This window comes from Leopardus geoffroyi, chromosome D3, assembly GCF_018350155.1.
Source record: "Leopardus geoffroyi isolate Oge1 chromosome D3, O.geoffroyi_Oge1_pat1.0, whole genome shotgun sequence".
NCBI classification, from domain to species: Eukaryota; Metazoa; Chordata; class Mammalia; order Carnivora; family Felidae; genus Leopardus; species Leopardus geoffroyi.
Genome location: NC_059339.1, coordinates 70,829,730 through 70,901,818, shown reverse-complemented (window position 1 = coordinate 70,901,818; position 72,089 = coordinate 70,829,730).

Here is a 72,089-nt window from a genome sequence, read left to right as displayed (position 1 = left end):
AAGACTACCTAGAATCACAGACAGAGGACTTGGCTGGATTAGCATCATCTCTGGTTTTGAACTCTGGTTGGACTACCAGGATGCTATAAACTTCATCAAGTTTTGAAAGCTGCATGGGTTCTAGTTTCCTCCCTCCATGAGAAGGGACACTGAGAAGGAAAAAAGATGGCATTATGGGCATTGTTTGAAAAACGCCTTTTATAACTGAATAGTGATTATGCATAAAATTAAGTTAACCATGAAAAAAAAATTATAAATTCAAGGGATGATTATCCAGTGTCTTATTCTGGAGCAAATATTCCAGTCTCTACTTCTTTAATCAAGATAAGTGGGTAAAAGTCATAGCCCTAGTCTTTGACATGGGCAACCTTGAGTAGTTACTGAATTTCTTGTAGCTGCTTCAGCGTTGTCATCTTTAAAGTGGGGAAAACGTTGGAATTCTTTTTGTGAAGTTACCATAAGATCAATTCTAATATCTGACGAATACAACTCCTGTGTATTCAGACAAAACGCCCCCCAAAACAAAAGCAAACCCCGACAGAAGAAAAACCTAAATGCAATAAAAGAAAAATGCCTACTTTTACATATGATTACTAATGCATAGGAGAAATTAAAATATTAATTCTAAAGACCATCACAAGTGTAAAACACAGTGACCATTGTTTGATTAAAATGTGATACAAGCCAGAAAAAACACACACAAGAAGAAGGTATGAATGAGTGGGACTAATTTTATTCAAAAATAAAAGCTTTTTAAAGTTAAAAAGAATTTAGTACTGACTCAAAGAATATAAAACATAGTTTCGGTATTAGAATAGGAGTTCAAAAATTGTCCAAAATATGTAATATATGAAGATTTAGGATATCATAACAGCAATTTTTAAGTCTGGGAAAAAGACTAAATGCATAATGTTACAAAACTTGGTTTTCAATGGGAGTGGAAATTAGAAGAATTGCAATTGGATTCAAACTTTACTCCTTGTATAAAAACACCTAAAAGTTACTTCAAATAAATCAGATGCAAACATAAAAAGTAACAAAAATACAAAATCTTGTTTGGAATTTTCTTACAGTTTTGGTCAAGGGAATACTTTTTTTTAAATCATTAAACACTGTTTAGGACATCTGTTTAAAAGTATTCCAAAAATGCACGAAAGGTGGAACAAATCTGAAAACATTTCTAACATATGACAGCAAAGAGCTTAATGTTCCATGTAGGAAGAGCTTACATGAATCAGGAAAATAAAGATGAACAACAATAGAAACAAAACAGTATACAGGGAGGTATTTCACAAAAATTCATTTGCCCATATATCTACAAAAGAATGTTCACCAAAAATTTTAAAGATTAAAATAAGATACATTTTCTACCTGTGTGGTTGATCTAGATTTAAAGGTTTACTGACCCCCAGTATTGACCAGATTGCAAGACAGAAGCCACAGAGGGAAATAGGATTGTCAAGAAGGATTTCTTGTGTCAGTAGAAATGTAATTAGTACAACCTTTTAGGAGAATGCTCTGGCCCCACTTATCAGCACTAACAGTCTGTATATTCTTCATCCAGCAATTCTAGCCATGTACACTCACAGTACTGGGAAGCACATGTAGGAAACCCTAAGTTAGCTCTTAGGAGTTAGTCTGGAGATGGAGAAGAGTTGGGGCAATTTTACTTCGAAACTTATAATTCTCTGTGTCATTTGACTATTGTTCTTATGTCCATTGTGTGCAAATGTAACAGTTCTTTAAAAAAAAAAATCATTGAGACAATAGCATCTGCCTTAAAGAGCGGTTATAAAGATTAGTGATAATATATGTAATATGCCCAGAACATTGCATAGCACATAGTAAATGTTCAAAAAACAAAGACTTCTGATTAGTATAGATTTTATGAAAAACATTCTAGCTCTTTTCTGCCACTCTTCCATACTAGCTTTCTTAGGTGACCTTTTAGCAAAATCATTAGATGTCCTCATTTCCTTTGTCTAAACAATAGGATCCCCTACAATCTGGGAAATGAATAGAACTGCGGGTGGGGGGAGACCATAATCAAGGCAATAAATTTTAAAAAACAGAGTTATTAAATAGATAATACTAGTACTAGAAGAAATTCAGAATAACCTAGTTCAACTTTTTTGTTCTATTAATAGATAAATAGAACGGTTTAAAATCAAACCGCTCCCCAAGGAGAGGGAAGTTATTTGCTCAAGGACCCAGGTTTTCAAGGCTAGGTAGAACCAGAACATACACCGATTAAATGGTCTGTTACAGGTGGGGGGGGGGGGGCTGCAGGGGATGTGGCTAAGAGATTTGGAAAAGATTCTTGAAAACAGAGGACTAACTCATTGTGGGAAAGCAAGGACAGAAGGAACATATAGCCTCTATAACCTGTACACAGGTTCTGAAAAATGGTAACGGCCATGACGAAGATCTGGGGGAGCCCAAGCGAAGTGCCTGCTGTGATGGGGCAATAAACAACAATTGTGACTGATACTTCACAGGTTTGTCTCTGCTGCTTCTGCCTTTCTTTAGAATTCTAACAAGGGTAAAGGGTACTGACATAAGAACCCAACGACCTAAGACCTAGCTCTTCCTCAACTCCCCCATTGACTCTAGAATTTCTAAGCCACTTAACCAGAAAAGAGCTGCCCCTTTCTACCTCAGTCCTGTCTTGAGGATCAAATAGTTTGCAAGTGCTTTCTGACATCCAAGGAGGATTCAAAGTTAAGATACTGTCATTGGTAAACTTTCATTTCCAGTTAGGTGTTGCCTTTACTAGGAAACCTTATTTAAATAGTACAGCAAGATAGGGGCACCTGGGTGGCTCAGTCTGCTAAGCATCCGACTTCGGCTCAGGTCATGATCTCATGGTTTCAGAGTTTGAGCCGCGTGTTGGAGTCTGTGCTGACAGCTCAGAGCCTGGAGCCTGCTTCAGATTCTGTGTCTCTTTCTCTCCCTGCCCCTCCCCAACTTGTGCTCTGTCTAGGTCTCTCAAAAAAATAAATGTAAAAAAACAATATTTAGATAGTATAGAAAGATCACCATGAATGTTTTCATAAAAAGTAGATATACAGGGGCGCCTGGGTGGCGCAGTCGGTTAAGTGTCCGACTTCAGCCAGATCACGATCTCGCGGTCCATGAGTTCGAGCCCCGCATCAGGCTCTGGGCTGATGGCTCAGAGCCTGGAGCCTGTTTCCGACTCTGTGTCTCCCTCTCTCTCTGCCCCTCCCCCGTTCATGCTCTGTCTCTCTGTCCCAAAAATAAATAAACGTTGAAAAAAAAAATTAAAAAAAAAAGTAGATATACAGAACACACAAAAATCAAGTGAAGACTGTTTACCTGTGGTGCTGAGGATAACACCCCAAAGAAAGCAGACTAGGAAGTGAGCTCAGTAAATGCTCTGACCTTGTAGATCAAGTCTGGATGTACCCAGTGGCTGGCCAGCTATGTGACTTCCCAGGTTTGAACAGCCTACAGTTTTCAGCCCAAGTTTTTACTCTCCCTCTGAGAAGGATATGCAAAGATGCTCTCTCACATACAACATGGTCTCTCTTGATGCCCCCAAATAGAGGCAAAAACTCTATTGCGATAAATAGTCATCTCCACTAATCTTTGCTTGCACCTGAGCAAACTACCTAACTGAAATGGCCTAGAAATAACCAGCTCTAGCTTGGACTTTCATTTATTGGGCATTTTGTAGGATGCATTTATTTTGTGCTTGCCACATATATCCTACTAGTGATAGTATGATCGTATTAGTAGCTTCCTAATTAAGCAAGTTTGAGAAGTTGTGGGTTTTTTAACTTCTTAAAGATCTAGATATATAGAAGCCTACTTCTTCAGGCCTCAAGTGCATAGAAGAGTTCAATTCTGACTTCTGACACTCTGTAGGCCATTACTTTTGTGGAGTTCTTACATTTGTAGTTTTTTAATCCCCTGAAAGTTTTAGGCTTTTAGCATAATACCCTATGTTTATGCAATTATGATAGGTCTTATTTTCATCTAATTTTGCTCAGTATTTGGTAAATGCTCCTTACATATGGAAACTTCATTTCCTCTGCTCTGGAAAATTTTAAACCACTTGAAAATTTTCTTCCAATTTCCCTCTTCTCCCTGAGTCCTAGTAGTTATAGGGTAGATCTGAATGTTCCTAGACTATTCTCACCATTTCTGTCCTCTTTAAATACCTTTGTTAGCATCATTGTTAATGTTCTGTTTCATAAAGAGATATTCCACCTGATCTTACATATCTATTTGTCATTGCTGCTACAATTTTCAAGTTTTTTTCCCCTCGGGAGGTAACTTTTTCATGGCATCTTATCTGGAGTACATAGATGGTGTAGCTCTTTGAAAAATGCTCATACACGGGGCGCCTGGGTGGTGCAGTCGGTTAAGCGTCCGACTTCAGCCAGGTCACGATCTCACGGTCCGGGAGTTCGAGCCCCGCGTCAGGCTCTGGGCTGATGGCTCAAAGCCTGGAGCCTATTTCCGATTCTGTGTCTCCCTCTCTCTCTGCCCCTCCCCCGTTCATGCTCTGTCTCTCTCTGTCCCAAAAATGAATAAACGTTGAAAAAAAATTAAAAAAAAAAAAAGAGAAAAGAAAAATGCTCATACAATTTTGTTTTCCTGTGCTTGCTTTAGGTGTGTCCATCATCTGCCATGTGTAACGTTGGCTTTGCTAAAAACAGAATTGATGATCCTTAGCTATCCTTTCAGAGGAAATAATTGGTCATTTCACATTATTATATATTCATTTATTATTTTCTCTTATAGGAAGAATATTTCAATTTCTGCATGAAGGGGCTAAGCCCTGCTGCAGTGAGGGGAGGGATTTGAGAATTTCAGGGTAACACTACCCTCTACATCATCTTCTATTCATCAACATGCTACCCCACCCTCACAGATGAGGTGTTCCTAGCAGAGTTTCAGTGTCCACTCTGAGAGCAAACCTCTGCACTTTTAGCTCAGGTTGAGGAAGGAAGTCCCGAAATGAGAAGGGTAATGGATGGGACTTAGGGACCTGAAGTTATCCTTCAGACTTGCAGACCATCCTATTTTCAACCTTGCTTTCAGATACACCTGATCGCACCAACAGCTGTGTGTCTCTTAGGGATCTACAGGACAAATAGGTCTTCTCAGCTTTTCCCACTGCTGTGTACACTCCTTTAAGACCTTCTAAGTCATTTACCACATGCCCACATACACTCTGCTTCCAATAGTTTGATGCTTTTGTCCTTTTCCTTGTTCTTTGTCCTTTAGGATTTCAATTGGTTCTTTTTTATCCTTTAGTTGTTTTAGTAAGATTCTCAGAAGGCCTAGAGCTAAATGCTTGTGCATGATCCATCATATTTAATCAGGACTGGAGAAATCTTGAAGGCAGTAAAAGGGTGAGCCGAAGATTAAACCTCCAGGGAATCACAATCTCTAAACATCTGATAGAATGCTCATTAAGCAATCACCTTTTTACAATACCTCAAAACATTGCACAGATTATTTTGCCATACCCATGCAAAAAAATTAAAGAAGCCAAATTCTAGGTTTAAAGCACCAGCACCTTGAAGGAGTTCATAATCAAATGAAGGTCATTAATAATGCCTTGTTGAGTTTTCCAGATCCTCTGAGAGGAAGTTAAAGAAAACAGTGCCCCTTAGCTAATAAATATTTAAAAGGTACTGTTAAAATGACTAAGTTTAAAATGCCATAAGAAATTACATCAAGATATAAATAATTTCTCCCGAATGGCTGGACAGTGTGCTTTGAATGGTCTTCATTGGGTTTTAAATTAAGGGATGACAAAAAACGTAGGAAGTACAAATAGATCTTCAAAACTGGGTCTTTCATAATCTTACCTTCTTACCTTTAAGATCAACAGGCAGCACTGGACCTTTTCATTTTTGTTGAAGAATTCAACTTTCTTCCCTATTCACCCTGAGATGGAAATGTCAGAAGCATAAGGCTGTGCAGAAAGCCATTCTCATAGGAGACCCCAAATTTATGAGATACCCCTTTCAATACAGCATGCTCTGGATCCTATGGGACGTTTCAATAAATTAAGTTAAAACCATTGACTTCAGGAAATGAAATTTTAGTAAACATCATTAAACAGCCTTGACAGACACAAGGGAATTATTAGTGTTGTTGTTTCTCCCTAGCTTTTCCCTGTCAAAAGCTTGGCATGCACCTTCTCCATTAGTAAGAGAGGAGAAAACATGGCATATACAGAGAGATTCTGATCTTATTAAATTGCAAGGGTATTAGTCATTTTGCCAAGGATTCAGGCCCTAAATCCTGAGGCTGTCCAAAGACCTAAGCACAGCTCCTACCAATCGATGTCCACACACAATCCGTCTTTCAGCTCCCACACAACACATTAAAACATAAATGATGCCATCTCCTCAAGCATTGCATCTAGAACTCCAATAAATAAAACCTGTCAATGAAAGTAGCTCTTAAAGGGCCATCGCACTCTCTGGCTACCCATTATCAAAGCTGGAAGGAGTAGGGCCTTATCTGGTCAGGCTTCAGATCATTACTCCACAAAGTATACTTTGTGCTATTGTTCTGTGATCCCTCCATGCATGTGGGGGAGTTGCAAAGGAATCTGCTTTGAAAGGATGACGCCGATTGTCCCAAAAGTAAAATATTTTTATTATGACAGCTAATTTGAAGAACAGCTGAATATTCCTAGAATAGACAGCTAAAAATCATTAGAATATTTTTATCCTGTTCCTCCTTATGAAGGGAGTTCTAAGAGGGAAAATTTTAGACTTCTCTAAAGTCATTATTTCTAAAAGAGAAGACCTGCTTAATAAATTAGCTCAGAAACGGCTGCCGCTTGCTCATAGAGCTATTCAATCCTCCCCACACACACCAGTTTCTCACACACGTGTAACATGAGCAGAGACATTTATGAAACTCCAAATGCTTGTATTTTTTAAACTTGATTATTGTATAGCACAAGGAGACGTTCACAAATAGCTATAGTTACCAATTTCCCTTTTTTTTTTTTTAGTGTTATGGAGGTATAGTTGACAATTCAAAATTGTATGTATTTAAGGTGTAGGACCTGAAAATTTAGTGTATGTATACATTGCAAAATAATCACAATCATGCTGATTAATGATCCACTGCCTCACATGTGATCATCTTTTTTTTGTGAGGGGATGGGGTGGGGGCAGTGTGAGAACTCTTAATATTGCATATTTGAAATTCGCTAACTATATGCAGTATTATACATTAGATCTCCAGAACGTACTCATTTTATAAAACTGAAGCTTTATACCCTTTAACCAACATCTTCCCATTTTCCCCTCTCCCCAGGTCCTCACAACCACCATTCTACTCTACTACAAGTTTGGCTATCTTAAGTTCCATACACAAGTGAGATCATGAAGAATTTGTCTTTCTGCATCTGGCACTTTCCATTTAGAATTAGGTCTTTTAGGTTCATCCATGCTGTTGAAAAGACAGGATTTTCTTGAGACTGAATATATATTTCATACGTGTATTCTGTGTTATATATAAATTATATATATATATTCCTCACGTGTACGTATATACAGGTCTTTGGAAAGCCTCAGGATTTAGGGCCCGAATCTTTGGCAAAATGAACACTCATATGTAATAAATACATACACCCTCTATAGGCCCTCATATACCCCCTGTAGACCTACATTTTATGTACATGCACACATTTTCTTTGTCCATCTGTCAGTGGACACTTAAGGTTGTTTCAGATCTTGACTCTCATGAATAATGCTGTAATGAGCATGGGGGTGCAGAGGTCTCTTCAAGATCCTGTTTCATTTCTGTCAGGTACAAACCCAGAAGTAGAGTTCTTGGATCATATAGGAATTCTGTTTTTAATTGGAGGAAACTTCATACTGTTTTTCATCACAGCTGTACCAATTTACATTCTCATCAACAGTACACAAATGTTCCCTCTTTGCCACATCTTGCCAACATTTGTTATCTTTTGTCTTTCTGGTAATAGCCATCCTAATAGGTATAAAGGTGCTATCTCACTGTGGTTTTGATTTGCATTTCCCCAATTATTAGTGAAGTTGAGTACTTTTAGTATACTTCTTAGCCATTTGCAGGTCTTAACTTTTAAGAAAGGTCTGTTCTGGTCCTCTACCCATTTGGTAGTTGGGTTATTTGGTTTCTTGCTATTGAGTTGGAGGAGTTTCTTCCCTATTTTGGATATTAGCCCCTTATCAAATATGATTTTCAAATATTTTCTCCCATTCCATAGGTGTCTTTCCACTCTGTTGATGGTTTCCTTTGCTGTACAGAAGCTATTTAGTTTAATGCAATCTATTTTTGCTTTCATTGTCTGTGGTTTTGGTGTCCTATTCAGACCAGTTCCAAGAAAGTTACTCTTTATCACTTATCATCTAGTATTTCCCTACATTTTCACTGCTTTTCTCAAGTTTTTCCCACTCTATTCCACATCACATATTTACAAACAATATCATTAGATTTCATGTAAGATACTGGGGGAAAATGGGATGTTTGATTACTCCAAAAAGGCAAGTACAAATACATAGAATAGCACCAAAGAATCACAATGAAAATCTAAAGAATAATCATCTTCCCTTAGGACTAACACAGATTTAAAAAAACTGAATGACGGTCTTGAGACCAATGAAAGTGAAAACATACTAAGACTTATGGGATGCAGAAAAAGCAGTTCTAAGAGGGAAGTTTATGGCAATAAATGCTTACATTAAGAAACAGGAAACATCACAAATGACCTAACTTTACATCTCAAGAAACTAGAAAAAGAACAAATTAAACCCAAAGTTACAAGGAAGGAAACAAAGAGTGGAAATAGAAACTAAAGACACAAAAAAAGAGATGAATAAAACTAATAGCAGAGTTTTTAAAGAGAAACAAATTTAGCAAGGCTTTAAGTTACAGTCACCAAGAAAAAGAAAACTCAAAATTAGAAATAAAAGTGGTGAGGTCACGACTGATACTGCAGAAATACAAAGCATTATAAAAAACTACTTTGAACAAGCATTCCTCCACAAGTTGGACAATCTAGGAAAAAATGGCTACATTCCTAGAAACATACAACCTACCAAAATGGAATCATCAAAAAATAGAAAATTAGAATTGACAAATTTTCACTGAGGACATTGAATCAGCAATCAAAACATCCCAACAAAAGTCTAAACCACATGGCTTCCTTGGTGAATAGTACTAAACATTTAAAGAATAATTAATATCCATCCTTCTCAAACTCTCTCATTCTCCCCCAAAAAAAGAAGATAGGGAGGGAGAGGAATACTCCCCAAACTCGTTTTATGAGCCCAGCATTACCTTGATACCAGAGGCACTACAAGAAAATTACAAGTCAATGCCCCTGCTAAATATGGAAACAAAACTCCTGAACAAAATATTAGCAAGTGAATTCAACAGTTCATTAAAAAATAGACCCTATGATCAAGTTGAATTTATCCTAGGAATACAAGGATGGTTTAATATCCACAAAATCAATGTGATATATCACATTAACAAAATCAAGATAAAAATCCTATGGTCTTACTAGATGCAAAAAAAAAAATTTGTAAGCTTTTGATCAAATTCAACATCCATTCATGATAAAAGCGCTCAATAAAGTGAGTATGGAAGAAATATACCTCAACATAATTAAGACCATATAGGACAAGCCCACAGCTAACATACTCAGTGGTGAAAAACAGTTTTTTCTGTAAAATCAGTAACAAAAACAAGAATGTCAACACTCACCACTTTTACTCAACATAGTACCGGACTACTGGAAGTCTTAGCCAGAGCAAGTAGACAGAAAAGGTAAAAGTAGAATTTTCACTATTTGCAAACACTGTATACTAAAAGCCGTTAAGGCATTGATGAAAGATAAATGGAAAGATATTCTGTTCATCAATTCAGAGTATTAAAATGTTCATACTCCAAAAAGAAATCTACAGATCTAATGTAATCCCTATCAAAATTCTAAGGACATTTTTCACAGAAATATTACTATGGTAATCATTTCACAATATATAAAATCACTGTTGTATACCTACTACTAACACATTATTGTAGGTCAATTGTATCTCAATTTTAAAATCTAGTGGCTGGAGGCGCCTGGGTGGCTCAGTCGGTTAAGTGCCCAACTATCAATTTTGGCTCAGATGTTGATCTCATGCTTCATGAGTTTGAGCCCTGCAGTTTGAGAAAGGACAGTGCTGAGCCTGCTTGGGATTCTCGGTCTCTCCCTCTCTCTCTGCCTCTCCTATGTGTGAGCTCTCCTCCCTCAAAATAAAATAAACTTGAATTATTAAGATCTAGTGACTGGATGAAAGAATCCAAAAACAAATATTCCAACAACTGGGTAGTTGGGTCTTAAAATTTATGTTTTATTTGATGCTTTGGAGGAAGACACAGAATCAAGGAGACTGAGATAATGGACTCAGAGTTAAAAGCAATTTAGAGAGGGTCTATTCTGAGCAACTCAACTTGCAAGGAAAGATGATAAATCTCAGAAAAATTGATTTGATTGAGGTATAGAATCCAATTTTTAATCTCTGAAAATCCATCAATGGTAGAAAAAAATAGAAACATATGGTGCTGCCCTCAGATTAATAAACGATTCCAATAAAGGTTTGTGAGGCTGTTTTTACATTAAGTCATTAATTTCAACATAGATATAGGTCTATGGGGGTGAGAAAAAAAATACTTCGTTAAATTCATGTTCAATCATATCGCCTAGAATGTCCTATTAAATCTCAATCTTCTAGTCATGTTGAAATTTGAACAACCTTATTCTATATTTTAAATGATAAAACAGTGTGGTAAGTTATAAATAACACTCACCACAGTTTTTTTTAATTAATTTTACCAATATTTTTCAAGATGAAGAAATGTCAATCTCAGAAGTGAAAAGGTTGGGTTTTTCTTAATCCCTGAAAGGTCCAGAGCCTCTGATTATACTCTTCTCTTTAGTGACAATCTTGATGCCCCAGGAGAGAGGAAGGTGGTAAGAAAATAAATAAATAAAATAATAAATCAGGCAGTTTGAGGCAAAGTATTCAGAGACAACTTCTAAAAAGAGCTCAGTCACATGGCATGGGAATTGTGCTGTCTTAGAACCTGGAAACTCAAAGTGTGCTCTGCAGCCCAGCAGCAGCATCTCCCAAGAGTTATTAGAAATGCAGACTCTTGGGCCCCATTGTGCAGACTTATTAAATCAGACTCTGCATTTAAGTAATATCCACGGGGGATTCATATGCATGTTTAAAATTGAGAAGCACGGCTTTAGAAAAAGATGTAGTCCAAAAACTTCCTTTTCCAGAGGAGGGAGCAGGTTTGGAGACGGGAACTCCTATAGAGGACTCCATGGTAGGAGAGTCAAGATTACTCCCAATCTAGTCTCCTCAACCTACTATTCTTTGGTTATTAAAGTTCCCAGAACTGTAAGTACAAAGTAAAGAACTATGCCAACATGGCCAGCCCAAGGACTAGGAAATTAAGGGTATAGTCAGTAAATATAGATAGATTTAGGATGTCCTTTTTAGGAAATTCCTCTCTAAACTAGGCTTCAAGTAATTAAGTAATTGATAGTTGGGTTCATTGTTTCATGCACACATTCTTTCCAGAGATATTTTTAGTGTCTACTTTTTACCAGGAATTTACCTCTTAAAAGAAAATTCTCATCAGATATTGCTAAGAAGTACTGGTAAGAGTCTTGGTACTTTATAGTAGTGCTAGAGTTTTTAAGAAACTGAATATATAATGCAGAAGGATCTATATCACATTTGCAAATGCCTTATTAAGTGTGATTGAAATAGAAAATCCAAAGTAACCGTTGTTTAAGAACAAGTAGCATTTTTTCCCCCTCTCATATAAATGTTGACAGTGCAGGGCTAAGCACTGGGGACAGGATTCTCTCTCTCATTGCCCCACCATACTTACCAACATGGTCTCCACATACACTAAGCCAAGAACGAAGTAGAAGGTCCTCTTTAAGGACTCTTCCCAGAAGTGTGATCTCTGCCATTTACTTTCACTGACCACAACTTAATTACATATCTACACCCAACTCCCAAGGAGCCTGGAAATCTAGGCTTTATCCCAAGTGGTCATAATCCCACTTTAACAAGCCACATGGGGTTTTTCCTTCTAATTAGAGATCTATTATGTGGTGATTAATGATGTGTGCTTGTTGGCGTATAGGACTTCAGTATCTTCTTTTAACAGTTTGTCCAGCCTCTACACTAACAACAAGATGACTTGAGAAGGAAATTCATGAAATTCTGCTGCTGTGAGTTCTAAAGTCCTCATTAATGCAGAATTAACCTCCAGAAATCTCTCCATGAGGTCTGACCCTCTTAGGACTTCTGTTCCTGAATGTCCATGCAATGTCTCTAAATACAGGTGTCCTTACATCTGTATCTAAAATGGATTAAGGCAGACTGGCAATTCATTAAAACTTCCCATTTTTTATACTTTACACACTGATGGTCTCAGAACGTGGCTTTTGACCTTGGAAACCTGGCTCTGGTTATAAAAAAAAAAAAAAAAAAAAGAAAGAAAAGAAAAAGAAAAACCTTGGTTCCAGATCTATTGTCTTTATAGCACATGCAAGCAATCGGTTTTGATACACTAAAGCTGAGCACGGATACCTTGCTCAGGTTTCTCAGAAATCCTTCCTCTGAAGCCATCAGAGGGCCTCAGAGCTGCAAGTGCACTCAAAGAGCGTTGTGAAGGGGGAGCACATTGGCTAAGATGTTCATGTGTATTATTTGGCTTCCTCAATGAACCAGAGCATCTGGCATTTATCTGAAAGTGAATGGAGAACTTTGTGAAAAGGACTTGGAAGTACTTTATTTAAATCCTAGGTCATGGTTCCTTTTCCCTGCAATGCCAGCATATCTACACTGGGAGAGGATGAATAATACAAGCCAAGGCTCCCTTATGATGTGTATACTATAGATTTGGGATTCCCCTCCCCCGCCAAAAAAAAAAAAAAAAAAGAGTTTAATAGTTTCCTTGAGGCAATAAATTTACTTCAACCTGTACCCAAAGTCTTATAACCTTTTTTGATGTAGTTGTCCAGTATTCTCACACCGGCCATGAGGAAACCACGCCTATTATTGGCACCAACCCTCATTTCTAATAAGCAAACAAATATTCCTGGATGGGGATATGGGGAGAAGGCCTTAGGAGCATTTGAACAACTGAAGATCCATACCCCGAGTGGAAAGCAAGAAGAAATGTACATAGCATCTTGACATTGTTTCATGTTAGACTTGATTTAAAGTAGGGGAATCTGGAACCTTTCTGACCAGTCTTTGTCCTGGTGTCCTGAGGTTTATATCCATTGCAGTTCAAATAATGGAAATAAAATCTGGTCCAGAAAGGGAATTTTCCCTAACTTTGGCAGATCTGAAGACAGCTACTAAATGTTTTGATCAAGGAATTGGCATGATCAAAACAATGCTTTATAAAGATTCATCTCTCCTAGATAAGAAAAAGCCAGTAGTGTTAACATTCCTATTACAACCTAAGATTTTAAAATATGTGTCAGTAAGGCATCTTTCATGTGTAATTCAACTCAAACTCATTTAAAACCCATCTTTCAAGCATTTATCAAGGTAATTTAAAGCATCTGTCTCCTGGGTGTAATTTTTATTTATTTAATGACATTGGTCTTAATGGATTCTGGAGTACACTTGAATAGGTAACTCTTAGAATCTACTTTTCCAGCTGCCTATCGGTGCCCTTGGTATTTTTCCCTGGACCTGTAGAGAACTAACCTTATCATTTGTCATGAAGAACACCATCTTGCCCTCTTAATGTCTATTAATAGAGCTAGTCAATCAGCTCAGTGTGATCTCGGACTCTGCTCTCCCCTTTCTAGCTGCCTACATCCAACAAGTCCATCTTGCTTTCAAGAGGTCTCTCACATTGATCTTTCTCTATTCACAGCTCTAATTCAGTCTTTGGTACTTGTCAAAATTCCTTCCACCTCTTTCTTCTTTTAACTAGTTGTGTTCATGTACAGATCTTCTGAGGGATAGCTTTGAAAATGTTCCTCTTCAAAACCTTCACTGATTCCAGGTTACTCACAAAGTCTCTAGGGTTAAGTGATTGCTAGATCTACACATCTGGATATGTATGTATTAATAGTACATTATTTCATTAAAGTCAAGTCATAGAAGACAGACTATAGAAACAACCACCACCACCACCCAGAGGGCTCCTAATGAAGTCAGGAAAAAAAAATGGCATGAACTCTTCCTAATCAGACTTCTAGTAGAAGTTCCCTCCCCTCAACAAACCATTCAGGAAAACCCTGAATCAGGTCTATGAAACCTATTTTGAAAACCACTGGGCTTCTATAATATTTCCTGGCTTTAATATTTTAGAATTTTATTAATGCATATAATCTCTAACAAGAGAATCCTAATTCCTAAATCTTCAAGACTCAAGTACAATGTCCCCACTGCTGAACCTTCTAATGTGCTTTAATCTCTCACCAATTTTTCATTTAACTCCCCAGACCAGCTAGAACTTATCTCATGGTGGTTTTCACCTTCTATCCTGGGACAAATTGAGAAGTTCCTTAAACCCAAGAACTTTGCTAATCCATCTGGTAGGGAAGAGCCTTCAAGCTAATAAGTGATTTTTTTTTTTTTAACTGAACTGGGCAGAGTAACCTTTGGGCATAGCCCAGAATGCATCAGAGATCAAGGAGGACCTGCCCTGCTCCTCTACAATTTGGAAAACATTTTAATTAAATGACTATGAGAGGACTCCAGCAGCAGCAAATAGTCTGCTAAATAAAAAGGTGACTTTGACCAAAAACACAATGGTGCAAAGTTAGAGAGAGAGAGAGAGAGAGAGTCTACAAACCCACCTTCACTTCTGACACCAATTCTAAGTTCAGAGGCCCCTAAGACCACAATGGAATTCAGCAATATTCTGAAAGACCCAGAGCTCACTGAAAGCTTTTATATTTGGTGTTATGGTTTATTATAGAAGGATATAGATATCAGCCATAGAAAGAGACACATGGGGCAAAGTTCCAAGCATGAAGCTACAAATTGTCATCTCCCAGTGGGGTCACAGATAGCACTACTTTTCCCAGCAATTATGGGAAATACACCTCCCAGTGACAGCATTCATGGTGTGCTACCAATCAGGGAAGCTCACTGAGCCTTGGTATTCAGAGTTTTTATTGGGGCTCTAGTATATAGTCACAGTAGACTGCAAAAGTTCCTGACCTCAGTTTACAGACTCTCTGGGAACCAAGCTGATATTGCATGAGCCAAAGTATCCATGATAAGTCACATTGTTAGATTATCTAGTGTGACCTAAGGTCTTCATGCAAACAAAGATATTCCAAGAGTTTGAAGATTATCTTCTAGACTCCAAAGCAAGTGTCTGAGCAAGGTTAAATTCTTAACTACACAAGTGGAAATTGAATAACTGGAAAATACAAAGGAGGAAATTCCTCACCCAGAAGCAACCTTCTTCACAACTCAGATTCAGCTACTTAGAATAAGAGATATGGTGTGAGTGGGAAATCCTGGACTGCACCTGTGGTTAGAAAAATACTAATGTGAAATAGTGCACCATCTCCCCAAAAGTGGTCATCTGGTTCCTTCCTTGGTCAATGTGAAACATTCTTTCTGGTTTTAGTCCCCTGAGAATGTTGGGATAACACAGGATTAAAGTAAAGTTGGAATTGCTGATTCTAACCCAAGTATGACACTCATGGAATACCACCTCCTTTTAAAGGTAAAGCACCCTTTCTGAGACACACTGCCTTGGCAGAAGTTTCATAACCTAAGATCGAAATAGTAGAGAAGACATTACAGTGTTTTGCAGAAAACAAAATTTCCTCCCTAGAATGTATTTCCAGGACATCTCTCCTTCTGCTTTGTTTATTGGCCATAGTACTGGCTGGGGAAGTATAGATAGGGCACCTTTTTTATGAGGGCAAATAGTAAGCACAATTGGCAACATCTGCTTCCCTCCCCCCCCCCCAGAAAAATATATCACACAGCACTCAGTCTCTATCCTTAAGAGACTCATTTCCCAGCCCTAAGAGGGCAACTGTACCTTAGAGCTCCTCCCCTTCCTTACCTGATCTCTCCCAATGCTTGGGTACTACTCCTCTTCGTTAACAGGTGTATAGCCCAAAAATTCTCTTATGATCAATCCAATATCCCAGGGAAATAAGCATAATACTTGTTTTCAAACAATGAAACATTGTTTGATTATCAGTTTTAAATAGCAAACATTTTATTAAAACATTAGAATTTTAAAAGCACAACCAGAGATTCTGGCTCAGTGATTTTAGGGTAATGCCAGAGCGTATTTTTTTAAAGCCCTCTAAACCATCTGATCCAGACTTCTAGCTTAGAAACCCTAACTTGTACTAGTAAAACAACTTGTATACTAAAAACCAAGTCAGGGGTCCCTGAATGGCTCAGTGGGTTAAGCATCCAACTTTGGTTCAGGTCACCTCGCAGTTCGTGGGTTCAAGCCCCTTGTTGGGCTCAGTGCTGACAGCTCAGAACCTATATACAGCCTGCTTCAGATTCTGTGTCTCACTCTCTCTGTGCCCCTCCCCCCGCTCTTGTGCTCTTGCTCTCAAAAATAAACATTAAAAAAAAAGTCAGGAGTAAGAGCTCTACTAGATGAGAACATTGCCACAGTTCTGCTTAGGCTACTTCATCTTAAATACTTGACTAAGATGTTCAAAGTTCTCCTCTAAGAACAACAACTATAACATTTCCTTGACTTTGCACTGATAAATAGCCAGTCGTTTAGACACCTCGAACTTGGGACAGAACCACCTGTATTAGAATAGCTAAAGCTTAAAGCAAAACAGGAGAGAGATTCACAAGACCTTGTGATGGCAACATGGAGCCGCTCGGACTCTCCTCTACCATCTGAGGCAGATGTTGCAGAGAACTGGCAGGTTCTACCAGACAACTTCTGCCTTTCCTACGAATCATCCCTTGCATGTCTAACATATATCCAACAGGAATGCAAATATATGTACATCAAAATACATGCACAAGCATGATCGGAACAGCATTTTTCATAGTAGTCCCAATTTGGGATCCGAATTGGGAAATTGTGAGGTATTCATACAATAGGTTATGAGACATGAATGAAGTGAGCAAAATACAGCTGCATGTGACAACACAGATGAAGGTCTTTGTGAATCAAAGGAGCTAGACACCGGAAGGAACTACAGAATTCCATTTCTACCAAGTTCAAAAGCAGGTAAGACTTATCTATTGTGGTAGAATCAGAATAGTGGTTACTTTTGCTGGGGGGGGAGGAGGGCAAATGGGGGAGGTTCCTGGGGTGATAATCATGATTTCTTCATCTTTGCTGTAGTTTCATGAGCAATTCACTTTGTCAAAGTTTATCACACTGCACAGGCATGCTTTGTACATTTTTCTTAAGATTTTTAAAAGTTTATTTATTTTAAGAGAGCATGGGCAGAGAAAGAAAAGAGAATCCCAAGCAAGTTCTGCACCATCAGCACAGACCCCAATGCGGGGCTCGAACCCACAAACTGAGATCATGACCTGAACTGAATGGAGATGCTTAACGGACTGAGCCACCCAGGCACCTCAACTTTGTATATATTTTTCTTATTGTATTTTATGTTTTTGTTCAGTAGGTCTTAAAAGGAGAGTGAGAACTACTAGCAGAAACATCTGTGGCTACTTAATTGAGGTCATTCAGGAGCAGCCAATAAGTAATACCTGGGACCTTGACAAAGTAGATCTTAAGCAGCAAGTGGTGGCAAGGGGAGCCCCAAAGGGGAATTTTCTAAGTTCCCAGGACACTCTGTCTTCAGCCTTCACCATCCATATGGAGGATACTTGACCTCCACCCCCACTGCTCTAGGAAACAGTTGGACCTCCTAACACCAGCCCAGTGGAACCCTCTGAACAGTTTCAGCTCTTCGGAATGCCCTAATATGCTTCCCAGTCCTTAACTGGCCAGCACCATGGGGATGCCGGCACAAAAAAAAACTTTTCTTTCTCCTGTGTGCAGTTTTAAAACTTCTAGATAGAAAGTGAGGGTTACACCAGGACTTCCAGTCTTCTGAGGGGTGAAGGGAGAGTAACAATTGACTGTAAACAGGATAAAGGATCACTCTTGGTGGACATAGGGACCCTCTGCTGCAATATTGGGACACATTCTACAGGCACTAAAATGATGCACAATCGTAATTCAAGAGCCTCTCCAAATAAAGGTAACTTTGGCCTTTGCTGGTACCCCCAGTGACAGGAAACATTACCTCATGGGAAGAGTTTAAGTTATGCCCTGACAAGTGCCAATATGGATAGAATTACACTAATACCTAACACTAATATGGTGCTGCCCACATGCCAGGAAATGTTGAAAGAGAGCTGTCAAATGAAAGAGACAGAGCGAGAAAAGCTTATTTAATTCTCCTGACAAATCCCATAGGATAGGTATTATTATCTTTCACATATGCAGAAACAGCAAAGAGATCTCCTACCTTGCAACAGAGAATAAATCAAAGAGAAATAGACCCCAGGGGGGCTTCAGATCCCGCATTTTTAACTACTTTATTTTACACTCTCCAAAAGGGAAGAGGAGTATACAGGCTTCCCCTGCTATCCAAAAGTTTAGCATTTGTAAGTTGAAATAGAGCAAAGTGCAGAAGTAATTACCAGCTCATAAAAGCAAAACTCCTTTTCAGATTTCTTTTAGTGAAAACAGGTCCTAATGCAGACCTTCTGTAGAAGGAAGGTGGCATAAAGTGAACTTTCAGATAGTGGGGGAAACCCGTAGTTTTGCCTCCTCTCCCTGGGTCACTTGCTAGTGCCCAGACAGCCCCCAGGGATGTGCCTCTGCTTTGCCACCCAGGCCCTGAAGTTTCTTCTGGGCTTAGACTAAGCTCCTTCAAGCACGAGGGAGGCTCTCCATCAGCACTACGCTCTGTCAGGGACCGAGTGAGCTTGCATATCAAGCATTAGTACTTGTCACCAGGGCATTTTACACAGAGACCTTTTTCTCAAGAACACCCAAAGCTGGACATTGGTGCTTAACTCTATGGTGTACCTGCCACCAGTGCTATCTGTCCTTAACCAAAATTCCGCTATTGAAATCGAGGTACCCATAGACTTGCCCTTAAATTTCTCCAGGACCAATGTTCCCAGCACGCTACCATCCCAAACATATTAATTTTGAACATCAAAATGAGCCTTCAGACCCATTTTCTCCCAGAAACATCCTCTGGGACCCTTAAATTTGTGACTCCAAATACAAAAGGCAAGTAGGGTACTTCCATAGCCCCTTTGCTCACACGGCAGCAATGTCCACATTCCAAATGCCAGTGAAACTGGTAATAGGAAGCTTCCCAACTGCAGTCTAAACCCCCGACAGGTGCCCAATTTAGGATTTACTGAGAAGCCACCAGGAACCCCAAGCTGTGATATATTATACCGTGTACCGATTTGTGAGATAAATCCTCAAAGGCAAAAACCACCAGTATATATTCAGTCCACAAGGATTTTCTCAGCACTGTGTGAGGAATACTATCAACACAAAATTAATGCACACATATACCACTCCTGTAATAAAAATGGAAAACACGTAATTTTATTAAATGACACACTGTAGGTTAGGACCTCATGGCCAAAATTACTTCGTTGGGGAAATAATCCAGAAATGAGCTGGGGTGGGTAATGGCCTACCTTAAAGGAACACACTTGGGGCTTTTCAGTGGCCCATCACACTGTCACTAAGGTGACCATTCTGCAGGAATGGCACAATTCAGCAAAAGTGCCCATATCTTTTATTGAAATATGCTTTACCTTGGGGACCTTGGTCTACACTGGCATGCAGGAAACTTAGAATGAAAGGCTCAGCTCAGGGAAGCCAGGCCTGAAAGGTTTCAAGTCTTTCAGAGACTAGAGATAGGTTTCTTCCTGGGATACAGCATTAGCCCTGTCATCTGGATGAGGCATATTCTCCTAAGAGATTTATCTGGATTGAAGATAAAATGTGGATCTCTTGACTCCCGTGTTTTCTTAGTTGGTTCTGAACTCCGGTGGGGAAACTAGGATTGTTACTCAGAGAGCCCCCTCAAACCTCAGTGCCACTCCACCGCCAGAAAAGCCTCCGACAAATGCTTCTCTGGTAGGTTTAGCATAGGACCAGCAGTCCCCGAATCTCCTCCTGCTAGTACTTCTATATGTAGTTTTGCTGCACATGCTTGGCTTTACTATTCTGCCACTTCCACTGGCCTCTGGTTCCACTCAAATACCATAGTTCCTTCGATCAGTGATGCTCAACACTGGCTACCTCTTCAAGGCAGCCACTCAAATGGACTCTCTCTGAAATGGCTTTTCATTTTGACTGGAACAGGAAAATAAACACCAACAGATGATCACAGCTATATCCGGCACAGCCATCAGGGAAGTATTCTAGTATTGTTTTAATTTTCCAGATTCCCCAAGATATTCTTCTTCTGCTTTATATCACCCAAGACTTCCTTTGATCAGGCAGCTTACATAGGAACAAGCCAACAATACATCCCTTATCCCTCTATCACTGAGGAGGCATTAAAAATTCAACTGCCTCTTCTTAGTGAACAATTATCTCACTCATTGGCTTGATTCACTGATCTCTTAATGACAGCTTTCCTGCTGTTTCCTTTGAATGTTTAAAATATGAAACAACCCTGTCTTGTCAAGCTGAAAACTGTGGCTGAGTTTTTAGTAGCTGTTTGCAATAAATAATTTCAAGGGGTTTCAAATTATCCATCATCTGACAGCTCTACAGAAGATTTTTTCATCTCCTTTAGGCACAAAAAGCCATTTCTACCCACTGCACTGTCCCACTGATTACCCTCAATGATTTTCAAAATTGGTTCCATTCTTCTGAAAGAACCTCGCTCTCCATCAATATGGACAGGTGCTTTGAATGAACACATGCTCAGGAAAGGCTGTGATAGTCCTTCCATGGCCAGGAGGAGTTAGTAAGTAGATTATAAAGATTAGGATGGGATATGGATCACACTGATGTAGTACTTTATGTAAAGTCACACGGGTTAGGAAGAGAAGATCTAGGATGTGGGTGGTGTGGGTACCTAAAATAATTTCTGATGGCAGGAGGCAGAAGTAGGATCTTCACGAAAGAAGAATCAAATTGATGAAACATTCTAATTGGGGAAAAAGTCACCACGGCTGTTTGGGATCTCCCTGTCACCATGGCTTTCTTTCTATCCTTTTGCAGGAAGAAAGGAAGATCAACTCCTAGAGGGGAGTTAGGAAGGAATCAAGTCTTCAGTGCCTACGTAACTTGTGGAGAAAGGTTGAGAGAACAGATAAACTCTGTCAGGGAAAAGTTCCAAAGAACCTTGAGAAATGAGAGCTTGACTAAAGCAGAGAAGTTGTAAAACTAAGAAATACGCCTTTTGAGGTCTTCATGCCTAGAGGACCTGAGGTCAAATGCCAAAAGCTAAAAAGGGGTGGAGAAAGGTAGTTGAGGACAAACTCGAATCCTAACTAATCCAGAATCAGTTCTGACTCTTGTAGAGGAATTATGATTTTTTTTTAATGTTTTATTTATTTTTAAGACTGAGAGAGAGCACAAGTGGGGATGGGGCAGAGAGAGAAGGAGACACAGAATCAGAAGCAGGCTCCAGGCTCCCAGCTGTGAGCACAAAGCCCGACGCGGGACTCGAACTCACGAACTGTGAGATCACGAACTGAGCCAAAGTCGGACGTTTGACCAACTGAAACACCCAGGTACCCCGGAATTATGAATTTTTAAAAGTTTATTATGAAGCTGAAAAATAAGAGCAAGTGGGAATTAACTCTTGATGGTCCAAATTAGCAAGAAGAGCTACTAATGACACCTCTGTGTACATTTCATGGAGTCTTGTACTAGGTCTTGATAATGAACTTTAATATTACTGTGCTTAAATAAAATACTTTAAAATAAAAGAGAGTCATGCTATTAGACAAACCTATGAACTAACCTCCAGGAAATAAAATCTTTTCTGGACCCAAAGAGCTTTTCTTGCACAGACCAATTGCAAAAACACCCATATTATCTACCCTAATGGATTCAGTAGTAAACTAAGGAGATTCTTTCCCTTTACATACCATCACCACCTTAGAAAAGAAAAGGAAGAAGAAAATAAAAGGATCCCTTTTCCAGTGCCCTTGATCTCATCATGTACCTAATTACATGAACCAGAGACCTAATGGTCATCAAACCTTCACCTCCAAATCAACAGGTCTATTGATGCAAGCGACCTTACATATTTTAAGCCAGTCTGCTTGTCTGGAGCCGTCCTTGCCCTATCACTCCAATCCACGTTGTTGTCCAGGTGACTAGAGTAGCTTCTAAATGCTCTGCCCACATGCACACTGGCTCTCCTTTGATTTTCCCCTATAGATTAGAGCCAGAGTGACCTTTCCAAAGTGCAAATTTAATTGTACCCCCTAGACCAAGAATCCCTCTCCCCTTCATGGTATAGTCCCTTGAAGGGCCATGCTCCCTGCCACAGGGCTTTTAAAGTAAACATGCCAATCCTTCTGCCCTTCCAGTGCTCTACGTCTTGCCAACTCTCGCCCAACCTTAAGAAGCTGACCAAATGTTACACGGTTTTAAACTCAGTCTCACAGCAGGTAAAATTTTACATTTGTTCATGTGATTATTTGATTAATCACTGCCTCTGACCAGACTAATATAGGGCTCAACTTACATGAAGCGTCAAAATATGTGTTGAATGGATCAATAAATCCATAAAAATTAAAAATAGGGCTGTAAAATGAGATTCCTAAATAAAAATGGTCAAAGACGGAACAGTCTTTGGAGTTGGGTCTTGAAAGGCAAAGAGTGTATTGAAAGCAGAAATAATGCATATGGGAGGCAAAAAGAGGGACAATGCAATGTATTTCAAGATGGTAAACTGAATTCAGTACTGAATTAGGCTTGAACAAAGTGGTGAGAAGACGGAAGAGGCACAGGGGGAAACTGGACTTTAACCTGGGTGATGGTAACTTGCTGAGAGTGAATCACATAGTGGAATGATCTAGAACACAGTTAAGTAGAAATTTTAGGAGTAGATCCTGCAAGCAAGAGACCCATTAGGTGGCTGATAAAGAATTATACTAATACAGTAAATAAACTTTTAAGAAGGGTCCACTGTGAGGGCATTTTAGAAACTCAGTGGGTGACAGAGGGGCTGTCCGGGGATTGAAAGAGAAAAAAACATAGAAATTATTTTATTTTTTAAGCAAATGGATAGATGGTTGGGTCACCAACAGAGGCAGAGACCTTAAAAAAGTTTAGGCATGGCAGAGTTAGGGAACAAATCATTCACACATGTATCTGTCCACTATCCAAGTACAGGTGTTCAATAGGCCACTGGACACTAGCTATAGTGTGGGGACTCGAAAATCAGTTTATATAGATACCCTTAAGGAGTTCGCTTGCCTTCTACCGAAGGTGGCCACTGTTTGGTGAAAACTGAGGGGACAGTGAGAACAGGACAAATAAAATGACAACTACTAATAGTGCCCACACTCCAGCTAAGCTGGTCAGTTTATGACCGGGCTCTACTTTTTCCAACTTCCATACAATTTGGGGAACAAGTCTGCTCCTTTGGGTACTATCATCATGAAAACAGAGTGCCGGTTTTCAGAGTCTAGTCATTGTCCCAGTCCAAGTAGGTCTTTCTATGATTTAGCATGTAATTAACATTTCACATTTTAGGTCGTGTTTGGTAGCATAAAGATACTAAAGTTCCAGAGGTTAGGTCAAATTGTCAAGGACACAAAGCCACTAAGAAATTGAATAAAGGTTGTGTAGCTTAAGTTTGCATGACAGTGTTCAGTGCACCCTGGATAACTTTCTTTACACAAAGGGCATGGGGACCTTAAAGGGACAATTACCTAAGGATGATCTAAGCAGGGATGGAGAGATGGAATTCTGGCAGGTTCTCTGAAATATTTATAAGCTTTAAAGTGAATAGTTTTACTAACATGGATAAGTGGATGATGTCAATGTTTTTAAGTAGCTATTATCTGGGAGAATCTATGGAATTTAGTCACAGAATTTGAAAATTGAAAGGACCTTGGAGGTCTTGTGATTTTACCTCCCACACCACATAGAAACCTCTTTTTGCAGCCAGTGTCAGAACTTTGGACTTTTGGGATGAGCACTGGGTATTGTATGGAAACCAATTTGACAATAAATTTCACATGTTGAAAAGAAAAAAAAAAGAACTTTGGAGCATACAGTTTCTCCAAAAATCCTGCCATCTCACCTCCCTCACCTAGGGAGGACATCTTAGAAATCATTTAATCCATTGCCTTGGACTGTAAGGCCCCAAGTGTTCAAGTGACACATTCAATGCCACCTACCACTGGTAGCCCAGAAATCAGACCATTTAGATTCAAACTATATGAACTCAATTTAAGACCTTAAAATTAAAAGGGAAAAAAAAGACCATTTACAGATGACTATTATGCATTTTTCAAAAGTAACTTAGAAAAGGCTATTGGGGTTAGGAGGTTATAAGAGAAAGCATGGAATTCCAGTTTAAAATTGTATACCACTGGGGCCCCGGGCGGCTCCGTTAGTCAAGTGTCCAACTTCAGCTCAGGTCATGATCTCAAAATTTGTGAGTTCAAGCCCCACATTGGACTCTGTACTGATAGCTCAGAGCCTGGAGCCTGCTTCAGATTCTGTGTCTCCCTCTCTCTCTGCTCCTCCCTCACTCGTTCTGTCTTTCATGCTCTCAAAAATTAAATAAGAACATTAAAAAATTTCAATAACATTGCATACCATCATGGTGGTAATCAGGCGTCTTGGTCCTAGGAAAAATTACTGGCTTTTGACTGGTTCAAAGATACACAAATGATAGGAAAAGTCTAACAAAGACTTGATGGGATCAACAGCACTATTGTAACTGTAGACAACATTGTTTGGTAGGTTTTCTAGTTAGCCCACATAAATGCCACATAGGGAACATTCCTATCCCTTATTTAACTGTCTTTGGAGCAGGACAGAACTAAGTATTAGGAATAAAGTTAATTATATATGAACATGTCAGTTGTGAGGATAATGGTCTCTCCTGTCCCCACAAGGAGGGTATTATTCTGTCCCTTCCTCAGTTTTAGAAGTTGAAGTTGAGAAAGTGACTCCGATTTGTCCTTCATCCCAAATAAGTGACAGAGCCTGAATTTTTAATCACGATTAGTGGTCCATCTATAACTTAGCAGTCTAGAGTCAACAAGCCTCCTGTAAAGCCTCTTAAAGTAGGATACATTTAGGAAGAAAAGAAAATGCAAACCTACATCCTGGATTTCAAATTACACCACCTACCTCTCTACCTAGGGGATTCACTGAAATTAGAGTTCTACATGTAAGTGGTCTGGTCTCTTCCCCACTATCACCTGCATTCAGCTAACATTCTTCTTAGCTCTGTCTAGACAGAAAACTCTATAGCAACTCTTAACCAAGGCTTATAGTGTGTTCAGTTACTCAGTGCCAAGGGACATATCAGGTTTATAATTTATGATTTCCATCAAAATTTAGTGACTCCCTATTGACCATATACAGGAGAGAGTCCAAATTGCCTTGTGATAGGCTTAGGCTGACATTCAAAATATCCCACATCCTGGCTTGAATTTCCCATTTCATGCTCTGCCCAGCCATTACACTCTCCAGGCCTCCACTCAATTGGTGTTAATTGGCCTCCCAAACATCTACTATTCCAGGACCTCCACATTTTTGCTAAGGCCATTTTTTCTCCCATCCTCAGATGCCCTTCTCATGTATCCTAATTCTACTACACCCTCCATGATTCAATTTCAATTCTATTTCATTTGTTGAATAAATAATTGCTACTTTTATGCCAACTTCTCTAGTACGGGCTAGGCATCATTAGGCATGGTGCTTTAGCTCATATCCTGGTTGAGAGTGGGGAAGGAGAAAGAAGAAACAGGAAAACAAGTCAACATGCAATAGCAATTTATAAAAATGGCTACGAAGGAAATCCTGTAGGATAGAAAACAATTGATGTTAGTAGAGTGATTTCTCCTTATGGTGGTCAGACCTCCCTGAGGAGTAGCCATTCGAGAGAAGACTGAAAATATGAAAATGAACCAGATGTCCTGAGAGCACTCCAGGTTAGGATTCCAAGATCTGCAAAACCTTTGGATGGTAAAGGAACCAGAACCAGAGAAGGACGGTGGCCAGAAGCAAGGTTGAAAGTCCTACATACTTCCTAGATGGCAAAAAAATCTGCCTTTTCTCTGAAACTCTTTCCATCTATAACATTCATCTATAACAATCATTGGCATAAAGGGTCTACCACTGTCACTGGTTTTTCAACTTCTCTCCTTACATAGGCAGTTCCAGGAGAGTTAGTGTCCTGGCTGCCTTGGTTCCCAGTACTCATCAGAAATAAAAGCCCAGGAAAGGTGCACAATAAATGATTGTCAAGCTGAACACTGCAGTTCCTTAAAGGCAGGACTTTCTATGGTCCATTGTCACAGGACAGAGTTGGTAGATATGAACAGTTTGCTGATTAATTCCCCCTTTACTGTGGGAAAGTGGATTTGAGGTCACTCTAATCCTGATGGAAGGACTCCGCCTTTCAAAATTTTTAAAATTTATTTGGAGAGCAAGCATGCATGGGGGGAGGGAGGGGCAGAGAGAAGAGGGAGAGAGAATCCCAAGCAGGCTACATGCTGTCCGCAAGGAGCCCAATTCGGGGCTTGATCTCATGAACCAGGAGATCATGACCTGAGCCGAGAAATCAAGAGTAGGATGCTTAACCGACTGAGCCACCCAGGCTCCCCATCTGCCTTTGAAATCTTAATCCCTTCTGTACTGCATCCCTCTGTGTGGTATTCCCTAGCAACCACATCTAAATGGATTTCTCCCTGTTCTAGTTAGCTGGCCTCCCACCTGGAGGTGAACCCATGTCGGTAAAAACCATTTAACAGTCCTAAATAATGTATACATACAACTGTTAATGTACTTAGAAAACATTCAAAAGTAAATTGAAATTACAATTTTTAAAATATTATGAAGAGTCAAATGACTTTATTCCACAGAGAAAGCAATGTAATTAAATAGGCTTCATTTTTAAGATCTCAGTTAAATACTTTGTAATACAGGGACTTGAAAGTCCAGGTCTAAATTTTTTTTTTTTTTTTAATATCTTTGAGAGAGAGAGAATGCACAAGTGGTGGGAGGGGGGGCGGAGGGTCAGAGAGAGGAAGACAGAGGATTTGAAGTGGGCTCTGCACGGACAGCAGAGAACCTGATGTGGGGCTCAAACTCATGAATGGAGAGATCATGACCCAAGCCAAAACTGAATCCTTAACTGACAGGGCTACCCAGGGCACCCCTAAATTTAGTTTATTTCAATACCTGTTTCAATTGTTCCATAACTAAAAATGATACTTCAAAATTACATAAATGTGGATGGAATAGATCATTGGCTTCATTTAGTAAATAATTCCCCCCTACTACTCACCAGCTATTTGGTTAATAGATTTCTATCGCTTTTGACATCACTTGGTTTCTTTTAAAACCTAATTGTTAACTTCTACATTTTTATGTATTTAGACAAATGTGTTCCATACACTCCACCATTCAACTGGATTGTTGCTAGTTTTTTATATGTACAATTAGGGCATCATTTATAGGGGAAATCATGTAATAAAAATGCTCAAACAGCCTTTAAAAAAAAAAAAAAGGACTCATCCATGGATTGGTGTTAAAAAAAAAATACAAAATGTAGAAAAATTAAGTGTGCGGGGGTGGGGGGTGTTAATCTATTATTTCTTATCTAAGGAAAAGAAAATCACCTTACCTGACAGAAAAGTTTCCAATTTTTATCTGCTTAGATCATTTAATACCATAGAAACAGCCATTCAGACAAAGTTTCTAAGAATACGCATACACGCCTAGTACTTATAAGCAGCATAGTCTAAGTACTTCTCCATAAGGTTACACATGATCACTGTGATACAAAAGATTTTCATGGTAACCACACATTTCATTACATATGATTACAAACAACTGTATTTAAAAAGAACTTGGTAACTATACTGAGGAAATCTTCCAACCTGTGCGCCTCAGGTTTCAACTGGTTTCTGAAGCGTTTTGCCTGTAGGTTGTGCGGTTAATACATTTCGCCTGTGGAATCCTCTGTGCACCTAACCTACAACTTAAAATTCTGTTTTTATTCTGATCAAAGCAGCTATTCTATCAGTGGTTACACTTGGTTTTTTGATAAAATACTACTTAATATTAAACATAGTCTAACAGTGCAGAATAGGTCTTCTCTAGATCCTTCCTTTCTTGAATCATAAATTAGTCTTTCGTGTATTTTAATATTTAAACCTAACCTAGGAAACATCACAAACACTGAAACTGGTTTAAAGTGGGTGTACTTTCCTTCAACTATACAGCAAACATCCCATACTCTATTTAAAATTTTGTCTCTTCAGATCAACTGTTTTCTAATGTGTCATTTAAGTATTTGGTGATAAAAAAAAAAAAAAAAAAAGAAAAGAAAAATCACAAACCCATTTATCAGTCATGCTTGCCATACCAAGAAAAATGAGTATTTCCGCATTGGCGTGTGGCTTTTTGTCTTATTACTCAGTAAATGGTCTCAGAAAGGGCTCCCTATGTGTAGGCTTCCGTTTCATAAAATTTTATAAAATACCAGAGTATAGGACTTTATAGTTTGCTGAACAAAATTGTAAAAGTGTGTTTTCCTGGGTGTTTCTCAAATAACTTGTTAGCCTTTACAGCCGCACATAGAATTAATCAACATCTCTTTTCTCTGGTCACTTCTAAGATCTTCTCTTTGTTTTTGGTGTTCTGCAGTTTCTCTGTGATATGTATAGATTTAGGGCTTTCGGTAATTCTGGATCACTGGCATCAATTCCTTAAGCCTGCATCTTTCACATTCTCTTTTTGGAACTCTTAATAGATGTTGGACCTTTTTGTATTCATGTTTCTTTCACCTTATCTTCTTACCTTCCTACGGGATGTAATATGTAAATTATTCACAGATCCTTCACTAACCCCACTCATCTATACTTTAAAATTCAATGGATCTAAAAGCAGATGAAGTTTAAGGATTTTTTTTCTTCACTTGTAAGCTCTAATCTTGCTTTTTTTTTTTTTAAACAATATAGTATCTTGGCCTTTGTGTTTTTGACACCATAGGTATTTTATTTTTAGTAACTGCAATAGAAAAACGGTAGCAACTTTTTAATTTTAATTCCAGTATAGTTAACATGGTGCTATGTTAGTTTCCGGTGTACAATACAGTGATTCAACAGTTCTATGTATTACTCAGTGCTTATCATGGGGAGTATACTTTTAGTCTTTACCTATTTTACTCATCCCCACCCCCACCCCACCCCACCTTCCCTTTGGTTACACTCTGTTCTCCAGTTAAGAGCGTTTTTGTTGTTGTTTTTTCTCCTTCAATTGTTTCTTAAATTCCACATGGGGGAAATCATATAGGATTGGCCTTTTCCTGACTTGTTTCACTTAGCATTATACTTCTAGTTTCATCCATGTTGTTGGAAATAGCAAGATTTCATTTTTCTATGGCTGAATAATATTCCATAGTGAATATATACATCTTTATTCATTCATTTATCAGTGGACATTTGGGCTGCTTCCATAATTTGGCTACCGTAAATAATGCTGCAATAAACATAGGGGTGCACACATCCTTTCGAATTAGTGTTTTTGTATTCTTTTTGTAAATACCTAGTAGTGAAATTACTAGATTCTAGGGTAGTCCTATTTTTAACTTTTTGAGGAATCTCCATACTCAAAAAGTTAAAAATAGAACTACCCTAGGGTCTAGTAATTCCATTATTGAGTATTTACCCTGTTTTCCACAAGGGCTGCACTAGTTTGCATTCCCACCAACCGTGCAAGAGGATTCCTTTTTCTCCACATCCTGGCCAACACCTATTGTTTCCTATGTTGTTGGTTTTAGCCTTTCGGAGGGATGTGAGGTGATCTCACTGTAGTTTTGATCTGTAGATCCCCAATGATAAATTACTAGAACTATATCCAAATACAAATCTCCACGGTAAAGGAACCAATCAACAAAACTAAAAGACAACCTATCGAATGGGAGAAGATATTTGCAAATTAAAGGTGTGACATCCAAAATATACAAAGAACTTCCACAGCTCAACACCAAAAACACAAATAATCCAATTAAGAAGTGGGCAGAAGACATGAACAAACATGTCTCCAAAGAGGACATCCAGATGACCAACAGACACCTGAAAAGAGGCCTAATGTTAACAAGTTTAATGGTCTGATAACTATTAACTGAACAGTTTATTGGGAGAGGGGACAAGGCACAGACAGCCACTTTGGTTTGTTGCTTTTGCTGATTCTAGCTCATGAAGGTCTGTTTCCTCATGTGGTTCATAATTCTAGATTATGGGCTTATTATTCAGGGAGGATTTTTCTGTGGGAATATTAGGAGACCTACACAGAGTTTTCATCCCTCCTAAAAGGTCTTGTACTTTCCTTGTCAGTTATTCAAGCAGCTTTCCAGAAAAGAACTTTTTAATGTTAATATCTTGGCTAATACATACGGTTAATGTCTCCTATATGACACAGGATATAGGAATTTGACCCTCAATCTTGAAGGAGACCTAGAAACTCTTCTTATCAAGACCCTAGAAAGATGGACAAAATTACTTGACATCTTCCTTTGACAGAACTTTTCCTAGTCTTCTACCATTTCGTACTAAAGGCAACCAGCATTTCTTGGAGAAAAGATTAATTCCAGGACTGGGACAATGGAGTTGTAAGAGGAAACTGCAACATCTTAAACTATAATAAAGGAAGTGTTCAAAGAATAATAAGGGTAGGTTAAAAAACACACTGTTCTGTACACCAGCACACTTTTAAGAGCTTCTCCAAAAATTCCTACTTGTATACCAAGGGCATAATAACTTCTCAGTGGAGAAGCTAGACAGACACCATCTTATCACAAGGAATAGCACAAACCAGCATGCAATGCCTCTGATCACAGTGCGTGGAGACATTCATATTATCATTTCTGTGATATTCCTGCCCCAAACACATACCTGAAGCCAACCATGAAGAAACCAACAAATCCAAACAGAGATATATTCTACAAGGTCTAACAAGGCGTGTACTCAAAAACATCAAAGTAAAACCAAGTAAGGCTAAGAAGCGGTTTCAGATTAAAGGTTATTAAAGAGACATGGCAACTAAATGTAATGCATGATCCTGAATTGAATCCTGGAACAGGGAACATGGGTTCTACCCATATAAAAGAACTTCCTTGTTCTTCCATAGTATATAGTGACATACTTAGGGATAACGGAGCACAAGGTCTCCAACTTATTTCACATAGTTTAGCAGGAAAAAAATGCACACATGTATATACAATACATTGAATGAGAAAGCAAATTTACATTTCAAGAAAAAAGGTAAATAATTGTTGAATCTGGGTAAAGGGTATACAAAAAAAAAAAAATCCTTGTGCTATTCTTACAACATCTTTCAGTTTGAAGTATCCAAATAGAAGTTTACAAAATAAAAAGCTGAAGACCTCTTAATCTACCCACTCAGTATATGTCAAATGCATTATATTTCAATATACTAAAAGCAAACTAAGGAGTAAAGACGTACTTCCAACCCTCAGGGCTCCTCCCTTACACTCTTGTGACCCACAACTATCTGCCATACTACTGAGTGAGGGCACCAGTTTCAACCTCTCTAACATTCATGAAGCTTAATTTCTTGAGGTTCAAAAACTGAATGAAAGTCTTAAGATTTTCTTCCTATAGCCCAACATGGTTTTAACATTCAACACAAAAATCCACTTTGGATAGCATGATTCTAAGATTAAACATTAATTACAGGAAACTAGGATTGCTTACTAAGTATTGGGCCCTGTTCCAAGTGCTTTACATACAATTCCTTAAACAAAAATTCAGTGAGGTAGGTAATAGTGTTACCCCAACAGAAAAACTGAGGCCAAGAGATTAAGTAGCTTACAGATTGATGAGCTAGTAAGTGCTAGAAACAGAAGTTCAACTCAAGGAGCTCTGCTTTGAAGTTGGTATTTTCAGCCACCATAATATCTTGTTCCTTCAAATATATTCTGTTCTGTACACCAGTGCAGGTACATGTGCCAGTCATCTTTAGATTGTTAGCACTTAGTGCACAGTGTAATACAAAGGTCTTAAATACTCATGGAGTAGTCCGTTCAGCTCATTTATGTTCTATTTTCTTACACGGTCACGGACAATAACGGGTCAGTGATACAACTGGGTCCCAGTTTTGGAGGAGAATCCTGAGCCAGATAAGTGTCCCTGAGATCGTTTCTACAGAATCAACTTCTGTCATTCTGTAGGCTTCAGTTTTGACCTCTGCATCCACCTTTGGTCAATGAATGCTAATGGCCTATAAACCATTGCCAGAAGATAGCTCATTTTCCCTGTATTTGCCCTCCAAACCATGGTTTTCAACCCATCAGCAAGCCCACTCAAATCACATTTACAAGGTGGTTTTTACAATATATATCTGTGTACAAAGTGTCCTTGAAGCAGTATTTCACATGGTTATGTTTACTTTTAGTATTTGAAAGTCCTTATTTGATTTCAGACAGATTTCATTGAACACTGCAGAAATTTCTCCCTAATACTAAATATGATTTCAAACTGTGGCAGTTAAACATAGGTAGATACCTTTCTAGACAAAAATCTGCTTGTTATCCTTAATATTTAAGTGTGCAAAGAAAATCTAACTACTAATCTTCTAACAACTAGAAGCTTATGGTAGTGATCATCAGTATGGATGAGAAAACCAATGAATTTCCTCCTAAAGTAAAATCTGAGAAGTTTAGCATTTCAGTCCAAGAAAAAAAGAAAAAAAAAAAAAAAGGAAGCAGATGTGGAAATAAGAGCCTTCATCCTTCTACAACTTCTGGGGTTTTTTTCCCCTATTTTTATAGTAGGTGCTCATTTTTAAACTAGAAAATAATTTTTATGTTTTAGATTAAGAATTAAATTCAGTCAGGGAAATATAATAATTATTTTAATTTTAAAAGATTTTGCAGTTGCAGTGCCTTTTCTGAAGTGTATTGGCCCTGAAGATGTTGAATATGAAACAAAATAAATACTAGTCCCCCTGTCCAAAGTGGAAGGGAAGTCCTGCCCTGAGGAACTGTACAATTGAATACAAGCTTAAAAATCTGCTCATACATATGCATTTCTTTCAGAAGGGACTTGAGGTATGTATTACTCCCCAATCTAGGGCCCAGGAAAGTAGAAAGACCATTCTGACCAGAGGCAAGGGTGTGGTACATACACACAAATTTAGACCTGGTTAAAGACTGACAAAATGTGGACTTTATGCTGAAGGTTGAAAATTGAAGGAAATTTGATTTATTAGAAATCATTTGAAGGAAGCAGCAGTATTGAAAACGTTGCAGAATGGCTCCACAAAGTTAATGATGGAGGGTATCCACCCAAGCTGTTCCAGGCAGTTCCAGGCAGGTCCCTGGCTCGCACAAGGATGAGTCAACAGTAGGTGCTGGTGATTTCCTAGAGTCTAGTCTTGGGGCAGGAAATACTATCCTAGAAGAATAGACACTTAAGGCAGGAATGCCTTTGCCAGGAAGAAGGTATGACCGAGTTACTAGAGAACAAAGGAAAGGCAAGAGGCAGTCACAAAGGATAGAGGCTGAAGCCCTGTTCCATGGAACTAAGATGTCACAAGTGCAACATGATGAGCAGTAAGGCCGAGCCAGGCAAGTTACTGGCTCCCTCAACTTAAGCCTCCTACAGACAGGACTGAGGGGACTGACTTATCGGGTTGAAGTTACCTCAGTTAGGAGGGGCTACAGTGCCAAAGAGCCCAACAATTGAACTGAAAGCCAGGTTTGAAGGATACAAAGGGCAGTAGCACCCTTCCTTTTTCTCCCACTTACTTCCCTTTCCAGTTTGGGATTTACTCCAGTTGTAACCCTCATTCCTCAATATTGAAGTCTATTTCATGTTAATCTTACCCAGCACATAAGCTTTGTGAGTGAGGCCAATGTCTACTGTGACAACTGTTGAATCTCAAACATCAATTGAATGAGTGAATGGATCTCCCCTAGGCTGGACACACAGGGCTCTCTTTTGCGGTAATAAGGAGCAGATCAAAGCTCCCTGGTTGAGACTGAATGGTTCAAAAAGACGACCTTGGCTGCTGCTGATTTTCTGAACCAATGCCTCATCTCTTTGCCTGGATCCCTATCCTGTTACCTTAGTTACCTATACTGATGCCTGGCCTTTGAACCCCAGTGAACCATTCAGTTTGTTCAACGCTCCAACGGATTTCCCCAACCCTCCATTTACCTTTGAGGTACCCCTGCCAGACAGATGTGTGCCTGCTGATTCACTCTGATCCAGACATACCCCCAATTTCAGATACTACTTGTCCTTCCAGAGCAACTGCATCTCAGCCACCGAATTGAGACTGTATCTCTGGTTCAGCTAGGTCTACCCAGTCCTTACCTCCCATTCTAGCCCAGCAGCCACCAGAACCTGAGCATGGCAGTCGGTAGTCAATAGATAGTGATCAAGCCTGTCATTAAGACTTTTCCTCATTACTGTTAAAACACTTTGTTCTTCTAGGTACCAAAATGAAAAGCAAGAATCAGAGCACCTAGATTGCATAGCAATTGCATTGATAGCATATATGTACATATATCCACATGGATATATAGAAGCATGGTATTAATTAACCAAAGCTTAAAATGTTAATTTTTCCACAGTTTTATAATTGCGTTGAGCCAAATGACTAATGTGATGTGGTAAAAAATTTAGCTATCATTCCCAGCAATTTGAAGGTCAGAAATTCTACGCTGCCAGACTTTAAGGGAACTTTATGATTAAATCCTCGGGCCATTCGTGGTAATATAACTATACAATCCTTTCATACATATTTACCCCTAGTGATGGAGATGCCCTGAATAGTTTCATGGGGGACACATTCAATGTGCATGAGACCTTATCCAGGGCCAGGGGAAATAGATCATAGGAGACAGCTTGCAAGCATTATTTCCACAATGCTTTAGAGAAAGGTGGTGTTGGCAGAAAACAATCATTTAAGGTAGATCCGCATAGCGCATGCATAAAACAGAGTTCAGTCAGTTGCATGCTCAACCCTGATCATTCTCAATCATCTTAAAGCAAAAGAAGCGCCTGAAACTGAGGTCACTCCAACATGGACAAGATTATATTGCTCATACTCAGACACATGAAAACAATGTTGGCGCTCTCATAAGAGGATATAATCACTGATCAGAGTCAGTGTACTTGTACAAATTGCTCTGCCATATACTTAAGGTGTCAGGAGGGTATATGCATTCATTTGGTAAAATCAGATTAAATCTGGCTCAACTCTCAACCTGCCTGATATCATTAGAGTCCCCAGCATTATTAACCAATTCTATACAAGAGGTCTTTCAGCCTACAATCACAGTAATACAGCTATTGTTGCTATAGCCCCATGTTGCACCATCGGTACCAGATTTTACCATCTGTCCAGCACTGTTATTCTATCTAAGGCAGAATCTCACTTACCCAGCTTGCTGCCAAAGTCACGGTTGTCCATTTAGAGCCGGGAATCCTTGAAAATAACTTGACTTTCTCCACAGAGAGTTCTCCGTTCAGGTTCTCAAGGCAACAGTACTTAAGGTATGGCTCTTCAAGGTCCCCATGCTGGTTACGAGCTCCACCTCTGAGGCACACCCTCCCAGGGCCTCAGGAGCCTGTCCTCTCATCCCCAGCATACACTCTTATAGCCTTAAATACATGGCAACAGCTGTTGTTCTGCCTGAAGCACGTGGCCTCCATTCCCTCTTCCTGAGGCTATCCAGACTAATTGCACCAGAGAACTTTTCATTCAGGGGGCCTTATGTAACTTGACCTCTAGGCAGCTTTTAGCAAAAGCTGGTCATATCCTCTTGCTTGAATCAAAATCACCTCTGTCTTCAGCTTTAATGCCACATGCCCCCACCCCCAGGTTTTTCTTCTTTGCGGGCTACTCTTTTGCAGTCTCCATTGCCAAGTCTCTAAGAGTTAAGATTACTTTCATGAACACTTAGAAAACATTTATCAACACTTGCTATAGAACACTTCATTGAGGTCTCAAGTCTTTTTAGATTTCTTCTCTATTTTTCAACTTTCTAGGTTATCTTGCTCAATCTCATGGCCATAAATTCCATTTACTCGCAGACTCCAAATTTAGGTGTCTGGCCCCAGTGTTTCTTTTGAATCCCATATTTGTTTACTTAACTCTCTACTCAACATTTCCACTTGCACATCTGATAGGAACCTCCAACTTGCGTCTATAATTAAAGTCTTCCCCTGCCCAGCTAGGCCACTCCTCACCGCTACCAAGCCTGGTACAGGGCAAATAGCAAGTCCATACAAAGATGCTCAGGCCAAAATTTTGCAGTCATATTTGATTACTTTCTCTCTCTAAACTACAACTTGTTGTCCTATCCTTCTGCTTCTACCTGTGATCAGAAGTGGACTCTGACCATTCTTCTTCACCTCTGTCATCCTGGTCTAAACCAACACCATCTTTCACCTGGATAAATGGAACAGCTTTCTAGCAGGACTTTCTTCACCCACTCTTGCCTTGCCATTGTCCATTTCCCACACAGAAGCCAGAGAGATCAAAAATCTTCCACTAGCTTATCATACATACAATATACCCAAAGTTTATTCCATAGCTTGAAGGCATGCAGTCATTTGACCTCTAGGATCTCCCTGGCCTCAACCTTTACATCTCTCTCCTGACTCCCTTTGACTACCGTACGTTCCCAAGCAGGACTACCCAATCACGATCTTCCCTATGCTTGAAATTTTCCTTTCAGAGAGCTCCATACGGTTCATTCTTTGATTTCAGTTAGACCTCTGCTCCATTATTACTTCCTCCAAGAGGCTCTTTGACATTTTCTAAGATAGCATCTCCCTTTACCTTCTTCTGCCTCCCTTCATACTACTTACTTTAGCCCTCCACTATTACCTGGACTTTCCCTTCCTTGTAATGCTTATCCTATGTACATTAGGATTCATACTGAGTGTCCCAATGGATTAGAAGATAGTCTATCTTAGTCACTGTTTTATCCTCAGTGCTTAAGGAAGAACCTAGTACCCATAATTTTTCACTGAGTTTTTTTTTCCCCATTAATTTCTCCTTTTGGCTTAAGCCAGTTAGTTACTGCCCGCCCCCCCATACACAAATTGACCTAAAAGAGAAATGTTTGTTGTCTCTGTTACTTAACCAAACGAGGAGATAATCCTAACCCACTCATAACTCCAGTAACACAGGGTCCGTGTTGGTGAATCTCTTCTAAACACACTATTGATAGGAAACATACGTAGAACAAAATTTCAAGTAATTTTGAAAGAGTAGGATAATAGAAAGGATTTTAAACTAGAACGTTCTCCCCAGTACCATAGCTGATAGCTATTTCTCAACAGGAGATTCCAGCTTTTCCAACAGCTCCATTTTAGGCTTCGTATTTACAAAGGGGACAGGGAGACAGAGTGGTTCACAGCCTGTTAAAATTGGCCATTTTATCACACTTCAATTCTCTAGGATAGCAAATTATCAGAAAACTAGCATTTATTCAATGCATATTTAATACCTTGGATTTCATACTCAAGTCATCCAAGTTTACCTGAGACTTACCTTGGTATAGCACTGAAAGTCCCAGAGGTCAGGAAAATTCCTGGTCAAACCAGGAGGGCTGGTAATCCTACAAAAATTGCTGTTAGGATTTGGGCCTGGGCAACAGGGTAAATAGCTATCATTTACCAAAACGACAGAAACAACATGGGAAGGAATAGGCAGGGGCTGAACTCTTTTTCAACATGCCTACCAGGCATCCAAGCATCGTTGGCTAAAGAAGCCCAAACTTGAAGACCAGAGACAAAGTTAGAAGTTTTGGAAACATCATCTTGTTGACAGGATTTTAGAGTCACGGAATTAAAGGATTTCACCCAGGGAGTGAGCTTGATAAAGTATCTACCAGCATCTCTGAGGACTTTGACTATAAGAGAAGCTCTCAGAAGTAGTTGCCGGATCACATCCATTGAACACCTGTATGGTCACAACAGGGATATACTGGAATAGGCCTCAGGTTGTGGAAGAAGCCATTTTTTTTTAATGTGGTAAAAAGACCTTCTCTTTTAAGGAATAGAACATCCAAAGCCAGCATCCCCGATTCTTTTTCATCTTTTTCATCTAATCAGGTCACACAATTTTCTAAACAAAATCAATTAATTTCTGGCTCAAAATGATCTCTGTCTAGAAGATTCCAACACAAGCTCTACCAATCTAAGATACCAATGAAGACATTTTAAAAATATTCAAAAAAAAAAAAGATTCACCACAACTTTGGAAAACAAAACTGCCAGAAAACAGAAAAACAATGTGAGAGGAATGGACACTAATTATTAGGTAGACAAGTAGAGTGGGAAAAACTCACACAGCACAACTCGACTTTGCCTTAGGAAAGAAGTAACTTATAAAAGACACTTCTTCCAACTTCTGGATAAAGAGAGTAGAGCGACACGGGCGTTTACTTCTGTTCCCTTCTGAATTCTTGCCAAAACTATAGGTTGGGTTTATGTTTCAGGCTTAAGAGCAAAAGGAAGAAAACAAGAGAGCCAACTTACTCACCAGACCTGAGCACGCCAGATCCCAAAGCTGTCGTAAAGAAAGCGCAGACACCACCCCCAATTTATAGCTCACGTTAACACGTGATCCTCTTAATTACATATTGGTAGTACTTGGTGCCTCCAAAGTGGAGGTAAAGCTACAAAGAGGAGCACTCATTAAGTTTGTTCAAAAAGCTGTTAGTGCCTCAATCCCATCCTATTCTCCATGCAGCTGGATGCCTTTCTCCAGTCATGGCAGAAGGAAGATTTGTTCTCTAAAGATAGTAAAATAGACGTTGTTCAGAACACGGAAAGTTGGGCACAATTAAGAGTAGGAATGCTATTTTGACAGCAGGTGAATTATACAAATATTTACATCCAGGATGCCAGGTCCACTTCAAATGCATATATACCCTTGTCTAAATGTAAGAAAACTGTAAAACTCTTAGGTGGAAACATAGGTATAAATCTTCACAACTTTGGATTAGACAATGATTTCTTAAATATAATAGCAAATACACAAAGAAAAAATCAGACACATTGGACTTGAAACATTGGGCTTCAGAAAACACGACCAAGAATGTGAAAAGACAACCCACAGAGTGAGAGAAGATATTGGCACATCATATATCTGATAAGGGCCTAGTATGAATAATATGCAAAGAACTATTACAATTCAGTAATAAAAAGAAAACCCAACTTGCACGGGCAAAGGATTTGAATAGACATTTATTCAAAGAAGATATATAAATAGCCAATAATTACATGAAAACATGCTGAACACCATTAGTCATTAGGGAAATGTTAATTAAAAACCACAATGAGATACCCACTAGGTTGGCTGCAAGAAAAAAAGAAAGACAAGAGTTGGTGAGAATGGGGAAAAAGTGGAACCCTCAACTATTGCTGGTGGCAATGTAAAATGGTGCTGCTGCTTTGGAAAACAGCTCAGCGTTTATTCAAAATGTTAAGCATAAAGTTACCATATGATCCAGCTATACCAGTTCGAAGCATATATAGCCAAGAGAAGTGAACACCTATCTCCATCCATATAAAAGCTTCTGCTCAAATGTTCATAGCAATATCATTTATAATAACCAAAAAGTGGAAGCAACCCAAAGGTCTATGAACTGATGAGTGCATAAATAGAATGTGTATATCCATACAGTGGAATGTTACTCAACTCTAAAAAGAATAACGCTACATATGCTACAACATGGATGAAACTTGAGAACATTATGCTAAGTGAAAAAAAAGCCACAAAAGCTACCTATTACTGACTCCGTTGATATGAAATGTCCAGCATAGGTGAATCAACAGAGACGGAAATTACATTAGTGATTGGCAGGATCTAAGGAAAAGGGGGCATATGGTATAACTCCAATGGGGATGGGGTTTCTTCGGGAGATGATAAAAATATCCTGGAAGTTCATAGCCCTGCTGAGTATACAACTTTGTAAATATAATAATAGCCATTGAAGTATACACTTGATAGAGTGAACTATGTGAGTTATGTCTCAAAAATGCTAGTCTTTTTAAAAAAGAAAATTAATAAATTTATAAAATTATTATTTATTATCAAAATTTATTAAATTATTGTTAATAAATTTATAAAATTATAAAAGAATTTTGATCAAAAAATACCCCCAAACACTAATATATTTGGCGAGGGTAAATGAAGTAAAATTGTGTTAACCTTCTCACAGATTAGTGTTTTCCTTTTGATTTTGGCATGGGGAAATAAAAAACTCCTGTAAAAATAAATAAATAAATAAAGACAAGAAAAGACTCCCCCAAAAAAGGACAATGTAGAAAAACACATAAAACTTGTTCCAAAAGTAGAAAGTTAAATTTAAAAAAGAGAGCAAGGGAAGAGTACCTCTTAAATTCACCTATTTCACCCTTTCTCCCACTCCCTTCAGTTATAAAATAAATAAGTCACAGGAATTAAATGTAAGCATAGGAAATTATAATCAACAATATTGCAATAACTCTGTATGATGACAGATGGTAACCACACTTACCATGGGGAGCATTCCGTAATGCAGATTATTGCTGAATCACTATGTTGTGCACCTGAAGCTAATATAATATTGTATGCCAGTTATTCTTCAATTCAAAAAATGTAGAGTAAAACAAATATGCCAGTGATCCCAATAGCTAAATTGGCTCAATTCCCCCCACTAAAGGCAAATATTCTCAAATTGGGCCAAGCTAAAACCCAACTGTATGTTGTTTATTATTATAGAAACCTAAGATTCAAGTCAGAATGAAGTGAATCTTACTGAAGAGCAGGGGATTTTAAAATCCATTTCATCTCTCTCTTTGTGTCTTACTGAGAAATCTTCATTCCTAGAGTCATCCCAGCTTAACACTGTCTGTTCTTTATTTGTCGTTCGTTCTAGACTTCCTGATGGGAAATAAATGTTCCTCATGGCAGACACTATTGGCTGCTTAAACAACAACCATTCCTTCTCCTCTCCTGATAACCCACCTCTGATTTTGTCAAGATATCAACCAGCCCAGTGCTTAGGGGAGGCCAGGCAACTACCCACCCCCAATCTCCCACCCCAAGGACAGGAATCTTGATTATTCTAAACTAAGAAGTGTTACCCGTTCCCTTTGCCAGTGACTGCTTTGGGAAAAAGACAAGTGACATAATTCTGGACAAAGACTTGAGTAGAAATCTGCTAGGGACATTCTGGAAAAGTTTCTCATTGTAAAAATAAGTTTCTGCCCCTTGAATAATATCATATAAGATAGGATGCACCTGGAGTTGCTAGAAAATTCCTGCAAACATGATAAGAGGAGGAGGAGGGTCTAGAGGACATGGGAAGATTAGTTAGAGCAGGAAGATAAGGAAAATCTGGGTTCTTGATGATTTTGGACCATAAACTTAACCCCTAGAAGAGCCATGGTTTGGGATTTAAAAGATAATATATCTTTTTGTTATTATTCAAACACAGCTTTTAAAACTTTCCAGACCAAAACATCTTACCCACTCATTCTTTACTTGACATATAAATACCCACAACTTAGGATAGTTCTATGTTTGGGGGGTGGATTTAGGGAGGATCCACATGGAATTGAATTATTTGGGAGTTCAAAAAATGTTTGAAATAATCTAATTAGTGGTGGTATAGAACATAGGCAATCAAAATAGGAAAACAAACCCTCCAAAAGCAAACCTCAGAAGTCTCCTCCAGATCTTTATTCATTAGTGACTTCAGTTGTTTATTGTGGATTTTAGGTACTAATGATCATGGGTTTGAAGTGGGGGGTGGAGATTACGAGGAGATTCGAAAAAAAGTGGAAATATTGAACAGGTGGATTCATCTGTAACACCTTGTAAAATTCTTTTTTTAATTAAGTCTTTGAAATTAAGTAGAGTCAGCCCCATATTTTCTCAAAACATCTTGAAGTAAAATCCCCTAAGATTATGTGACCAGACTGTTCTCCAATTTCCATTTACATATTGAGACCCTCATGTATCATGAGTACAAGGCAGTTGAATTATGTAAGAAAAAGTTAACAAAAATAAATGTGGTCATGTGGAAATAAAGACAAACACACAGAGAGAGACACACACATGGCAAATGTATACTCCTAAATTACTTCTGGTTCAAAGAAAGAATCTAAACTACAGTTGCAGGCTATTAGAAAGCCCTGATTGGGGAGCTGGGTGGCTCAGTCAGTTAAGCGGCAGACTTCAGCTCAGGTCATGACCTCACAGTTCCTGGGTTCAGGCCCTGAGTCAGGCTCTCCACTGTCAGTGTAGAACACACTTTGGATCCTCTGTCTCTCTGTCTGCCCTTCCCCCTCACCCCCACCCTCTCATGCATGCTCTCTCTCTCTCTCTCTCAAAAATAAATAAACGTTGAACATAAGGGAAGGGAAACAAAAATAATATAAAAACAGGGAAGGGGACAAAACAGAAGAGACTCTAAATATGGAGAACTGAGGGTTACTGGAGGGGTAGTGGGAGGGGGGATGGACTACATGGGTAAGGAGCATCCAGGAATCTACTCCTGAAATCGTAGTTGCACTATATGCTACCTAATTTGGAAGTAAATTTTAAAAAATAAAAAATAAAATTAAAAAAAAAAGAGAAGAAAGTCGTGATACTGAGACTGCAACATACCAAAGCTTAAGTGATATGGCAAAAGCTGCATTGAGCAAAATAGTCCACAGCCCAAATACTTTCATTATTATTCTAAAAAGAATAAAATCAACACTAGAAACTAGAAAAATTACAAAATATATCTAAGAAAAATAGAAATGAGGGAACTATAATACAATTAAAAAGCAATATTAAAGAGATGAATAGTATAAATTATTTTCAAAATTCTAAGATCTTGGTCCTTTAAAAATATGTAATAAGGAAACTTCTGCTAGGGATTGACCAGGAAATAAGTGAAAGTAAAAATATATAACATCAGAAGTGGTGCCAATTTTCTAGAAAAATATAAGCAAACAATTTACTTAACAGGTAAAGAAATTGAGTAGAGCAAGAACTATAGAAGACATAAATTGTTTCCAATGAATTATTTCAATAAAGATTAGTCCCAGCTGGTTGTTTTGGTAAGTTGGATCACATATTTAAGGATGAGATGATTCCATTTCAAATGAAATCCTTCTCAATTTATTTTGCAAACAAGGCATAACCTTTGCATAAAAACGTTAGAAAGCAAAGCAAAATTAAAACCACAAACTAATTTTACCTAAACTCTAAAACTCAAGCCTTAATAGAAACCATTCTCTGAGTCCTGAGATTCAATAAGCCATATTTTAACCATTTACTTAGCTACAGCTTAACAGGGATGGACACACTTCCAGCCCAGAACGCATCCGACTCAACCCATTTCACGTTCTGAGAGCTGACACTTGCCACACTCCACTTCCATTTGCCAAGTGCAAGACTTATTTGATTGTAAGTGACTTTTCACTTCCTTGAGCAGAAAGGGAAATTACTGACTTATGTCATGGCAAAGTCCAGGGATATGGTGACTGCAGGCATGGCTGGACCTAGGCATGCAAGAAATGGCAACAAATTGGGTCACTGCATGAGGTTATTTAATGTGGGCACTGCAATGTATGTACTCAGCCCACACTCGACTCTCAAAATCGTGGCCACTGGCGTGAGCTAAATCCACTCAGAGAGAGGGGCGTCTTTTCCTTTGCACAAAGGTATTTGTTGGCTCACAAACCTGGGACTTTCCCAGGTGAAAATCTAAAACCGGCCCCTAGGAAGGCAAGGGAGAAGGATAGGCCCCTGCCAGAGACAGGCAGCTGTCAGGTGGCAGTGTGAAAAAACAAGGGAACTTACATACGAGTCTTGTCTGCAGGAGCAACAAGATGAGAAGGTCTCCATGCCTGCCAGAATCTTAAAACTCTATGTAGAGGCCTTAACTGGGTTCAGTCTACATATACTGTTTCGATGCTCTCAGCAAAACCTTGCTCTGCCCTTGAAAACGGCCGTGTCCTTGAAAACGGTTCCCACTGTAGAGACAGTGGGTAAAACTCACATTCCAGGGACAGGGGAGGGGGGCGAGTGGCCTCTAATTACCTAGGTCCAGCTCTCAGGTCAATGGGAGGTCATATCCTTTCTGTAACCTCCTCCAGCTGTTTATTTGCCAAGCTTCACTTATCTAAAGGAGACACCTTTTTCCATGGGGCTCCTGGGTGGCTCAGTCAGTTAAGCGGCCAACTCAGCTCCGGTCATGAGCTCACGGTTCCTCGGGCTCTGTGCTGACAGCTTGGAGCCTGGAGCCTGCTTCAGATTCTGTGTCTCCCTCTCTCTCTGCCCCTCCCCCACTCACGCTCTGTCTCTCAAAACTAAATAAACTTTAAAAAAATTATAAATAAAGGAGACACCTTTTTCTAATTATCCAAAATTCTCCATTTAGGCAGGCAGAGGCTACACTTTCAGGATTCAGTCTGCCTCTCTCTATCTCCCATTTTGTTATGCTCTCTGATGGCTTTATGCACCGACAGGCTGTCCCTGCACTTACCAAGATGAAGCTGACAGCCCTAAGCTTGCTTTGCCTTGGTGCCTGAAATCAAAAAGGCCAATGTACTCTTTTCCAGATATTTCTATTTTAAAAATCCCTTGATACATTCTCACCGGCTAAACCTGAGTGATGTTAATGGGTTAGCAACTCTTGAATCACATAGACACAGAACTGGAAAAAAGTGATGTTCTGTGAAAACATACAATACTATTACCAAGGATGAGGTTAGGGATAGTAGGCAAACAAATCTTACAGATACCATCCCCTGGATTTTATCAATCATCAAAACCATTATCTTCTTACTTGACATTTGCACGCCACTGTACTGGCCAGGTTTTCTTCACAGTATTAATGAGAAAGTTAAATGAGATGTCCTACAAAACAGTGCTTTGTAACTGAGCTGTGAACAGGTACAAAAGATTGTTGACACTTCAAACTTCATAGACACACACATTATCTTGATTCTTACCGTTGCCAGGTATAAAAAGATATGTTTTATTCTGGCGGTTTGGTTGGTTTAATATTTTTTCATATACAAAGATATAAGGCAGCCAGCTTCTTGTAGATAATCAAAACTCTGCAGGGTCCCCTGGGTGGCTCAGTAGGTTAAGTGTCCAACTTGGCTCAGGCCATAATCTCGCGATTCGCAAGTTTGAGCCCTGTGTTGGGGTCTGTGCTAACAGTTCAGAGCCTAGAGCCTGCTTCAGATTCTGTGTATCCCTCTCTCTCTGCCCCTCCCCCGCATGCACATGTGCATGCTCTCTCTCTCTCTCTCTCTCTCAAAAATAAAAAAATATTATGAAAAAAATTCCTCCAAGAAAACTTCATTTATTGGAGTACTATGTGGCAATGAGAAAGAATGAAATATGGCCCTTTGTAGCAACGTGGATGGAACTGGAGAGTGTTATGCTAAGCAAAATAAGCCATACAGAGAAAGACAGATACCATATGTTTTCACTCTTAGGTGGATCCTGAGAAATTTAACAGAAGACCATGGGGGAGGGGAAGGAAAAAAAAGAGGGAGAGAGCCAAAGCATAAGAGACTCTTAAAAACTGAGAACAAACTGAGGGTTGATGGGGGGTGGGAGGGCGGGGAGGGGAGGTGATGGGCATTGAAGAGGGCGTCTTTTGGGATGAGCACTGGGTGTTGTATGGAAACTAATTTGACAACAAATTTCATATAATAAAAAATTTTAAAAAACTGAGAACAAACTGAGGGCTGATGGGGGGGTGGGAGGGAGGGGAGGGTGGGTGATGGGGATTGAGGAAGGCACCTTTTGGGATGAGCACTGGGTGTTGTATGGAAACCAATTTGACAATAAATTTCATATATTGAAAAAAATACATACTCACAACTTCAAAATAAATAAATAAATAAATCCCATAAGTAATTACAGCAAAAGAAAAAAAAAAAGAAAACTTCATTTATTGAATTAAAATTTGTGGGGTTTTGTGTTTATCCCGCAAAATGTGCTTTATATTTCTAACTGTTAAGTCAGGCTTCTTTCTGAGTGTGAAAATGTCAAGATCTGGGCTCAGTTCAGAGGACAAAGCGAGTGGTATGTACATAGAACAGTGTTGCGGGAAGTTCTCTGTTTCCTCTGTCCTTAGTGAGCACTGAGTCACTTGCAAATGTCTATGCTTCTTTCACTTTCTCTGTGAAATGGACAAAACTCTGCACCTGAGGTCTGCTGTAAAACCGAAATAAGCTAGTAAATGACACATGTGCAAAGTTGCAAGGGGCCGAAACATGAAGCAGGTCAAATTAAGTGCTTTTCTACAAACACATGAAAGGTACATCAGCAGGACAGAAGAAAGAGACTGAGCGGGCCCGTTTTAGAAAGTAAGCAAAGAGGGGCGCCTGGGTGGCGCAGTCGGTTAAGCGTCCGACTTCAGCCAGGTCACGATCTCGCGGTCTGGGAGTTCGAGCCCCGCGTCGGGCTCTGGGCTGATGGCTCAGAGCCTGGAGCCTGTTTCCGATTCTGTGTGTCTCCCTCTCTCTCTGCCCCTCCCCCGTTCATGCTCTGTCTCTCTCTGTCCCAAAAATAAATAAACGTTGAAAAAAAAATTAAAAAAAAAAAAAAGAGGTGGCAGTTATGTTGAGTTGAAAACAGATCAACCATGACAAGGACACCTTCTAAGAAAAAAAAAAAAAAAAAAAAAAAAAAAAAAAAGAAAGTAAGCAAAGAAACATTTTTCTAACGTTGTACATTTTAAGAAACTACATAATGTCCCAGTGACTTTCCATCAAAGACTCCTGCAGAATTGGCAAAAATCTATGTGACATAAGTCAATTACAATTGATTCGCTGGATTGGATTAACTCCCAAACTCAGCACATTCTAGGTGCCAAGCGCCGGGGCCCTGCCGCAGAGTTTCACGGGGCTCCCGGAGTGCACCCTCCGCTAGAATCCACTCCTGCGGCACCTACTCTCCCGCAGGTGGCGTTAACACCTTTCATTGTGTGTACTGCCATCTTAAAGGCACTTTTCATAAGCCTTTCACCATTTGGTTCTCACAGCTGCCTGTAGTAGAGTAACGGCACTTTAAAAACAAGGAAAACGAGACTCCGAGGGAATGTTTTACCCTACATCGTTCAACCTGTGTCTGAGCCAGAACTCAGATCCTCTGACTGTATTTCTCGTATCCTTTTAGCCCACAAAGGAGGTGCTTATTTGTTCCTTGATTATAGCATTTACCAAGACTATCTTTTTTCAGCTACATTGAGGTATAATTGGCAAAATTGTGAAAGACTATTTTCTTATCAGTTGTTTTCTATTAGTGCAAGAGAGAGAGGTCTTCCTGAAAGCTAAGTCAAGTTATGTTCATCTCCAGGGTCCCTCCTCTGGCATTCATAACAGTGCCTGGGAAATTCCAGCACTCTGTATGTGTTTGTTATGTTAATGTTTTAAATGGTAAACACAACACTACACCACAGCGCCTTGTTACATTAGAGAACAAGAACAGGTACAAGCACTGCACTAAAGGTTTGTCAAAATGAGACTTTCTATGAAATCTTGGAAGTTGATTTTCCGGGCAATAAGTTTCAAAGTTGTATCATCCCCTCTGCTCTTTCTCCTTCCTGCTCCATCCCTCAGCCCCATTCCTCTGGAGGGGTTTTTCCATTAACGGAAAAACGGCCATGGAGCAGTCTACTTGTATTGAAGAAATGTCTCTGCTTTTAACATCTTGACTTTAGCACAGATTTTCTTTCTCAGAGCTGTCTTTTCCTGGTTTCTCTGGGCTATGTTTGCCTAATTTTGTATCCTAGTAATTGTCTCAGTAAAAGAACATCCCCTAGATCTGCAAATATATCACACTACATTTGCTTCTATTTATATAGGTCTTTTCCACATGAAGGGTAGAGGCATAGTTATTTATGTCTACATATATATATGTATACATAATGGATTTTTTTTTTCACACAAATCTCCCTGGCTTTCCATCTCTTCAATGGAGCTTTAAAACCTCCAGGCAGATTATATCAACGCTTCATCAGACTTCCATTGTCCAGGCAACAGACAATACTCTGAATGGTTCCAAAAGAAAATCACTACCTGCTGATAGCCAGGGTAGATGTCACTTACCAGATGTCTGGCTTTCATTGTTGCTAACTTGTTTAATTTCTGCACCCAGCAATGAAAGTGTTTTGATCCTTCAAAGCAGAATGTGCGCTGTACCAATTGATTCCAAATGGCCTCTTTTTAGATTGAATTTTTATTTTATTTGGTTGAACGATTCTCTTTCATTTAAACCTGTATTTATGTGGAAAATTCAAATAGTGCATTCCGCTTTGCATTTCAAAAAAAGAATCTACGTGTTTATGAAATCACTTTTGAGTTGCAATTACAGTTATTTGTCTCTGGGATACACAACATGTAATTGGGTCAACACTGTTAATGAGCGACTAGTGTTATTGTTAATGAGCGACTAGTGATAGTTTCAATGTTTCGTCCCCAGCAGGTGGTAAATACAATATGTTAAGATAGATAATTATGTTAATGTTTCAAATATCCACAGACCAAGCAAGTCATTAAAAACATAAAACTAAGAGTTTAAAAGGGACAAGCACGCCAAGTGGACTCTACATTTACCCAAAAGGCATTAGTCTCCCCTACACAGAAATTTCGTTATATAGCTCAGTGTCCGGTTCTGCTCATGCATACTTCATGCAAATGGCAAGAAAAGAAGGCTGGCTTCAACTGGTTTGGGACCCTGTCAACCTGGACAAGTAATGGACTTCATCACTTAGGGCCTGAGAGGCTTGATTCTGTAGGATAAACATCATTCAGGCAATCAACAAGAAAGTCATTGTGAGGAACACTTAAAATAACAAATAGGCAATAAGAAATAGTCAATCTGATTCCTGTCTACAAGAAGTATACAAACCATTTAGAGAGGCGAGATGTGTATTTGTGAAATAGTTGGCAAGACACAACCAAATATGTGGTAGAGACCTTATGGAACGGATAGCAAGAAAGTGTGGCAGGAGTAGTTGGGAACATTTTTAGGGAGAAGAAAGTTTATATCAGAGATATTCTAGCCTGCAACTTTAGAATGCCTGACTTACAGTGGTTTAATAGTGAAGACATTTACATTTTTCACATAGAGAGTTGGAAGTTAAGAAATTCCAGCACTGAAACAGCAACTCAAAGTTGTCATCAAAGACCCAAAATGCTGTCTTTTCTTCTTGTCCTTCTTCAAAACATCAGTAATATATCATATATGGTCACCAGATGGCTGTTACAACTCTAGACACCACATCCTTGTCCACAGGCATCACTGTGGGGGATGAGAGAAAGTGGAAAAAAGAGAAACTTACGCCAAGCTCTTCTTCAAAAGGAGAAAAATATGCCCACAAATCCCCAACAGATTTTCCCCCACATCCTATTGACCAGAACCGCTGCTATCCTCGGCTTTTAAAACATCCACTAGATAAGGGGAATAGACCTCGTGATTGCCATGAAAGACTTAGCCTGGCCATGGGCTACTGAGCTGCACCAAGAAGATTATGGGTCCATAAGCACCAGAACTAAATCAAGTGGGTTTTTCATAATACCTTTTGGCTAGTGATACTTTTGGTCACTTAATGTGACAAATTTACTTAGCTGGCTAGATTCCACCAGTGAATCATAGAACTGTGACCTTTCCAACTTCATTGGCCCCATATCTAAGTGTTCATCAGAATTACCGGGAAACAATTTCCAAAAGCATCTATTATCAGACCTTATAAGGCCTTCTGAAACAAACTCCCAAAAGTTAGGGCCCATGAAAATTGCCCAGAGTGCTGTTAAGGCCTTAAATGCCAATAGATTGCTGGTTGTAGCAGTCAGTTTTTGCTAGGCTATGCCACAGTAACAACCGCAAACCCTGAGCAGATTACAACTACATGTGTTTATTTCTCACTCAGGTTACATGTCAGCTATGGGTTGACCATGGTTCTCTGGCTTTGCTCAATGCATCTTCCCTATCCTGAAGATAAAGTCCAATGTTTCTCAGTATTTTCTAATATTTTTATGTATTATATGTACATCTGTGCTCTCTATATAAAAAGAGTAAACATTTTTCGGCCCCAAGAACCAATTTTACCCTACTGACAGTGAATGACTTTAAGCTGAAGAGATTACCACCACTCCTGTTGTCAGGGTAAGCATTGATGGGCAAACCATGGGAAGAGCAAACCATAGAGGTTCTTTAGGACATGGCTTATGTCATGTCTGTTCACATGCTAATGGCCAAATCAAGTAACAGGACCACATTTGATGGTAACGGGGTGACAAAGTATTCTCCTTCCCCTAGGAGGCAATGAACATTACACAGCAAGTTATAGGGAGAACAGAGAATAATTAGGAACAGTAATTCAATCTAGCACCCTGGGTCCTCAAGTAGAGAGGCAGAAACAGAGTAGAAATTGTTATTTCAATGTCTCTAATCATAACTATCATCTATCCAACTGCGAGTAAGATGCTACGTATCACATTGCACCAAGAAACATCATCAGGGCAGAGCTAGGCAACTAACATGCTAAAATTGTTAAAATTTTTAGTTTAGGGGAAAAATTAAAATTACAAGTGCTAATATCAAGGACAAAAACTAGTAGCTATAGCTTGGACTTATATAACAGGTTCAAGAAAGAGTAGAATATTAGAACTAAAGAATACCACAAAATTTGAGGAAAAGTTGTAGCATAAAAGGAGGTGCCATTTTATTTACTTGCAAATACTGTTATACACTAGCTGTGTCTAATCGCTAAGTTCATGATTAAGAGGAGAGAGCATAGAATTATCAACATGGCACTTGACCTCTACTCAGTTTATATGAGGAAAATGGGCTTTCATTTTCAAAAAAGATATTTTCAAAATCACGAAAGTATTTCCATGAATCAATCATCTCTGACACCTAAGACATCAGAGGAATAACATAACGAATGTCTGCTCCCTTCATTATTTTGTTTTGTATTAATGAAACCATACAATGAAATGTGCAGAGTTTTTCGCTTGTTGACCTTGATTGATCGATCTTTTTATAGCTTGCTTTCAATCATGGACTGCCTCAAACACTGTTGTCTACAAAAGACTTTTAAAAACAGGTAAATATCCAGGTTTTTAAACCCTGACTTAGTCCTCCTAATAGATGGCATTTTGCAAAACCACAAGTGACTCTTGTTAGACATTCACAGTCTCTGACAAGGAAACACCCAAACTCAAAAGCAAAATATAATAGAAGGACAAGTAAACAGGCCTTTCCCTGGTTCTAGAGCCACTATAGTGTTGTCATTTACAAGTGTTTCTTTCTCTTCAAGTTTCAGACTCTCTCACTGAAGCAAAAGGGGTGTGTGTAAATCAGTTTGTTTGCGGACAATGTCAACATTGAACAAGGAATGCTTTTTTTAATTTTTAAATGTTTTTAACATTTATTCATTTTTAAGAGACAGGGCATGAGTTGGGGAGGGGCAAAGAGAGAGAGAGAGAGAGAGAGAGACAGGATTTGAAGTAGACTCCAGGCTCTGAGCTGTCAGCACAGCACCTGACACAGGGCTCAAACTCATGGACCACAATATCATGACCTGAGCTGAAGTCAGATGCTTAACTGACTGTGCCACTCAGGCGCCCCAAGAAATGCTTCTTTAATTAAAATTAAAATTTTAACATTAGTACAAATTTTAGCAAACATTTCCTAAAATGTATTGATAACATAAGTCAACTGTTGCTTTCTCTGAGACATAGAAAGTGGAGTGTGGGAAGTCTCTTGAGACATGAAAAATATTTACCAAACACCCATTCATTCCAGTAACCAGTAAGGAAATTTATCAATCGTATTCTCTTTGAAATATATCTTGAATTTGGAGGATGTCTTTCTATTCTCACTCCCATTACTCTTTTCTAGGCCACCATCATCTGCTTAAAAAACAAAACACAAAAGCCTACCAGCAAACAGTCTTCTGACTCCATTCTCCACTCCAATCTCTACACAGTAGCCAGAGTGATCTTCCAAAAATGTAAGTCTATTCATGTCACTGCTCCTCTGCCATCTCCCCAAAATAATTCCATAGGTTTTGGTAATTTCGGGCCAGAGGATAAGGTCATTAACATGACTCCCCAGACACGTGATTTTTCTTCTGCTTACCTTCGCAGTACCATCTTCCCATATCCAGAGCTCATGATATTTTAAAAACAGATAAATATCCAGGTTTTTAAACCCTGACTTAGTCCTCCTAATATATGGCATTTTGCAAAACCACTGGGCCCTTAGTTGACTATTCCCTTAAGCAGTTGTCCCTTCCTCGCCCCTTCCAGTTGGTAAAACCATGTTCCTGTGTGGGTCACCTGGGTAGCTCAGTTGGTTGAGCTTCAGACCCTTGAATCCAGCTGAGGTCATGATTTTGCCATTCATGGGTTGGAGCCCCACATCAGGGTCTGCACTGACAATGCAGAGCCTGCTTGGGATTCTCTGTCTCTCTCTGTCTCTTTCAATAGATAAACTAAAACAACAAAAACAAAAACAAAAAACACAGAACTCTGTTCATGTGACCTTTTAGGTCTCTGTTTTGATGTTGCTTCCCCTTAGAAGTTCTTCCCATACCACCCCCATTAAGACTAAAATAGAGGGCGCCTGGGTGGCTCAGTCGGTTAAGCCTCCGACTTCGGCTCAGGTCACGATCTCGCGGTCCGTGAGTTCGAGCCCCGCGTCGGGCTCTGTGCTGACAGCTCAGAGCCTGGAGCCTGTTTCAGATTCTGTGTCTCCCTCTCTCCCTGACCCTTCCCCGTTCATGCTCTGTCTCTCTCTGTCTCAAAAATAAATAAACGTTTAAAAAAATTTTTTTATAAAAAAAAAAAAAGACTAAAATAGAGACTCCTCTTGTCTGAACTCACCACATACTCACTTCCTCCAACATAGCCCTTATCACATTGCATTATCACTGCCTGTTTCCTGATTCATATTCCTGCACATGTACACCCCCGTTACGTTAGGAACTTCATGCAGATAGGGACCACGTCTGTGCTGTTTCACTAGTTTTACTTCAGAACAAACAGAGCCCTGGTTTAGCATCAGATACCTACCTGCATTTGACTCTGAGGTTTGGAATTTGCTCTCATCATAGACTGTTTACTTAACTTCCCAGAGCTCAGTTTTCTTGTTCATAAAATGGGAATAATAATATCTACTCACAGACATATGACGTTTTCTTATAAAAACACATAGTGTAGCTCAGGGTGGTATAACAAAATACTATAGACTGTGTGGGTCAAACAACATTTACTTCTCACATTTCTAGGTCTGAGAAGTCCAAGATCAAGGTGCTGACATATTCATTTCCAGGCAAGAACTCTCTTCCTGACCTGCAGACTGCTGTGTCCTCACAGGGCAGAGAGAGAGAGAGAGAGCTCTGATCACTTCCTCTTCTTACAAAAGCACTCATCCCATCATCAGGGGCTCACCCTCAAGTCATCATTTAAACCTAATTATCTCCCAAAAGCTCCACCTCCAAATATCATCACAGGGTGGTGGGGGAGGAGGGCGGTTCAACATATAAATTTGGGTGGCAGGGGAGGGGGAGTTACAAACATTCAGTCCACAGCAATACATACGTTTATTGTGAAAGCATTCAGCACAGTATATGGCAAATCAATGTTTCCTTCTTTCCATCCTCTTGGAGTCCAATACCATCCAATACAACTAGTGGGTGAACTGGAAAAAAATCTGCTTTTCAGCTGAATGTTGCTTGGAGAGGAGAGTCCTACAGAAAATAGACTGGTGCCATCACTGTCCCTGTATCCAGGAGATGCTCTTTTCCATGTAAAATGAGCACTCAGTCATAGCTCAACTCCTCCTTCTTTCACTGGAACTGAATTAGATTCCAAATGGTTATCAGGTGGATTCTTAACAACACCTTATGGCTTCTCGTTCCTAATGCCTAACACATTGCCAGACACATGGTGGTGCTGAATAAATACCTGTAGGATAGATAGGTGGTTGAGTTTCTATAACCAGTTCATTGCATTTTGTTTTTTACCCACTATGGAAAAAAGATATTTTATGTTGGATATTTCTGTACCAGTGAACATTACTTTCAGAAATGAGAGTCTAGGAACAGCTAACAGAGGAGGGATTGTTCCAGTGTTACATAGAAAGCAAGGGTAAAATCTCCCAAACTTGACATTTAACTGAGCCTAGACCATTAAAAAGAGATATTGCAATTTCTTTCACAGAACACAATTTTTAGGACAAAATAAATGCAACCAGTGGAAATGGCTATAATTAGCAAGGATAACTTTTCTTTCTTTCCCTGTTTATTCCCTATCAGATATCTGCATTTACAAAGGCCTTGGCCATTGCTCAGAGCAAGACTCATTCACACCTGGAGATTCTTTGTATTTGGCTTGTTTCCCTCATCCCAGAGCACATTATGCTTTCATGAGATTTTACATTCAAAGTATGAGAGTGTATCCAATCCATCGGAGGAGGTCCATCCACGTTCCTTGGATTCTTTAACTTGCAAGGGCATGTTAGTCTAACTTCTAATGGCCGGCACCCAGTGAGGAAGTATGGCCCAAATTTCATCCCTGACCTGGATAATTCTGTGGCCTTTTCCAGAGCTCCCCTGGGGATTAAGGTCCAATTGTACAAGTGTGGTTGCTTGGCCTCCCTGGTGTGTTCCCTGCCTGGTCTCTTCCTCCTCCTCCATACACTACATGTGTTCCTAGCACCTCCCAAAAAGTTGCCTGCAGTTGAATCCTTGAATCAGGGTCTGACTCTGTGGGTACCCAAAGACAAGGCAGAAGAAAAGAGGTATCAGGAACACACTACGCAGAGCCTTTTCTGTGGCTGCATCATGGAGCCTTGCTTCCTCAACCATTATTCCCCTCCTGTCAGGATTCCTTCTAGCTAAGACATTTGTGGGGAAGGAATGCCACCAAAATTGATTGTAATTCCACATGACTCAAATTCAGTGTCTGCAGATGGTGTGGTGCCTCTACTAGATGGTGGGAGTGAGAGAAGCCAGAACCTCTTTTTGGTTTGTTTTCAGCTTCTGATGTAGCAACACCTAACGTCATGACTGCACTACAGCCCTAGGTTCTTGTCCAGTCGAGATGGAAATTATAAAGTTGACAAGTAGGTTGGAGAACACTGCTTGCTGTCTACAGGCCCACCCAGCATGAAACCCAAATGGTCCCCTTCATTCCCTCTTTAGAACAAAACAACAACAATAAAACGGTCACATCAAGCCTTTTCCTTATTCCATAAACAGAAGAACATGATCCTCTTCTTGTGACACTCATCTTCTCCCTGACATTTATCCTTGTGGCCAGAAAGAGGGCACATCTGTCCGAAGAGATTGCTCTATTCGCAGTAAGTATGCCCTCACTCATCCCAAATAACGGGCCACACTAGTAGTTTTAAAATGCCAGTCTGCATGTGGGTGCTACTTGTAATGAAGTCTTCACAAGTCCAATGGAAAAATATAGCAATAAAGACAATGCCAAGGGTTCTTCATGAGGTAAATGTGTTCAATTTAAAAAACTACCATCGGGGCACCTGAGTGGCTTAGTCCATTAAGTGTCCAACTTCAGCTCAAGTCATGATCTTGTGGTTTGCAAGTTCCAGCCCTGCATCGAACTCTGTGATGACAGCTCAGAGCCTGGAGCCTGCTTCTGATTCTGTGTCTCTCTCTCTACCCCTCTCCTGCTATCTCTCTCTCTCTCTCTCTCAGAAATAAATAAACATTGGGGCGCCTGGGTGGCGCAGTCGGTTAGGCGTCCGACTTCAGCCAGGTCACGATCTCGCGGTCCGTGAGTTCGAGCCCCGCATCAGGCTCTGGGCTGATGGCTCAGAGCCTGGAGCCTGTTTCCGATTCTGTGTCTCCCTCTCTCTCTGCCCCTCCCCCGTTCATGCTCTGTCTCTCTCTGTCCCAAAAATGAATAAACGTTGAAAAAAAAAATTAAAAAAAAAAAAAAAAAAAGAAATAAATAAACATTAAAAAAAAATTTTAACTACCATTTATCCTCATGTTTTATGTCTCTTCCTTTTGGGCTATCAAAAAATTTTTATACAATATGATCGAAGTTTATTGCCTTTTGTTATTTGGTCATGTATCATTTTTGAAATTTTACTAATACATGAAATCTATGAGTTTAAAAACTAGTAGCCCACAGACGTATCTTAAGACAAAGTTGCAGAGCAAAGTTTGCTCATGGTGAATTCCTTCCCAGAAAGCTTACTCTTCAAGACTGCTTTGGATTTCCCTGGGTTCCTCTGAAGACTGTACCCTACCTCTTTGCAACTCCAATTGACAATCCAATTGAATTTTTCAAGTATTATTTGTTAATTATCTACTAAGTTTCAGGTATAAGCAGGAATAACATCATTCTCCTGTCCTCAAGATGCCCATAACTTAATGAGGGAGACAGAGCCCTATAAAATAAACCATAAGAGAATCTTAAGAACTATCCTAGAGAAATATTTATATGGCTAGAGAAAAGAGAATCCCTGTATTGGGGAAAACCTACTTCCCGAAGGGTAGTGGTGCTCTGGTTTCTGGGTAAGATTCCCTGGGGAGAAAGGAAATCACGTTCCAACAAAAAGTTACAACACATTTTGAGAGGGATTTGTATCACCGGAATAAGCCTGCAGGCATAAACGGATGCACATGTTTATTTACACATACACATCTCCATGTGACTATTTGATAAGGAAGATATCCAGGCTAAGAAAAATCTACTTGGACAAATATGGGTGGCTATTCTTTTCCATGCACATAGCTTACAGTGTTTAGGGAAATGTTCAGCTATAATTGGTGTAGTTAGCAAAGAGGATAGCATTCAAGTGACTGTAGACTTACAATAACGGGGAAAAGTCACAAACCCAACCATATGTTACTCTCACAGAAAAAAAAGTCATATCAGAGGGGCTTCCATAGGACTTGGCCAAGTTTTAAGACAGGTGTTAATGTTCAGGCAATAGTAAAAAAAAAAATAAACAAAAATTAAAAATCAATAAATCTAGTATGTTGTTAATACCTGGGTGCAAATCAGTGCCTGTGCAGGATTAGGAGTATAAAGGTACCTCGCTGTCCATGTTGGTTCATTTGTTCCTGCTCAGTTTTAGTCCCAGAAAATGTTGAAGGGAAATGCAGTACATAATCTCTAACTTGTGTGTACTGGCTTAATAAAACCAGTTAGTTCATTCTTTGAGTACCTTTTAATTGGATCCATGAAGTTCAGTGTGTTGTGGAAAATTTGAGTCTACTGGGCTTCAAGAAAATATTTCTGTCCTACAAATGGCAAATGAATGTATGAGAAAAAAAGTACTTAATCTCACCAGTTATCAAAGAATGCAAGTTAAAACAGAGAATAAAATACTTTACCTATCAAAGAAGGATGAAGATGTTAGTGTCTGCTGTTTATGAAGGTGTGGGAAAAGAATGGTCCCCTAGATTCCTAGTGAGATTGAAAATTGTTCCAACCCACCAGGAGGGCATTTTGGAAATATGCATCAAAAGTCTCAAAAAACATACACATCCTTTGACAAAGCAAATGTACTTGTTGGAATTTGTCCTAAGGAAATAAATGGACATGTGCTGAAATGGGAAATAATTTAAACATTCAGTACAAGGATATTGTATTCAAATATTATGGTGCATCTGTAAAATAGAATGCAATGCAGTCTTTAAAAATGCAGATGCTAGTCTATATTTGGTGATGTGAAAATATACTCATGATAAATGTATGTAAAAAAATAGGTTATAGAACAAATATAACTATGGTTCCATTTGAATAAAATATCAATGTTATATTCCCAATAACCATATTCACAAAGAAAAAGTTTGAAGAGATATAAATCAAAATATTATCCATAGCTATATCATTATAAGGATTATTAGTGATTTCACTTTTTAAATACAATTTATTGTCAAGTTAGCTAACATACAGTGTGTACAGTGTGCTCTTGGCTTTGGGAGTAGCTTCCCATGATTCATCGCTTACATCAATACCCAGTGCTCATCCCAACAAGTGCCCTCCTCAATGCCCATCACCCATTTTCCCCTCCCCAGCCCCCTGTCAACCCTCAGTTTGTTCTCTGTGTTTAAGAGTCTTTTGTGGTTTGCCACCCTCTCTGTCTGTAACTATTTTTCCCCTTCTCTTCCCCAATGGTCTTCTGTTAAGTTTCTCAAATTACACATACGAGTGAAAAAATATGATATATTTCTCCTATTCCCCTTAGCATAATACCCTCCAGTTCCATCCACATTGTTGCAAATGGCAAGATTTCATTCTTTTTCATTGCCGAGTAGTATTCCATTGTGTGTGTGTGTGTGTGTGTGTGTGTGTGTACCCCATCTTCTTTTTCCATTCATCAGTTGATGGACATTTGAGCTTTTTCCATAATTTGGCTATTGTTGATAGCACTGCTATAAACATTGGGGTACATGTGCCCCTGAATCAGCACTCCTGTATCCTTTGGATAAATTCCTAGTAGTGCTATTTCTGGGTCACAGGGTAATTCTATTTTTAATGTTTTGAGGAATTTCCACACTGTTTTCCAGAGTGGCCGCACCAGGTTGCATTCCCACCAACAGCACAAGAGGGTTCCCCTTTCTCCACAACATCTATAAATAATCCAATGGAGAAATGGGCAGAAGACATGAATAGACACTTTTCCAAAGAAGACATCCATACGGCTAACAGATACATGAAAAGATGCTCAACATTGCTCATTATCAGGGAAATACAAATCAGAACCACAATGAGATACCACCTCACACCAGTCAGAGTGGCTAAAATTAACAACTCAGATGATTTAATTTTTAAATTTAAGTATTTTTATTATAAATGTGCCAAATCACTGAGTTTCATACCTGAAAGAATGTAATATTGTGTGTCATCTATATTCAAAATTTATTTTTGGAGTTTAACACACTTACATGATAAGTGGTGATGGGAGAAATAGGCAGCCAGATGGGAGCTTACTGAAGGCAGAAGTAACACAATAAAGTAGAAACAGGCAAGTGGGGCTCAGCCCATTCCCAAATGAAACATAAAAAGTCACTTTCTCTCTTAGGTCCTCAGTTTCTTGTACGAAGTATGAAAGGGATTAGTAGATATTTTCTAATGGTATTCTAGACCATTTCAGGACCAGGAGATTTAGAATTGGTACCATGATATTTGAATACCAAGAAAGACTCCACCCTTGAATTGTAACTACCAGCAAAAAGCCAGAAGATTCATCTCAAAGATAGCTTTAGGATTTACTTTCTCTTCCACGCAATGGCATAGAGGATTGGAGGGACGGAGGGTGGTGGAAATAAAGTCTCAGGTAGTAGGGCATGTTTTAAATGATCAATTTATATTAGGACTAAATCACTAATATTCTCATAGGTTTATTTCTGTCTGGGCTAGTCAACTGAACTCTTGGGTGCATGGTGTTGATGGGACTAAGGATCCGGGTGAAAATCCTGGTAAGCCTATTCAAGCCCATGACCAGCCATTTTTAAAATACATACAGTTTGGGGACATCTGGGTGGCTTAGTCAGTTAAGCATCCAACTTCAACTCAGATTATGATCTAATGGTTCATGGGTTCAAGCCCCGCATCGGGCTCTGTGTTGACAACTCAGAGCCTGGAGCCTGCTTCAGATTCTGTGTCTTCCTCCCTCTCTTATCCTCCCCCCACTCATGCTCTATCTCTCTCTGTCTCTCAGAAATGAATAAAAACATTAAAAAAATTTTTTAGTACATACAGTTGGTCACAGGGAGGGAAAAGGGCTGATTCCATGCAACGTAGGACTTTTATTGGAAAATTAAATACTCAGTGTCTTCATCACCCGCGTAAAGGACTATCTCAAACTATACCAGTAGCCAAACAAGGCTTTGTAGGTTGTCACCATTTCCTTTACTGACTTGGGAGTCACTGACCTACAATGAAAAAGGATCTTAGGAGGATTAAGTTCAAGTCATACAGAAGAGAACTATTTACTTTTGGAGTAGTGTTTGTTAACTTAGTGAAACCTGAGAGAAGCTGAAGACATTCAGCCTTACTCATCTTCGAAGTCCTTACAATGCAGCTTCTTATTTCCTCTGAGTATCTTCCCCTCCTCCTATAGAATTTGAATCCAGCTGATGCCAGCATACTTTTCTGCTACAGATTTGTCTCATTTCTTCATATCTTATCTCATTCTTATCTCATGAATCCAGCATGTTTATTGCCCATTTCTGTGTGAGGGGTGTATACTCCTCCTGACCACCTACCCTAGGCCATCCATATATTTTTCATCCATTCATTGAGACTGAGATAAAGCCCTACCTATGGGAGGAATGCCTATAGACCTCTTTGGTTTCCATCCATTCTCCTCTGTCTCAATATGTTTTCATACATACTGTGTAAATGTCCAATCGTATTCCGCCTCAACATCCCTGATATGTTTCATTTGTGTCAGTTTTATGGCTCTAGATTGGAAGCTTCTTTAGGGTAAAGACTAGGTGCCATAGTTTTCTGTGTTCCCCAAGATATTTAGTAAACATTCCATAAATCTCTCTTAATGGGTAATTAAATGGAGGGTAAATAAATATTCATGAGCTAGTAAGGAACCCTATGTGAATAAGTCATCAGGCCTAAAAGAAAACCAAAAACCTTCAATCCTATTAAGAGATGCTCATTGGTTGTTTGGGACATATTGTGACAGCATGTAAACCAAGAGTGGAATGTGGAAGTGGACCTGCTACAGGAGCATCAGGTGCCCTCCAGGTAGGGAGGGTGGGAAACGCCTTGGAAAATGTAGTCAGAATGATACAAACTTGAGGGAGGGACCATTAGACATTTCACTCTAGCAATTTCTCAGATTGTCAAGTCTCCTCTATCCCATATGGAAAGGCAGAAGCTGACCCAGTTGATAAGCTAACTTGACTCTTTCCGTGTGGTGATTCTATTTCTGGCCAGGCCTGGCTGTTTACGTAAGTCCTTTCCTGTGGCTGCTAAAAGTAACTGCAAACGCAGTTGACCTTCCTCCAACCTGCTGATGAACATCTGCTAACGGATAGGCAATGGGGGCTGTGGCCACACATGCCCACAGTCCTCTGCCAGCCCCTGCTCATTAGCCCCGTTCACACTGACTAGGATTGAGCAGGGTAGGCAGAGTGACTGCTGGGTCTGCTTTCTAGCTAATATCATTTGGAGTGAAGATATTTTTAACCTTGTTTGGTTTTCCAAGATGAGAAGCAGAGGGTGGTGGAGATACAGCGATGAACGCTTTGTGTGGTTATTGTGAATACAAACTTGAAACTTGCCTGGCACAGAAATGCTTTTAGATGACCCTGGCTATTCTTGCCAACCCAGGAATTCTGTGATAATAATGACAACAAACCCCCTTTCTCAAACTGATTCTAATTAAAACTTAGCACATAGCACAGTGGCTAGCACACTCTGTGTGCGTGTAGGTGCCTGTGTGTGTGTGTGTGTGTGTGTGTGTGTGGTATAAGCACACAAGAGAGAAAGAGGGTGATATTAACACATTTGGTCTTACAGTATAAAGCTGTTCATAATATTTTATTATTTGAAGAAAATCATGATAACGTTATAAGAAATTCTGCAAAAAAAGAGAAAATACTCAGAGTATACTCTAAAATTTAATATGTATGAATTAATACAGATTAATAAGTATGGATGCTTTGGATGTATTATCTCTTTCTGTGTTGATTCTTGTCTTATAAGCAAAATCAAAGTTAATTAGAAAAAAGAAAAAAAATCTTGTCAATTGGCTCTTTCCTGCCGCATCTCTTCTTGGATCTGTGACATCCACCTTCTGATATCAGGACATCTGGTGCTCCTGCACACGACAGCTTGTTCCTGAACATGAACTGTGGCATGCCTGGGTTTCTGAGTCAGGCCACCCCACTACCTTTCTCCTACCCTCCTGAAGTTTTAGTACCTGAAAAAAGAAATGTAGGACCCAGTGTCTGGCCCGGCTGGTCTTGAAGTTAAATAGCGAGGCTTCTCCTCTCTTACTCTCAGACATATAAGCATCTTTCCAGGATCCTGCATATTTCAGCAAACAAAGGAGTTGGAACATTGTTTTCGTAATTTTCTACTTGACTAATCCTGGAAGCTAAAGTGCATTTGCTTCTAAAATAAAGGGAAGGAATCAAAGGTCATGGGGGTGATTGGCTTTTCTGCTCCATGAAAAGAATAAGGTGACACTGTGTGACATGTAACAGCAGGGCATTAGAAATGGTACAGGAGCATCCAATTGTAATTAACCTTTGGAGCTCCCTGCCCTGTGATGTTAGGGAGGCTAGTATCTTAGCTAGCTTTCAAGAATGGTTTTGGAATACGATATGCATTCGAACCAGAGCCCACAATTATACCAGGTGTGCTTAAAATTATTAGTACTATCCATCTCCTCAGACATGGGCAGAGGATTTTTGGCTAGTGTTAAGAAAGCACTGTAACACTGATATATGCGACTTGGCTCAAAGCTTATTTGTTGGACAAAGCAAGGATGTGGTAGCAGCCAAAGTCACTTACATTGTTTAGCACTTTGCCATTCAGAAATTGCTCTCTCTTACACTTTCATGTAATTTCTATGACATGTTAGGCAGATTATTAATCTTCTATTGCCCAGATATGAAACCCAAAGCTCAGAGTGTTTAAACTGACCTGCCCAGTATCACACAGCTTGTGAATGGTAGAGATCCAACTCTAAGATGTGTGGACTCCTAATCTCTGACCTCATCCTGTGTGTTGGATAAATGACTACTTATAGGAATCACTCAGAGAGCTTTTAGAAAATAATAATTCAGGGGGCGCCTGGGTGGCGCAGTCGGTTAGGCGTCCGACTTCAGCCAGGTCACAATCTCGCGGTCCGTGAGTTCGAGCCCCGCGTCAGGCTCTGGGCTGATGGCTCAGAGCCTGGAGCCTGTTTCCGATTCTGTGTCTCCCTCTCTCTCTGCCCCTCCCCCGTTCATACTCTGTCTCTCTTTGTCCCAAAAATAAATAAATGTTGAAAAAAAATTATTAAAAAAAAAAAAAAAAAAAAAAGAAAATAATAATTCAGGGTCACCAATCTCTCCCACACCTCCAATAGATTCATGTTTTACTGAGGCCTGAGATTTGTTATTGTTCCTAAGAGTTCCTCAGTTCACTTAAATATGCAGCCAAGGCTGAGATTCAACCTATTGGATGAAAATGATGCTCCACTCTGGTGTGTAATGCACAGAATAAGGTGATCCATTACACTAGGAACTTTTTTGTATTTCACAGAAGAATGAAGACTGATGTTTTCAGGCTGGTGCTGTGTTAGTTGAATAAGTAATTGCCCAGTTGGTATAATTTGACAACCAATGAAAGATACTCCCAATCTAAAATGGGCTTTCCTCTGTGCTTTCGTTGTGCCTGAAATAGTGAAGAACCAAAGGGCTAGCTGGTAGGCTCCTGTTGGGCCAGTATTAATCATTTAATGGCTAGCTTGTGGGCAGTTTGCAGAGGTACCAGTGAAGGGATTGGATGGCCTAGGCAGCTGGGGGCCCTTGAGGATCTTGGAGCAGCAGGTTTTATTGCCCAACCAGTATAAAGGCATTCTTAAAATTTAATGATTATGGCCATATTAGTGTATATTGGAAGAATATCATCTTTAAATGTGTTCCCATCCCACTGTTGTTCTGCTGAATGTTTAATAACCAGTGGAAGGGCAGGAGTAGAAGCCCCGAGTTATAGTGTTTTCTACTTCCTATGGTGTAAAAACTCTCACCATGGCCAATTTTTAAGCTATCAACATGATGTCACTAAACAGGGAGCCAGGAAGAGACACCCAGTATCACACCATTATATTTATACCATACACAGATGATAAATATATAATCTAAGGGTGTAGATAATATATTGTAAAATGTAGTAAAACAATTAGGAAGTGATGAGATATTATCACCTTTTAAAATGTAATTTGTTTTATAGGTTTACATAATTTAATTTTTAATAAAGCCTGAGTTTAATAACCTGCTAATAAAATTCATGAAAATTTAACAATTAACTCTCAGGAGTCAGTACAATCTGACTCGGGCACACCACTGACCCACCCCCATCTAATCATTAGTGTCACTATTTGAGGGAAAGCTTGGAAGGTCTCTAATGAATAGCACATACACAAAGAGCAATACAATCACCCAATAGTCTCCATAAACAAGTTATAGCAGATTAATTTCTGAAAATGAATCGTTTTATAATGTCCTGGGAGAAAAGACAAATAGACAAGAAGCTGCAATATCCTTACAAAGAATATGGAGACAATATTAGGAAAACTCAGTAAGGCACGTAAAATACAGTGACTAAAACATAGTAATCCCTAAAGAAGTTACAGTCACTTCTACTTTTTTGGAGTGGACAAGAAAATTAACATTTAGTGCACATTTAACCTTTTTTAGGTACTATGTCAACTCTTCTGAAGGCTAATGTGATAAGAAAAATGTAAATGGAATATAAGAATTACAAGATTAAGAACTAGTCTTTGCCCTATCTATAGGTTATAAGTTAGACAAACAGAGCAGTAACTACGTGTAGCACCCAGTGGGAAAGAAAAAGTCACAGAACGGACAGTGGACTGTTATAATACAAGGGTAAGCCACAGCTGTCTGGTAGAGAGAGTAAGGATGAATATATAGAAGGGAAATAGTTACATCTTGAGTTGCATCTAAAATACTAAGGAGGAGTCCTTTGGGCATAACAGGTGGGCCTTTTGATTATAAGACAAAATCAAACAAAACAAAGCTTTCACAAAGGCTCAGGAAAGCCTAGAAGTTATTTTAAAAGATCCTTTGATGGAGTCTAAGTTGTGTGATGGACAGGTATTGCAAATAAAATCTGAGAGAGAACCTTGCCAAGGAGTTGAGACGTGACCTTGGTGGCTATAGAGGTTTTTAACAAGGGAATTACATTTTTAAATATACATTTTATTTTTTTAATGTTTATTTATTTTTCACAGAGCGTGAGCAGGGAAGGAACAAAGAGAGATTGGGACAGAGGATCTGAAGCAGGCTCTGGGCTGACAGCGGTGAGCAAAATGCAGGGCTCAAACTCACAAACCATGAGATCATGACCTGAGCCGAAGTCAGACACTCAACCGAGTAAAACACCCAGGTGCCCCGGAAATATACATTTTAGATGACAATCTTGAAAGCAGTGTAGCCAATGTAGGTATTAAATTTGTTTGGTAGGTGTGGTGGGGAAAGACCCGTTAGGCAACAATTTTAATTGTCTGGGTAATATATGGGAAAGACGGAAATTACTCCCTTTCTACCTCTCAAAGAAATAGAGCAAGAGCAGGCTGGAAAAATATTTAGAGGATAAAATCAATAAGATTCAGTGACTGATGGGTGTGAGTGGGCAGAGAGAGAGGAACAGAAGATGAGTCAGAGGTTTCTAAGTTGGGTAATGCAGTAGATTGTGATGATATTATCTGAAACAAGGAACACAGCAGAAGTAACACGTTTTCAGAAATACAGTATGAAAAAGCCCAGTATGAAACCTCTAAACTCAGTGAGTACAAACACCTAGATTATTTCTCTTTCATCTCCTACTTTGCTTTGTGATCTAGTGATTTTTTTTTTTTTTTTTACTCCAGATCAAGATAGGCAAACAAAATGATGCATTTGAAGCACTGGAGAAAAAAAAACAATGTATGAGAATATATGCATATATGAATCCTCATTACCATTTATTCAACAAAAATATATTACGTCATAATCTAGGACTCTAGGAGCCTGTACCAGAGGGCTCCTAAGTGTAGCATTTTCTCCTGAGAAGCAGCTGGGGTGGGGGACATAGAGGGGCTGAATTACAAAGTAGTCTCCAGAAAAGTATTAGAAAAATATTTACAAGGACTGGAACGGAGGACAGGGAATCAGAATCTGCTTTGTGTGGCACAGACATTGTGGCCAGGGTGGCCACAGAGAGGCAGGCAGGAAGGTCGGGAAATACCTAAAAACAAAGTTACTCTATTAGATCAGGACATCATATGGACTTGTCAGGAGCAGAGGCCTAGGCTGGGATATGAACCAAGGGACATGGCCAAGAACAGGCAGGAAAGTAAGGAGGAAGTAGGAACCTAGGTAGAACAGACTTGGAGGATGAACTCACTAACAGAAGTCAAGCTAAGGTTATCAGAAACTCACAGAAATGGTGGGCAAAAGAACAGTTCTTCTGAGATCAGAAAGATTATTCTCCCAAAGGTAGTTCTCAGTGCTCATGCCTCTCTTTTTAGCAGAATGAGATCCCCTGAGATGCTCCACTCAGTCCTACTGAGCAACGATCTTCAGAGGGCTCTGTTTCTAGAGGGGCAGAGGCTTTTCCTCTGGTTCAGGGGTTTTATTGGGTGCAACAAATCACGTTGGGGATAGGTGGACTCTCTGGGTTGTTCAAGTCACATGTACTGAATTTATTTCCCGATGCTGGGCCAGGAATCCTGGCACTTGGGTTTTTGTTCTAGACTCTGATGCCAATTAAAGTAATGGCACCAGGTGGGGGTTATAGCCCTAGCAAATTGTCTCTACTGCAGGGGGCTTGCTACAGGTGGCAATCAAAGAAAATTTAAAGCAAAGGTCTTTTCCAATTTTTGAAGGAGTTTGGGTGACTATTAACAATATTCTACCCCCCAAATATATCACATTTTTAAGGATTAAGAAAATTAATCAAATACTAATCAATCTTGAGAGTTAATCAACTAAATTAAGGCTCTGCGGGGACCAGCCTCCCAGCACCGACCCTGAACAAAGCACTTGCCCTCCCTGAGTCTCAGGCACAGTTGTTTAGAAAATGAAGACATTGTGTCAAAGCATCCCTGAATATCCTTCTAGTTGGTTTAAGGAATGTAAATAAAGCTAGAAGGATTTGAAACGAAAGCAATTATATTTTGCTCCTTTAATTCTACCTATATATGCTGAACACATGGCCTTGTGTTGGAAGAGATGTTAAATCTCACAAATTAAGAGAAAAGAGCCAGCATTTTTGTGGCAGGATAAAGAGTCATATCTGAAAAGATAAGTCCTCCTCCAGCCCTGGCGCACTTGCGGTTCCTTGAAAGACAGCTCCCGCAGCACATATGCTGCCTTCAACAATAAACGCTCTGTGCCAGAATGCCACAAGGAACAGTGATTTCTCACTCACCCAGTGTCTTCCCAGGAACACGAGAAAGAACACAATAGGCAATGACGGGAACAAAGGTGACTTGGTTTCTTTGTCAGTTACGATGCGTTTGTTCTTAGAGCCCTTGGTCAGCATGGGCACTGTCACGTCCTGAAACGGCAGCCTGGTACCACCAGGCACTCGGCGTTCCCTCCAGTAACATCCTGGAGGGTGAGCCTCCCACCGTGGCCTGTAATGCTGCAGACACGTGGATAAGGCACTTCAAACCAGCAAAAACCAAGCAAACAAAAGTGTTCAAAACACTCATACTTTCTTTGTTCTCAATAAACACTATGGCTGGGTAAAATAAGAAAACAAGTTAGGGGCACCTGGGTGGCTTAATCAGTTGAGCATCCAACTTCGACTCATGTTATCATCTCGGGGTTCATGAGTTTGAGCCCCGCGTAAGGCTCTGTGCTGACAGCTCAGAGCCTGGAGCCTGCTTTGCAATCTGTGTCTCCTCTCTCTGCCCCTCCCCGCTCATGCTCTGTCTCTCAAAAAATAAACATTAAAAAAAAAGAAGAAGAAAAGAAAACAAGTTAGCAAATTTCACTCTTAAGAAAAAAGCATACATACTTTCTATGTACTATAGGGGTACTAAGGCCTTTATTAAAGTATTACCCAATATGGTAGCCCTGGGAGCCCATGTGGTGATATAAATTTACATTAGTTAAGAGTAAGTAAAATTAACACTTCAGTTCTTCTGTCACACTGACACATTTTTGGTGCTCAGTAGCCACATGTGAGGAGTGGTCACCACCCTGAATAGTATGGATGATAAAACATCTCCATCATCTCAGAAAATTCTACTGGCCAGAGCTGGTCTAAAAAGCTGAATAGGTCAAAGAACAATAACCCATGAAACAACAATGAGTCTGCCTCCCCTGTCACTGTGTACTAGGACAAAATTTTAGTTCGTTGGCTGAATTTTTATTGGTTGGCTAATCCTCTACCTCTTCTGTTTTCTTTAGCTTTGGTACTTTACCTCACAGCTTACGTTCAGCTGTTAAGAAATCAAAGTCCCAGCATTAAAACATAAGGACAGCACTTCTTCCATGTCGGGAGCTCCTCCTGGTCTGCCAGACAACCCAGTTCACTCCCAGTTTCTGCCCAGGAAGCTCCACAGCCCAGTGCTTGACTTTGTGGGTCTGCACGCCGAGGCCTCACCTCAGTCTTTCTTTCTGGGAGCAAACCAAGTCATCTGCTCTCCCTGTCTCCAACACCCACTCTTTAATTACCTCCCTCAGGTTTTCACTGAATGAGTGACTCAGCAGAATGACTTTTTAAACGAGCTTTCATATTTAGCAATTCATCCCACATGTAAACTGGGACTGGAGCTGATTTCTTAAGTAAACACACCGAGATTTTTATATCAAATTAGTGTTTTTTATTCCAAATAATCACCCTGGCAGGTAACATACTTCTGCCAATCGGGCAGCCATTGCTCAAGTCACAGCTAGAATATTTCTCAGGGAATTGGCTAAGGTATGTGCAAGTGTAAAATGGAATTGTTTTTGAGGGGGGATATGGCTACCTTCCTGCCTCCATGTCTGTAGGATGTCTCCTTGAAAACTGAGAGGTCACAGAACTTTGGATTTTATAAAGCAAGGTCACAGGTCTACTGAGTCTTGCAAGTATAAACACATAGCTCCAAAATTAAGAGTCTCTCGGGGTGCCTGCCTGGCTCAGTCGGTTAAGCATCCGACTTCGGCTCAGGTTATAATCTCGCGATTCGTGGGTTTGAGCCCCGCATCGGGCTCTGTGCTGACAGCTCAGAGCCTGGAGCCTGCCTTTGATTCTGTGTCTCCCTCTCTCTCTGCCCCTCCCCCACTCGTGCTCTGTCTCCCTCTGTCTCAAAAATAAATAAACATTTAAAAAATTTTTTAAAAAGTCTCTCATGAGGCACATAGGAGACAATCACAAGGTATATTTGTCTGCCTTTCATAAAGGTGAGATATTTTAGCTATTCTTTTTACTATACAAATTTGTGAGCTTTTCTGTCCAGATCTCATGGGCACTTCTATGCTGCCTTACATACATGTAAATCTGATAATGCTTACCTTGTAATAAATACTCTTTCTCCTTGTAGTTACAAAGGGGTCTTCTGTTAGCAGGATTGCATTTGCTGTGGACTGAATGTTTATGGTCCTCCTCCCCAAAATTCATATGCTGAAATACAATCCACAAGGTGATGGTATTATGAGATGGGGCCTTTGGGAAGTGATGAGGTCACGAAGGAGGAGCCCTTATGAATGGATTAGTGCTCTTGTAAGAAAAGACACAGGAAGATGATCTCTCTCTCCACCACGTGAGGAGAGGAGAAGACAGCCATCTGCAAGCCAGGAATCAGGCTCTCACCAGACACCAGAATCTGGACTTCTCAGCCTCCAGAACTATAAGAAATAAACGTCTGTTATGGAAGCCACCCAGTCTATGAAACTGAGCTGAGAGACTATTATTTCTCTAATACATGTGATACATACATTTAAGTATTTTGAACTTGTACATTCACAGGCCAATAGGATTCTTGGAACCCCTTCAGAATCCATCTGGAATTTGAGTCGTAAAAAGATTGACCCTCGACAGTACCATGTCTCTCTCTGGGCGCAGGCCTGAAGGATTAATTTGGTGCCATTTGCTTAGCCCTCTTCGGTGGGATAGCACCGTTTGGGTGCAGAGCATTCCCCAGAGCTACTTGTTGAATATTGCTGGAAAGGAAAGTTCTCTCAAGATAAAACATTGCCGTTGGTCCTTCTCTGGTCTCCATGAAGGTACCAAGCATGTGAGTTCATCCGGGTGATCCTGAGGTAGGTAATGTGGTCAGGCAGAAACAAAAACCCAACACCCCACCAGAAATTTGGAAACTCAGGTTCTTGAGACGGCTTCTTTGCCAACAAACGGGATGTTCTGAGCAAGGCTCACATGCTCCCGGTACCCCAGCCTATGTGTCTGAAAAATGAGGGAAATGACCCCCAGGATCATTCTACCTCAATACTACCATGACAAGATTCAGGCTTGGTTCCTTTAGGACAGTGTCTTCCCAATTTGATAGATTCCAAGATTTATCTGGGACACTGGTTTAAAAAAAATACAGATTATTGGGGCTTCTGGATGGTTCAGTCAGTTGAGCATCCGACTTCAACTCAGGTCATGATCTCATGGTTTATGGGTGCGTGCCCTACATCAGGCTCTGTGCTGACAGTTCAGAGCCTGGAGCCTGACTCATATTCTGTGTCTCTCGCTCTGCCCCTCCCCACTTGTGTTCTCTCTCTCTCTCAAAAATAAATAATCATTTTTTGAAAAATACAAATTGTTGATCTTTATCCCATGTTCAGAGGACAAGCCAAGGAAACTGAATTTTTAACTAGAGACTCAGGTGACATTGCTATAGAACATAATGGGTCATAAGTCACCCCAAGTCCCCACTGTTCTACCCAGTTTTGATCTAATTTCAGAATAGAAAGTGGAAAATTGTGTCTGTATTCCTGTTTTGCAAATATATACCTGGATATGAGTATTTTAGCACCTAAACAGCATGACCATTTTGCTTATTGTTATTTTTCTATTGAATAGAGTAGTGAATCTCTAAATTGGTCCGGGGGTTTTGTTAAATCTGTTTTCATTTTAGATGAGAAAAAAAAAATGTGGTTTGCAAGCATCTTGAATTTGTTTGCCTCTAATGCAAATATATAATTTTTTTTTATTTCCCCAGAAGAAAGGAATGAGGAGGAAGCTATAAAGGAAAGGAAATGGAACACAAATCTAGCTGCAAAATAACTTCTGTTACCCATGATCTCTGGAATGCCATAATAGACTATCGAATGGGTGCCAATCAAGTGGATTATGTGTGCCCCCTTTCCGACACTAAATGATGGCTCACTAGTTCTGTCTCTAGGTGTGAGAGCTGTCAGGACCTTTGCAACACAGGCTTAGAGGAGAGAAAGGAAAGCAGGAAGAGACAGGATTGGGAAACCAACACAGCTCTGGCTCACTATTGTGGCAGCAGTCAACGAGTGGTCCATATCAGGATGTGCAGGGGTCTGGCCAATCTGGGCTCCAACTTAGCCAGGAGCTGAACCCAGTGAGGACCTGGACATAGACTATAGGATAATAGAATTTCCCAGACAGTGACAAGAGTAGGCATTAAGATCCTATAGCAGACTTCAAGGGCTCTTTCTAACTTGGAACACACATATGCAATGCACACATATACCTTTTCTCTGCCTAAAGTGATACATCCACTCCCTATACCCTTTAGGGTACTAAGTAAGTTTTTGAAAAGATAGAAATGAATCTAGCTCTCATAGAGGTAGATATTGTGGAGGCAGCTCAATTAAAGATTTTTTTGAAAAGGAATGAAATGTCCAGACCTTTGGATGACACAAATAATCTTACCTGTTTAGGAACTCCGTGCTCACAAATCACTCCCAGATTTTAATTGGTGCCTGAAATACAACCAATATCTGACCTTACTACTCTCTCTCTCTTTGCTCTCTAAAGATTTGAGAAATATTTGAATCATATGCTCAAACTGACCAATTAATATATGGCCAAGAGGTAGTTTGAAAGGCAACAAAGAACTGGCCCTTAGAACTGGACTGCATAAGAAATTGACTGAAGTTGCAGGAGGTCACCTCAGCAGAGGAA